The 72089-nt window shown below is 44.2% G+C and overlaps 1 protein-coding gene across 1 annotated transcript; it reads right to left on the bottom strand.

Moving 5' to 3' along the window:
- Nucleotides 1-4652: 4652 nt before the first annotated feature.
- Nucleotides 4653-56552, bottom strand: LOC148538494 (fibrinogen-like protein 1-like protein). Its single transcript, XM_088455589.1, has 3 exons — nucleotides 56456-56552; nucleotides 10393-10557; nucleotides 4653-5467 (listed from the first exon to the last, which is right to left on the bottom strand). The coding sequence occupies exons 1-3, from the start codon at nucleotides 56550-56552 to the stop codon at nucleotides 4653-4655; spliced, it is 1077 nt and encodes a 358-aa protein (XP_088311715.1).
- Nucleotides 56553-72089: the final 15537 nt, after the last annotated feature.

Genomic DNA, 72089 nt, shown 5'->3' on the forward strand with positions numbered 1-72089 from the left:
TCCAACTGACCATAATATGATTGGGATCAACAAATCGGGAAGTTTTAACATGAAGAATTTCACAGTTTCCCCGACGGATCGGCGATCATAGATCATAGGCATTTCCAACCGGCAGATCGGGGAAATGGCCGGCTGATGTATGGGGGTCTTATGCCTTGTCACAGACCTTCAGATTATTAAATGTGTCGACAGCAGGTGAGGGTGGCTCCCTCTATCCAAACTGACCATCCAGCAGATGACTTCTGAGATGCGGCACATTTGCACCAGAGGAATGGGTATGAAGTCCCGGCGGCTTCATATTCCAGCATGAAGAGAGCCTGAAGAGAGAAGATCCCGACAGGGCAGGTAAGTACCCTATCACTACCCCTCTCCCCCCCTCTGGCCCTAACCCTCCCTTAGTTGTGCCTAACTCTAACCTCCCCCCTAGTGCCTAACCCTAACCTCCCATTACCGCACCCTAAACCTAACCCTACCGGGTTGGGTGCCTATCCCTAACCTCCCCCCAGGGGTGCCTTACCCTCCCTTACCGCGCCCTAAACCTAATCCTCCCGGGGGGACCCTAACCCTAAATCCCCCCCAGGGGTACCTAACGCCCCCAAAACCTACCTAATCCCGCAACACTCCCTAAACCTAACCCTCCCCCCTGCGGCTAACGCTAAGGGTATCCCGGGCTTACCTTGTTCAGGCTGGCGTCCTTCAGCATTTTGGCGTCGGTATTTCGGCGCCTATCTTAAGTCCCTTGTCGGGATTCGGATGTCAGTATTGAGACCAGTGGCCGCATAACTACATCCTACACCAGGTTATACATCTTGCTTGTGCACATGTTTTACAGCGCTCAGATGTTGATTTCTGGTAAGCAGGCTTGCAACGACTACCATTTCTTGTGCAATATTTTGTAACAGAGTTTTTAAATGTGAGTGCACATGTCACAACATCGCTGTTGAGCGATTTAGATCAATTCATACTTGCCTACATTTGAAATCTAGTTTCAGGGAGATTATAGTTGGTAACAGAATGTGCAGCGAGCCGTTGAGGGGCGTGTCATACTCCACCCAAAGGGCATGTCTAGCTCACGTATGGGTGTGCCTATGCTTAGATGCTTGTTGCGAGATATTTATATAATATTAGTAGCAATATATTTTGGGAAATTTTGCGTGTATTGATACCAACACTGCTGCCTGCAATACTCGATTTCTTGTTTTCAACTATTAGTTGTGATATTTATTTTCATTCTCACTCACATAATAATTGTGATGCCTACGAAAATCCTTTTAAACATATATTTTGCCTAAATACTGTTGGTTTACATATAATAAGAAAATACAGACTTACTTTAATGATCATCTCTTGGTAAAAATATAGATTTTAAAACTTTTTTTTGTATTGTCCTTATTGTTTGTTTAACTAAAGATTTCTATTAAACATTATCACCATCAGCCACAGCTCACACACACTAGCAACAGCAGCAGATGATGAGATAAGAAGACACTGATCACAGAGGTCAGACAAGCTGTGTGCATGAGAGTTGACAGCAGAGGCTGATGAGGACTACTGTACCCTACTCCGATCTGACCTCCCCAATCCCGCTCGTTCGCTCTGAGCGATGTTCGCACAACTGCGCATGCATATGGGTCGTAATGCACATGGGCCAACCAGTCATTGCGGTCGGAAATCGTGTGCTCGCAAAACAGCGAGGGGCTGCTAATTTGATTGACAGAATGTACCGTTTGTCGGTGGTAACGGGAAGGTGCTTGAAAAGGGGGAGTGGAGATCCGAACGCAGGCGTGCCTAACGGTCAAAAGGGCATTTAATGGGAGTGCATAATTAGTAAAGGAGCGTCATCGACCACGTCACTTGGTTGTCTTTTAGCCTGAACTGCTCACAGTGATAGCGGTAAGAAAAAGCTACCACAAGCACTGCGAGCAGTTCAGATACCTTTCGATGTACCCGATTAATCTAATAAATACCGGAGATGATGTGTGATGCGAACGGCAAAGGGACGTCTTTACAAAAAATTTTTGTTCGCTCGCTCAGACATAGAGGCGTCAACAAACGGCAAAGAGCGAGCGCTCAATTTAAATAGACGACCCCTTTTTTGGAATGACCGTCCGCAAATAGCGTATGGGTCTGAATCAGGCCCTCAATCCCTCTCCCTATCAGACTCTCCTCCTCTTTACAATCATTCAAATGGGTTCTCAAGACCCACTACTTCATCAAAGCCTTCTAGCTCCCGTCCTAACTTGCTGCAACATGCTCCTTCCTCCCAGTCTACCCCATCTGTGTCACGCCTGTCAGTCTGCCTCTCCCTTTAGAATGTAAGCTCTTGCGAGCAGTACCCTCTACCCTCTTGTGCTTCTCCTTACTTTATTTTCATCTACTTCTTACTCCCCACTAGGGCACCTAACACTTGGTTGCTTATGCTCTGTTGCTTATTTGGCTGTTATGGTCACCAATGTAGCAATGTATATTATCCATGTCCTTGTCCTGCATTGTATTGTATTGTACTGTAAGTAACTTTTTTGTTTATGTACTTTGTAAGGTGCAGCGGAACACTTGTAGCGCCATATAAATTAACAATAATAATAATAATAATGTCTTTCCTTTGGTTTTTAATATATGTGTATGGTGTGAGAGAACTGTTTTGGTGGTGATTCAGCAATCCCTAACCTATAAGAAAGGCGAGGGCAAGATTGAATATCGTGTAACCCCTGAAAGTAAAAATCCATGTCACGAAGGTGGTGAGAGTCCTTTAATGACAATTGATGTTTAGAAGCGGAAATAAATAATAGAAATTACCTTCATTGACACTGACTACCATACAGCCTGTATTAGCCCCACCCCTTTCTGACCCATTTGCAGATATTTATAAAACACGAAGCATCTTCAAGAAGTAGAGATTACCACCACCAGAGAAGTAGAATGTTCTGTGCACTGTATACATCTAGCTAAAATTATCTCTTCACTGTATAGACCACTAGAATACTTTCTGTACACAGGTAACTGGAATGCTCTCTGTACAGTATAGAGGTCATTACAACATTCTCTGTATTGCATAGTGTATACTAGAATTGTATCTGTATTGTAAGGAATTAAAGGCACTAACATTTTCTCTGTATTATGCAGATGGCAATGCTCTCTGTATTGTGCAGAGGTCCCTTAAGAGTACAAATATACATATATATATATATATATATATATATATATAGCCAATAACCCAGCACACTCCTTTCCGATGCCACTGTGTCAGCTTCAACAACAATGTATAGCGCCAATGGCGGCACTCAGCGGTCTATGTATCAGGCAATAAAAGAAAAGCACACCAGTGCTGTTGGCAATGCTTCGGGCTTTAATCGCCCATACGTATGTTTTGTAGCCTGACGATGGCCGATTAAAAGCCTGAAACGTTGCCAACAGCACTGGTGTGCTTTTCTTTTATTGCCTGATACATAGACCACTGAGTGCCGCTATTGGAGATATATATATATATATATATATATATATATATATATAGTATAATACTAAAGTTTTATCTGTAATGTGCAGATGTCAATTAGAGAAAAGTGTAGAAGTCACTGGATTTCCCCATTGGATTACTAGAACACTCAACGCATGATATGGCGGACTCTAGAATGTGCTCTGAATTGTACTGTCACTAAAATGTTCTCTGCATTGAATAGAGGTCCTTACAATGTTCATTTTTTTTATTAAGATGCTCTCTGTATTGTATAGCGACTATTAAGAGAAATATCTGCCACTGGAATGTTCTCTGTCAGCACCTCATCAACCAATAGACTGATTACTGTGCAGACTACAGTGCAGGGATTTTGGAGGTTTGTCCACCCTTCTTTAAACATATTTTTTTTTGTATTTTGTTTCATTATATATGTGTTTCGGCAATTAATGTGAACTATGTAGCCGATAACCTAGTTGGTGACGTGGAACAGTTGTATTAACCTAGGACAGCAAGAACTCTTAATCAGGCCCCGATCTTTGTATTGCATAGAGATCTCTTGGAATAACTCTGTATTAGGTGCTAAATCTAGTGCTGGGCTGACATGAATTAGGAGATGGCACCAATTTTATGGGTATAAAATCATACAAATGTACATATTGCTGCACAAGTTTGTCAGACACAGGCTAAATTTATCAGGAACTTCGCTCATCTTTAGTGGTGCAAAAATGTTAATTTTGTTCTGCATTGGAAACATTGTGTTTATTGTACATTGCAAGTGTTGTAGCAATCAATTCAAGAGAACTGAGAAACTGAATCAGCCAGTGGACATAGTGCTGGATGGGGATGGGTACAGGATGCTGGCACCGGGATTCTGGCAAGTGTCGGGATTCCAGAGCCAGCATTCTGAGTGCTGGAATCCCCGCAGTCAGGCTATTGACCACATCTTGCTAGGTGGACACTGCAGGTTTACAACCATTCATAAGATTCCAAAATGACATGGCAATTCATCCAGATGCCTGGAAGTACTACAGTTAAGAACAAAGTACATAAAATAGGAGAGTTTGGTCAAGACAGGTATTACTGTCACTGCTTGTAGGGTTGCCGAGACATTTTCAGTTTGATGTATTCACAAAAATATATTCTTATAGTTATATTACAATAAAAAGTATACTGCTGAGACAACCGTTTATTAATCAAATTAACATGGATTGGGAGTTGGATCCACATTTCCTCCACCTCCTCCGCCATTGCCCCCTCCACCGTCACCCCCATCACCTCCACCACCATTACCACCACCACCTTCTCCACTGTCTCCTCCTCCACCATCACCTCCATCTCCACCACCATTGCCACCATCACCTCCACCTCCTCCACCATCATCTGAGCAGCTATGAACTGGCTGTATAAGGATGTCACTTGACCGACAATCCCCCTTGCATAGCTGTTGCCAGTAAATGCCAGTACCAGTGTTCAGATTGGCAAACCTGCAGTTGTCATACCACCATCCACCACCACCAATGTATGCACAGTTGGACCCTGATAAATCATTGTCTTGATCACGAGTGGAGAACTTCATATTGTCATGTCCTGCACTTGGCTGGCCGGATGTCATGGCATCTCCAGCATCACCTGAGTACCGCCCCAACCTAATTTTATAGCAACTTGTTTGACCCTCAAGGGAAAAAGAGTCATAATTGGCTTTGTACTGTATCCCAGCTGCAGAGTGCAGTCGAAAGCGTACATGGTGCAACTGTTGTGTGCTCAGTAAATGAATATACTCATTGCCCAGCCAATGGTCATCTCTAAGATCTCCAAAACCTTTCTTGTAGCAATCCCATGTAGTATCCCAAAGCTTTGGATTTTTTCGACTGTTCTTCTGAATGAACGTCCAACCCCCATCTGGTCCTCCAAGCTCACAGCGTACAAGTAGGCGCTTCCCCGGTATTGGCTCTACTACATATAATCCACTGATCCCTTTCTTTATTGCAGTGCAACTCTCTGGGTAATGATTATCTGTTGACCAAAACAATAACTATCATATACATCAGAATTATCATAGTCCGGAGGTTCCCAAACACGGTCCTCAAGGCTCCCCAACAATTCAGGTTTTAAAGATATACATGGTTGAGCACAGGTGGTTAAATCAAATTAACTGAGGTACTAATTAAATCATCTGTGCTCAACCATATATATCTCTAAAACCTGAACTGTTGGGGAGTCTTGAGGACCGCGTTTGGGAACCTATGTTATAGTTTAATAAATCAGGCATACTGTAGTTAGCATCTTCTAAAACAATTAACATCAGATTTTTATAGAATATATTATATGCATTTGTGTATGTTGCAAGTGTTAAGTATTATGTCCATATATGTATTATGTGCAGGGCTGTTAAGAGCCTGGCCGGGCCTGGGTAATGGAGGGGGCGTGGCCTAATTGTGGGAGGCATGGCCACACCCCCTTGAAGAAAAATAAAATAAAAATTACCACTTTTGCAGCACCGCATAGCTGCGCTGTGCGCCGGGGAGGGGGGAGCTATAAGACCCCCAGCCCAGCGATAAGCAGGGGGGGCACGATCAGTGTGATTGCTCCCCCCCACAGCCATAGGAGACTGCTCCGGCTGCTGCAGAGCAGTCTCACACAGTAGCTCAGCACAAGCTGTGTGCTGGGCTGCTGTGTGGGAGGGGGGGGCCACGCCGGGCCCCTCTAGCAAGTCCGGGCCTGGGTAAACTGTACCCGCTCACCCCCCTCTCGGCGCCCATGATTATGTGTGAATTATATAACATTAAATGTATATTGAAAGCATGTTTGTTTTTTTATTTAATAGGTGCAATAGTTCTATACGTTTATCACAAGTTAAACATATATTTGCTCAGGCAAGTGAATTCAGAATACATGAAACTTAGTTATTCCAACGGATAGTTATTGTTAGCGACTATCAATAACAGTATTCAGATTGTAAAACCAGAAATTGTCATACCACCATCCATATCACCTACAGTATGTATGTATATATGTATGTATGTATATAGAATATCATGTTATTAAGTCCTGCTTTGGGCTGCCCAGATATAATGTCATCTCCAGCATCATCAACCATATTAATTATTTTCTCCCTCAAAAAAGAAAGAGTTATAGGGGGCGGGGGCGTAACCACAGGTATGGGGGCACCATAGCAAAATTTCCATGGGGCCTCCATAGGTCTAGCTATGTCCCCAATCGACCCCCCGCCCACCACTCTCCTGAGCCCGGTGCGCCGCTCCATCTCTCCTCACTTAAGCTGGGAAGAGGCGTGGCCATGGTCCGGGGATGTTAGAACAGCCACGTCTCCTCCCAGCATCTCTTATACCCCTTTTACACCAAAATCCCCGGGTCTGACCCGGGATTTGGAACACGTTTCCAACCCGGATCAGACGCGGGGCAACCCCCTTTTACACTGCGGCGTCGACCCGGGCTATGCCCGAGTCGGCACCATTCACACCTGTGCTGACCCGGCTGCCCAGCGAAGGTGACCAGTGCTTTTTCCCCTCCCTCCCCCCTCCGTGACCTACTTACCTTATCCTGCAGCGGTCTGGAGGCAGGGAGAGCAGGTGGGATGCGCTGCTTCGTGCCGCTCTGGCAGGCGCTGCTTGCAGTGGCCACTTGGAGATGATGTCATCTCCAAGCACCACTGAAGCCGGCCAATCAGGCGGCATGCGGCGCGACCCCGTCATCGTGAGCCGCGCCATTTCACATTGCAGGGTGACACAGGAACAACCCGCGCTCAACCCTGCAATGGAGCAGGGTCGGATCCCCGGGTCTCTGGACCCGGGTTGATCCGTTCACACCGACTAAATTCCCGGGATTATGTGCATCAACCCGGGATATTTCAGTCGGTGTAAAAGGGGTATTAGTGAGAGACGTATCAGAGGAGGGGGGGCCTGCAGTGCTGATGATCCGTGCAGCAAACTGCTTCCTAGTCATAGGCTGAAGTGTGCCATTGACTAAAAAGCAGTTTGCAGGAGGGATCATCAGTGGCTATTTGCCTTGTAATGCCGCAGAGGTGAGCTGGGTGCCCCATAACAACCGCACCCCCTACACCCACAGTAGTTATGCACCTGATAAGGGGAGATGCTTTAAACCTTCTAAAAAGGTCAAGTGTAGATGTTGCACATACAGTAGCAACCAGATCCTAGCTATAATTTTTCTAGTTCATTATATAAAATGACATATATCGTTGCTATGGGCAACTACGCCACCTGTCCTCTGAGATTTGATACACCTCCTCCATAATTGGCTATGTGCTGTGCCCAGTTCTATATAATAAAAAAAGGTGCAAAATAGAAAAACTCATCTATGGGAAGCACATTTTGATATTGCAGCACTGATAACCTTGAACTTTGCATACCTATAAGAAATGAACTGTAGTCTTCAGGTCTGTGAATTGCTTTGTTTTAATAGCTTGGGGCTGTCACACTGGGGATCCTATACACAACTTCCCCATGGCACTCAGACTCAGCAGGAGCTACCACAACCACTTTTGATTCTATCTGAGACATAGGAGGAGATGTACTGTATCAAACCTTGGAGAGAGATACAGTGCAGAGAGATAAAGTATCAACCAGTCAGCTCCTAATTGTCATTTTTCAAACTTTCAAACACAGCCTATAACATGGCAGTTATGAGCTGATTGGTTGGTATTTTATCTCTCTACACTTTATCGCTCTCCAAACTTTGACAAATCTCCCCCATTACTGAGCGATGTGTTTGGTTATTATTACTTAAATGTGGCTATGTGACTCACCCGTAATTCAGACAGGGGAAATGTATCTGCATTTAGTGTATTCTTTGTAATGTACCCTCTCCACGCTCCGTCCACTTTATCTCTATCCAAGGCTTAGTACATAGACCCCAAAGTACCAACTAATTAGCATCTAACTGTAATTTTTCAAACACAGGGCCTGATTCAGACCCGGTTGCTAAGCTGCGTTCGCTTGCTAGGGGCGATAATCACACATCTGCACATGCGTATGCGTCAAAGTACACATGCGTGAACCAGTCACTTTGGGAATCGTGTGCATGTAGTACACAGACTGGACGCTACTTTGAGTGACAGATTGCGCTGTTTATGGGTGGTGACAGGGGAAGGGGCTTGTGAACGGGGGAGTGGATGTGAGAACAAAGGCGTGTCTGAGCGTCAAAACGGAGTTTAATGGCTGTGCATAATTAGCAAAGTAGCGTCATTGAACACGTCACTTAGTTGTTTTTGGCCTGAATTGATCGCAGTGCTTGTGGTGGGGTAGGGTCTACCTCAAGGGCTGCGAGCTGCTCCGATGGCTCTCAATGTTACCGATTATTCATACACTTCCTGGAGATGACGTGGGTTAAGAATGAAAAGTGGGCGTCTTTATACACCAGCGTGCACTCACTGCCGTCGCTCTCTAAGACATAGAGGCGTCCTTAAGCCAGACAGTGCGATCGCGGGATTTGTATACCCGGACCCTTTTGGCAGTGAGCGAGCGCAGCTTAGCGACTGGGTCTGAATCTGTCCACAGTCTATAATATGGCAGTTAGAAGCGGATTGGTTGGTACTTTTATCTCTCTACACATTATCTCTCTCCAAGGTTTGATACATATCCCCCTATAGTTGTTGTCTCCTGAATTTCAGGGAGTTCCCCAAGACTTTGGAGAGAGTAAATTTGCTTCCTGGATCCACCCACTTCACAGTGGTAGTGGGTGGTCTTAGGGGAGGGGAATGGGGGGGACTAAATTACATGATTAGTTGTAATTTGCAACATTGTGACCCTGTTCCCTGCTGCCGCAAATCACATAATTGTTCAGTGAGGGGCAAGGCCATGTTGACCCTTGGTTCTCCACCCATGACCCCACTCCTGCCCCTACGCCCGCTCTACATGACCTTGAGCTTTAGTAAATGGCGGTAAGTATGATCTGAGGGCATGTGCTTTTCAAACATACTAAAAGACGGGACAGTATAGTTGCACTGTAACAATTTGTTCATCGGGGTAAAATTAATATGGGAAATTGCAAATATTATTTATGAGTAAAGGCTTGATTCACTAAGCTTTTATTAAAAATTGAGTTACACAGTGTCTTCTACTAGTTGAGGGTTATTAAAAATAAAAAGGTTGTTAATTGTAAATGAAGTTTTGACAAGCCATGAGTCTTGATTCACTTATGAAATAACAGATGTACAGTAATGTGTAATTAAGTCTAGTTCTTCTAAGCATATTATGACTGGAAAAAACATTAATACAAGATTTGCTATGCAGAAAACTGACAATGCAAATAATTAGAGATATTATCAATCATGGGTTCTTATTAACTACAGTATATAAAGCCTACATGACTCCTTGTCAGGTTGTACTGTAATAGGTACGGGAAGAGAGAGGGCACACCCAGGCCTGTGTCATTCCAAACTCACTTCTTACTGAATTCTAAATATACTTTTACTTATTTTTACTATAGAAAGCAGCTGAAAGATCACATAAATAATTTGCCATCCATGTAATTATCCTTTTGGGTAATTGGGATTTTATTTATTATTTGTGTGGTATTCGCTTTAAGCATGCTGTGCAACCTCCCTGAAACAAATACTCAAGTAGGGCCAGATCTACAGTGGGTCTATTGGGTGCAGCACATATGGGGCCCAGAGGTGAGGAGGGAGCAGGCAAAGACTCAGTTCCAAGGTCCCTTCAAAAGGGCAGAGTGGAGACCTCTTATGAGCGCCACATGCACAAAAAAGAACCCCGGTCTGCTCCTTTTAGACTGGAGCGGAGGCCCAGGAAGCTAGATAGGCATTATTGGGCACCCATCCCAAATTTTGCTACAGGGTTGGACAAAGCACTGTTCCACCCCTATGTACAAGTGAAGCTTTTTCCACACTGGGAAGAAAATATTTACTTTGCTTTTTTTTTTTTCTTGATTGCCAGTTTGTCACTCACCACTGTTTGGATAGTTCAAGATATCTTCGGTGTTGATTCCATTTAACATATGGCCATTTTGAAGGTTTGCTATTGCAGACAGCTCCAGCCTGTAACCATAAACAGTACCGACAGCCACTACAATCAAAAGCAGCCACAGAGGAGACCCATGCTGTCTCTGGACCCCTGAGAGCATTAAAAAAAAAAGACAATATTGGAACGGTGGTACTCAATAGTGAATATAATTGTTTATGTGCCCAATACAATAATATCTGTAACCTTTTTTAGTCAAAAGATAGTTATATAGATGGGACAGCCTTGCACAATTTTTTTTATATATATATATATATATATATAATTGTGCATGACTGACCCATCTCCTCAATGCACGCGTAGTGGAAACCTGGGCGCATGTTCTATCTGTGCCAATGTGAGGGAGATGGGACAGCCTGAGGAGAGGAATATATATATAATTGTGCATGACTGACCCATCTCCTCAATGCACGCGTAGTGGAAACCTGGGCGCATGTTCTATCTGTGCCAATGTGAGGGAGATGGGACAGCCTGAGGAGAGGAGGATCGGCCGCTAGGCTAAGCATGGGAGTGAGGGGGACAGGACGGTGCTGCGGGACGAATCCATGATGGACGGAGGTGTGTGAGTGCAGGGAACAGTATAGAGTATATGCAGGGAGCAGTATATACCCTCAGAGGTTACCTGGGCGCGGTGGGTAGGCCCATAACCATGGCCATGATTATGCCAAAACCTCTTTTATTATTTGCAACATTCTATTGCAAAATGTATTATTATATATAATGGGTAATGTTGGAGTTGTGCATCTGTAACTCTTTTTTGTATGTTTGCAACAATAGTCTCCACAGGTAGCATCTCCCATTATACATATTTCAGGGTGTGCAGTCTAGGGCACCCTTTCAACAGTATAGAGGGGCCAGAATTTGGGGCATAGATGAGGGAATGGGTAGTCTGAGGGTGCCGTGTCCATTACACATACATACACATACACACACACACACACACATATATATATATATATATATATATATATACTGTATATATATATATATATATATATATATATATATACATACATACATACAGGCACGCACACACAGTATATTAGATACACATATATAATGTTGTGTAGGTCCAAATTCACATACAGGTGCAGTTACTCAGGTTTCAAAAAAACCCATAGATCTAGAGCTGTTACCTGCATGTGAGACAATTCTGGATTCCAGTGTAATAAAGAAAGAGCGGTGCACCTACCAGTTTTGTATAAAATTCTTACATACTTATTGAAATATCATGGCATAAATAAATTATTCAGTGTATGGTCCTCCCCAGGGACCTTTGTCAAAGCGCATCTAAACCCCAATCTTGCCCCCCTTAAATACCAATAGATCCTCCCACCAATTTTCAAAACACCAACATCACATAAAACCGAAAACAACCAAACACCCATAAAATAGGGATGTGCAGGTTCGGTATTATTTGGTTATTTTAGCCAAATTAGCGCAAGTTTGGATTAGTTCGGATTTATCTTATTGGCTATCCAAAACACAATATCCAATAAGATGGAGTTTTTGAGATCCGAACATATCCGAGTAAAACCGAACCGCTCATCTTTACCATACAGCATATATAAATATAACAAACACAATAGTTCACATTGTCTGGAGTGCATTCAATAAACACATCTATCTATCTATCTATCTATCTATCTATCTATCTATCTATCTATCTATCTATCTATCTATCTACTGTAGCATTGTGGCGTATATTAGGATTCATTGTACAGTATAACGGTGCATTACACAGCTTATTGCTGTTGAGCCCCCATGAATACTAATATTTGCATATGCGGTTTACAGTATTAACTTCATAAATAAAAAATTCACAATACAGAGAGTTTGTCTGGTAATACCAGGATAGGATAGGACAGGATAGGATAAGATAGGATAAATACCATATTTTTACACATGTTAAGTAACGTAAGTATAGTATTATTATTAGTTGCACACTGACCTATATACAGGGCCGGATTAACGGGGGGGGGCGACAGGGGCGATCGACCCTGGGCCCCCACACGTTAAGGGCCTCTACACCTATTGGGGTTAAAGTGGACCGGAGGGGACGGAACCAGTTCCGCCTCTTCCGGCCAACCTAACCCCGGTGCCGCAGGGAGGCTTCAGTTGCCAGATTGTAACCAGCGGGCGCCCGGCTCCCTCCCCGCAGCAGCAGCTGGAGTCGGAGGACGGAGCTCACTCCTGAGCTCCGTCTTCCGGCTCACGCAGTGCACTATGGGAGAGACGTCATGATGTCTCTCCCATAGTGCAGAGGAGCAGTCGAGCGGACTGCAGCGGACGCGGGGCTTAGCTTACGGTAAGTATGAGCTTTATATATATTTTTTTTTTAGTGCAAGCGGCTTGCTCAAAGCATTATTCGGGGGGGGGGCAAATTACTACTGGGGCATTATTCATGGGGGGGAGGCATTACTACAGAGGGCATTACTCGTAGGGGAGGGGAGGCATTACTGCATTACTACTGGGGAATTATTCGTGGGGGGGAGGCATTACTACAGGGGGCATTACTCGGGGGGGAGGCATTACTACTGGGGCATTATTCGTGGGGGGGAGGCATTACTACAGGGGGTATTACTCTGGGAGGGGGGAGGCATTAATACTGGGGGCATTACTGGGGGGGCATTTTTACTGGGGAGGGAGCAATACTCGGAGGGGGAGGCATTACTACTGGGGGCATTAATCAGGGGGCATTACTATTGGGGGATCTACTACAGAGGGAGCATTAGTATTGGGGGCACTAATAGAGGGGCATTACTACTGGGGGCTCTAATACAGGGGGCATTACTATTGGGGGGCACAACTACAGGGGTATTACTATTGGGGGATTTATACAGGGGGCATTACTATTAGGCACATACAGGGGGCATTACTACTGGGGACATTACTATTTGGGGAAAAACTACAGGGATATTACAACTGGGGGCATTTATACAGAGGGCATTACTACAGGGGGCACTACTAATGGGAGTATTGCATAGGGGGCACTGCATAAAGGGCACTGCTACTGGGTGCACTGCATACGGAGCACTACCACTGTGGGCACTGACACTACTGGGGGCTCTGCATAAGGTCCCCATTGCACATACCCCCAGTTAGGGGCCCCCACATGTTTGTTGCCCAGGGGCCCCCACAGACCTTAATCCGGCCCTGCCTATATAGTACATTATTGACCCATGTATGGCAATCTGCAAAGGACCACCTTACCCATTCTTGTCCAAGTAGTGTTGGGCTCTGTATTTCCCTTTACCAGCAGTTCTATTTATACAGCATATATATTGGGAGGGGATTTAACTGCTCTATCAGAACAGCTGTTAACCAGAGATAAATCATGTTTAATAAGTAGGTGTGAAAGCAACCACTGCCTGTTTGAGGGAAAGACATATCTATCTAGTTTACACAAATATGCTTCATGACTTAGATAGAGGCACTGCACTGCATATTGGATATTAGGCCAGGAAAGTGATTTTAATATTGCACACCGAGAGTATAAGAAGAGTATAAGAAGCAATGTGTTATGTACTGAGGATAGAGCAGAGTGAGAAGTGATTATACATCCTACAGTGACAGAGGGATAGAGAGAGACAGCAGATGGTTTGAGAGCAACATATATCTGAATAGTGTTCTATGATAAAAGAGCAAAGTATAACAAAAAATGCTATAAAGTGTAATAAAGCTGTAGAAAATAACATACTGCTATAATACATATTTGGGCTCATGCTGAGACATCTATCTATCTATCTATCTATCTATCTATCTATCTATCTATCTATCTATCTATCTATCTATCTATCGGGGGTCCGCGCACACCTCTAGTATTTACTAAATACAAATATAATAATTCCTAGAGCTCATGTACAGCTTTTTACATGCTGAGAAATCTGTGGCTTTTGCATATGCGGTTCTGCTGTCACCATGTAAAGAAAAACCAATTACAGCTTTGTCTATATGTATATATCTTCCGCATGCATTTTCTTATTATAAGAGACATCTTGACACTCTTGCAGCAGGATTATATTAATCTTTTTCCTATCCTTTGTGGTCAATAACTACCTGTATGTTTTTATTCTTTAAGCTGCTTTTTTGATCAGTTGTGGTAATAAAGGGATTGCTGAAATGCATGAAAAAAGCCATTTCAGTGCAGCCCTTGAGATTTGCAGTTGCCGGATTCATTACTGTAATACAGATGGGTAGGAACAAGAGAGACAAATAAGCAGTTTAGAAATATATTGTAATGAATCTAGATTCTTAAAAATAACTGAAAGGAGCACAGAACAGGCGGTTCATCTACTTAAATGAGGATATTCCCTACTCATCATTGATGTGCTCGGGGAGGAACAGATAGAAAACGTGCTCAGTATGTCAAGTGTACACCAAGCAGTGGTTTGTCCTTCCACTGCTGCCCCCGGCCACAGGGGCAGCCTTGGTGAGCAACATTCTGCTTGGCTGTTCAGCAGACTAACAAGGCCGACTTGCATTAATAGGAGCCTTTTTAACTTTGCAGTCATGCAAATCACAAAGCATCTCTGGCTATCCAATCAATTGCTGAACTTCTGTTTCCCAAGGATGTTATTTCTGCTTTGACGCTATGCATTCCCAGGGGCGCCAAGGGGGGGGGGGGTGCAGGTACTAATTACTTGGGCCATGGTTTGATGGAGAGGCCCGCCACCCCCCCCCACACACACCTCTTTCCTGTCAGCAGCCTGTGTCTATACAGCCAAGCACACACTGCTGTGTGCTGGCTGCAGTGGGGTCAGGTAGGCTGCTGCAGCAGTCTCCTCTTCCTGTGAGAGGGAGTGTGTTCACACTGATCTAGGGATGGCCATCGACCCTCGATAGTTAACAAACACCAGTGGTTAACTACTGATAGTCGATGGTTTTGCCATCAATGGCAGAGATCCAATGGTTCTCTACCATTGATAGCTGAGTAAGACTCATTTTTTCCTCTATTTTAGTTAAGTCAGAGCCTAGCCCCATCCCCTGGCACCCAATAAGCCCTGTCCTTATTCTAATTGGCCCGCGACCCTAGCAGCTGTAGCCATTGAGGGGTGCAAACCAACAATGGTTCAACACAGATGGTTCAGTTCACTGATGGAACCACCAATGGTAACGATTGATGGACAGGCCACCGATAGCCATCCCTACACTGATTGAACCCCCCCTGACATTTTCCTCTGGCTGAGGGGCTCACAGCCTGTACATACCTGCTGGTACTGTATGTACATAAGTACATTGCAGCCTGTGGTCAGTATAAAGCACCTTGGCAATCTCCTATCAGGCAGTTGTTTCCTGAAAAATCAAGAACCTATATTTCGATGGATTATATAACCGACTAATCCTCCTAGCAATAGGTTCAATATCATCTGGGTTGTGACTGATTGCTTTTCCAAAGTGGCTTACTTTGTCTCTCTCTCAGACCTGATCTACTACTACATTTTTCTTTAAAGAGCTATTTTGTTTACATGGATGTCCTCACAAAATCCTCTCCAACTGGGGCATACAGTTTGTACCCTAATTCTGTGTAGTGTTCCTATGCTTGAACACCCAACTCAGTTATTTTACAGCCTACCATCTTCAGGGACACGGATCTGGAAACCTTCCTGGGGATTTATATCTCGGCCAACAAAGGTGTCTGGTAAATCTGCTACCTTGGGAAGAATTCACCTATAATAATAATTTTTATGAAGCCTCCTTTTTCTCATCATTCTTCATTCTATATAGTTGTCAACCCATTCTTCCTGAATTTGTAATGCTATAGTATTAGGGCCTGATCCAAAGACGGGCACAATGGCGATGTTTACGCAAGTGATTGTTTGCTTGTGCGCATGCGTATAAGCCGCTATTACCGTATTAGCCGTGATTACTTTGCGATTAAGTTCGCACAGAGGATCCACACGCACAGTGAGTGACAGGTAGTCTGTTTATGGCGGTGGTAGCCAGAAAAATGCAGACGTGTCTGACCGTTTGATCGCCGTTTCATGGGCATGCAAATTACCCATTGCGATTGCATTCACAGCATGAGTGTTCTCAGTGTATGAGGAGAGCAGCAGTGTTTGCAGATGGTCAGATCTGCCGCAGGGTCAAGATGGCTGCTCAATGTGTGTGTCGATGTTACAGATATTTACGCACGTAAGCGGCGTCGTACACAGATGAGAAGGCAGCAGTGGATGATGCTAGTAGGATGACACATGTTTATTTTCTGAGAAACAAAAGTGAAGTAACAGACAAGTTCAAAGAGTACGAAAGCCTTGTAGAGAACCAAAGAGGTCTGAAAGTAAAGGTACTAAGATCTGACAATGGCGAGGAGAATACTAGAACAGAGATCTAGCCGACTACTGTATCTTAAAATAAATGGCATACAGCATCAGGTTACTAGTATTTATTCAACAGAACATAATAGCGTAAGTGAAGGAGCAAATAGAACTATAGAAGAGAGAACTAGAGCTATGCTGAATGATTCAGGTTTTAACAAAAGCTTTTGGGCAGAAGAAGTGCAAATGGCTGTTAATCTCAAAACAAGACACCAATGGAAGCGTGGACAGGCGTAAGACCAAGTATCAGTCATTTACGTGTATTTGGATGTGGGGCATATGCTCACATTCCCAAAGAGAAGAGACACAAGTTTGATTCTATTAAAATTCTTCATGCTAGGATGCTGTAAACCAGGGATGGAGAACCTCAGGCCTGGGGGCCGTATAAGGCCCCCGGAACCATTTGGTCTGGTACGCGAAGCTTTTTTCTGCTAGCCTCATCTATGCAGCAGTGCCGCCTGGAGCACTCTTAGGACGCTTCAGACGATCACACCGCTGCCCTTACAACTCCCCGGAGCAGCCTCAGGATGATCCGGGCATTGATGTAATCACTGGCAATTGTGGCCTAGCCCCTGCGTGACTTTACATGGAGGGGGCGTGGCCTGCACCAGGCCCGCGAGTAATGTTATATATATCAAATTGGCCATCGGCAGAAAAAAGGTTCCTCACCCTTGCTGTAAACAAAGCACAGTTATCGATTGTGAGACATCAGAAACAAAAAGTTTAATAAGGGATGTTGTGTTTCATGAGACTACTTCAACTAAAGACAAACAAAGTATTGTACAGCCACTAAGACTTATGATGCTAGACATGCCTGTAGCTGAAAGCGTGTTAGAGACTGAGGGGCCTATTCATCAACACTAAAATAACGGTTTTAACGGTTTTATGGACATTTTCCTTAATTACCATTTTTTTAGTATTCATTAACACACTTAACACAGGAGATATCACTGATATCTTCTAGTTAAGTCCACCTGCGTTAATTTCCACACTCCCCATACTTACCACAGCTGTAATCAGTGCTGCGCATGCACCACTTTTGTGAACTTATCGGTGCATGCGCAGCATTGATTACAGCTGCGGTAAGTTAGAGTAGATAGGGAAAAGTATCTATTTTCCGAAGAGCTGTCATCACAAAAATGACAGGTTTTCGGAATAGATACTTATGGAGACGAGGAATGATGAATTCCTCCGATAATTAGGTAGAACTCCATGCAAGTTCTAAACCTAATTACCTCCATCAATTTTTTAGTAATGATGAATAGGTCCCTGAGACATTAAATACAGACAACCAATCAAGGAACAGGAGTTCCATGAGGAGCAACAAAGAGAAACCTCCCAGAAAGTACAGTGAGGAGTTTACTGGACTTGTTAGCTGTGAACCTCAGATACTCCATGATCCAAAATGAAGTAGTGACTGGCAAGAGTGGAAATCTGCTATAAGTCCTAAAGACAGCAACAAGTGTCCAAAAGGCCTGAAGGCATCAACAACTGTGTGTCTAATTGCAAGTGCAGAAGCTGAAGAAATACTTGCAGATGCTTTACCTACTATTGGGACTAAGCACAAATTATATATCTTTAGGCCAGAGGAAATCGTATACATTGTTATTAAACATTACTCTGTCAGGCAGAGAATACCTCAGTTAGTGTGTTTCATGTATTCAGTGAAAACATGTTCATGTATGCAGGGAAAACAGTGTTGCTGACATGTTGATAGAAAGTTTGATATCTCATGTATTAAGTGTTTACTTGCAGGAATGCGGCCTGGAACATATGTGAATGTTTATGTTTTCATTATGTTGTATTGTATAAACTCCTTTGTCTCTTATTACAGGTGTGATGTCAAAGTCATGTGATGCTCACAGTATGTATGTAATGAGAGGCAGCCTTGAGAATGGGGGGGAGTTGGATAAGGGGTGCTCTGCGCTGCCTCCATCCATTCATCAGAAACGGTGGATTCTAGGACCTGTCACGGATCAATCAGGAGGCCTGGGTATGTTGCGGGCATCTTTCTCCTTGGCGTCCACATTAGGTCGGACATGCCCTGAGACTCTCCCCATCATAACAGCCATACAATGCTCCACAGATGTCCCAAACACCCTGTACCACCACTGCTTGTCTAGTGTAGCACAGCGCCACACACCACTAGGTATATGCTACGATTCAACCTTGCGCACTGCAAAAAATGTGTGTGCTACACAATTAGAGATGAGCGGGTTCGGTTTCTTGAAAACCGAACCCACCCGAACTTTGGAATACGAGCCGAGATCCGAGTTGGCTCGTTTTTTCCCGCCTGAGTTGGATCTCAAAACGACAAAAAACGTCATCCCGCTGTCGGATTATCGCGGGGTTTGGATTGCATAAAAGGTCCCGTAATCGCTACCATTTTTCATTCCGACTGTGGAGAGTGAAGGGGCTGTGAATATGCTGTTGCTGACTCTGTGCATAGGGACTAGCTACTGTTGTTATTGTCACTCAGGGGCTGGCTGCTTATGTCCACAGGGGGTGAGGCTGGCTGTTGTCCATATATAGGGGCTGGCTGTTGTCCTGTCCACTCCATAAGGGCTGGCTGTTGTCCATAGGGGCTGGCTGTTGTCCATATATGGGCTGGCTGTTGTCCTGTCCATAAGGGCTGGCTGTTGTCCACAGGGGCTGGCTGGCTGTGCTGCTGTGTTGTCCAGGGGGTGCTCTGTCCATCAGGGGTGCTCTTCACCCACAGTGTGAATTTTTTTTTTTTCTCTGTGTGTGTGTGCACGTTAGCCACACTTATCAGCAACGTGGGTGCACAGGGGTGTTGTGCTACCTGTGTCATTTATCAAGGGGTTGCTGTCTCTTTCAGGGGTGCTCTTCACCCCCAGTGTGAAAAAAAAACTAAAAATGTTTCTGTGTATAGTTGGTTGTGTGCATTAGCCACAACTTAGCTGCGCTATAATTGCTCGGTGACACTGCTGTAAGACCGAAGTGAGTGAGGAGGACAGTCACATAACAGGAGAGCAGGATCCACGTACCAGTCTTGTAGCTGCCGGCAGCAGTTATGATGACGATTCAAGGCCGTCAACGTCATCTATGAAGGCCGATGCACCAGGGCTTAAGTCAGGCCATGTAAAAAAATCTACTTTTACCCTGTTAAAGAAAAAAAAATCTAAAGCTAAGTTAGCTTTAGAGAAACAAAAAATTGGCCATTCACTACACGAAGTGGCAAGTAAAGGATAAGGCCTGGCCTGGTGGTTCTAGTGATGATTTAAGCCCTTCTGCTTGTAGGAGAGGTACAAAAAAAATTAAATTGTTAAGACGAGTAAGACACAGGAACCAACTGTGTGCTCCGAAAAATCAGAAATCCCAGAGGAGAGTCAAAGTGTGTCCGCGGTTGCCATGTGTGAGCCTGACCTTTCTAATACTGTACTTGAAGAGGATCCTCCTTCCACCATTTGTGTGCCCTCTGCAAATGTGGGGATGAGCAACACAAGTCAACATGCTGACGTAGAAATCGAGGATGCTTCTGTGGAATTGCACGAGGAGGAAGAGGAGGATATTTATGTAGTTGGCTATAACAACAAGAATAACAAGAATGTTGATGATGATGATGAGGATGTTGATGCGGAGCATGTTTGTGTAAAAAACTTAAATCAGGCAGCAGTTGTTGCCCATGGTGGGAAAATTCCCATTGTTGGCATGCCTGGGCAAAAGACCAAAAAATCCACTTCTCATGTGTGGAATCATTTCCATTGGACAACCTTTGCCAAGCCATTTGTAACCATTGCCAAGTAACAGTGAGAAGAAGTAAGGACCTTAACCATCTTGGAACCTCCTCCCTGTTACGTCACTTGCAGTGCATTCATCAAATTGGGAATGGTATTTCAAATTCGAAAACTTTGGAGACAAAAAAACAAACAACAATCAGTCCAGTGTCACCTAGCTGCTCCCTTCTATCTGGATCCAAGTGCCTGCAATCTCCACCACTAACACCTGCATCATCATCAACATCCTCATTCGTGATCGGAAGTAGTCCTGCATCCAATATCATAAGGACTGACTCCTGTCCTATCCGTTGTTCCTCAGAAGGATCCTCGAGTGCTACACCTGCTGCTGTTGCTATGAGTGGATCTTTATCCAAGAAAGGGACCCTGAAGAAGCCTACTTTTAGTAGTTCAACCAAACAATTGACTGTCACACAATTTTTTGATTTGCGAGCAAGTATGACAGCAAACACCCATTTGCACAGCAGATTACTGATGCCATAACAGCGATGCTGGCATTAGATGTGCATCCAGTATCCGCCATTAATGCAGTGGGCTTTACACAGTTAATGGAGGTCCTGTGTCTCAGCTACCATGTCCCTTCTAGATGCCATTTCTCTAGAATAGCAATTCCCAATCTGTACAAGGACATTAAAAAATCCCTTAATAATGTCCTCAGAAATGCTGTTGTGCCCACTGTCCACTTAACCAAGATATGTGAACAAGTAGGACAGGTCAACTAAAGATTACATGACTGTGACAGCCCACTGGGTAGGTGTGTTGCCTCCAACAGTGCAAACAGCAGCAGCATCTAACAAATGCCAGCTCATTCAGAGGCAGGCTACTCTGTTCACTAAGAGGCATACCACTGAGAACCTCTTAGAAAAACTCAGGAAAACCATTGCAAAATGGCTTACCCCACTTGGACTCTCCTCGGGATTTGTAATTTCTGACAATGCCAGCAATATTGTGTGAGCATTGCATGTGGGTGAATTCGAACACATCCCATGTATTGCTCACACAATTAATTTGGTGGTGCAACATTTTTTTGTAAATGACAGGGACATGCAGGAGATGCTCTCGGTGGCCTGAAAAATTTCTGGACATTTTTGACATTCAGCAAGATTGCAGCACCAGCAAGAACTGTTGAATTTACCCTGCCATCAGCTGCAGCAAGATGTAGTAACTAGGTGGAATTCTACCCTCTATATGCTTCAGCGAATGGAGGATCAGAAAAAGGCCATCCAAGGCTACACTACGGCCTATGACATAGGTAAAGGAGCCGGAATGCACCTTAGTCAAGCGCAGTGGAGAATAATTTCTGTGTTGTGCAAGGTTCTCAAACCCTTTGAACTTGCCACATGTGAAGTTAGTTCAGACACTGCCCGCTTGAGTTCCCCTAATCAGACTTGCAAAAGCAGCTGGAGAAACTGAAGGAGGAGCTGAAATGGAGTGATTTCGCTTCGCCAGGATCCAAGGACGTCAATCTCTTGAAATCAGATAACTACCGTATATTTTGGCGACCATACTTGATCCTAGGTTTCAGTCATACCTTGTGTCTTTCTTTCCGATGGACATAAATCTGAAAAGATGCAAAGAGCTGATGGTTAAAAAATTGTCAGCTCAAGCGGAACGTGACAATGCAGCATCTCCTCCTTCAGTTTCTACATCTGCCAGGAAAAAACAAAATTTTCCTTAGAGACCCACTGCTGGTGGTAATGCAGATCAGTCAGCAAAACCTAATGACATCTGATTGGGTCTGAAAGAACTGCCTACAATGAGTGACATGTCTATCATGACTTGTCTGATACGGTCACCATTCAGAGAATGGTGGATGTTTATTTTAGGGATAGCATCCAAATAGGCATGTCACTCAGGGCGTCATTCAGACCTGGTCGTTAGCGCCGATGCGCTCGGACCGGGTCGATGCCCCCCCACAGAGCATGCGCACGACGGCGCCGGCATCTCCTGCATGCCCCTTTCATTTTTTTTAAAGAAAATTCTGAACCAACTGCTGCTTGTTGTGTCAACCCGGCGGCACAAGTCGCACAGCAGTGACATTCAACCAAGGGTTCTCAGCCCTCAAGACTGCTACACGGCCCAAAGGCTGCATCCTACTTCATGGCCCAAAGGCCACCAGTTGTCACTCCTCACCAGCCCTCAAGGCTGTAACGGCCGCAACTTGCCAAGAGTTTCAGCCCTCAAGGATGTTGCAGGACTGGTTCCTTCCTAATCATAGCTCTGTATTCCACTACTGCTCAGCACGGAGGCTGCATCAACAGTTAACTATCAACTATCAATTCTTCAGCAAGTGGCTGCACCAATTATCAAGTATGAACTCTTATTTCTTCAGCCAGTGACTGCACCAATTATCAAGTATAAACTCTTTTTACTCCAGCCAGTGGCTGTGCCAACTATCAACTATCAATTCTTCAGCCATTAGCTGCACCAATTATCAAGTATCAACTCTTCTTACTTCAGCCAGTGGCTGCACCAACTATCAGCTATCAATTCTTCAATCCTCAAGGGGTACCCCAACCATCATCTTTGCACAGTCCTCAACTCTATTTATCACACAGTTTTGAGCCAGCTAGCTGGATGCAACCTTTTGGCCCTTAACTAGATGAAAAATTCAACATTGTGAGCTGTGAGGTGGTCAAAATTGACTGGAAATAAATGTTACTGAGGTTAATAATACTGTAGGACAAAAACAGGCCCATTTTATGTGATTTTAGCTGTTTTTATGATTTTTAAGAAAAAATCTAGATCCAAAACGAAAAACAAAACACGGAGGTGAGGTTTTTGGCAAAACCAATTCAGATCCCAAACCTGGGAAGATCCAGATCCAAAACCAAAACACGGGGGTCGGCGCACATTACTACACACAATCGCTCCAGTCTCAATCTAATACCCAGTTATATTGTACCTGCTTTAGCCTTGTGTCTACAGCCACCTGTATTTCTACCTGATTAATAAATCTATGAAGCGGTTAAGCTGTTCAACATGTGGACTAACCGCCACCAGCACCTTTGCTGCACACTCTCCATCCAGCAGGCATCATCAGTATTCCCAAGGCTCAGAGTACTGTTAAGTACCCCAACTCTGCTAATACTCTGCTAATAGATTACGAACTCAGGGCGGGATGCTCGAAGCATCGCATTCGGATTGCGATGCATCCCACCACCCTTCACATGCATGCCAGCATTAGCAACGCCAATAAGCATGAAGAACACCACAAAGGTCCATTCTCTCACTAAGAGCGGCCCTTTGTGATTTAGGGACTTCCGGGTCTATGATGCAGAAGCCTCTCTGGCGTCCTTCTGCACATGCACAGAAGGATGCACGCGCCGCAGGGGATGCTGGGAGGGATCTCATAGGATCCCTCTCAAGGAACTCTCCTGATAGACGCTCATAGGCTTCTATAGGGTAACGCCATCAGGAGATGGCGTTACCCACCGCAACAAAGCCCCGGAGTGCATCGCATTTCTTGGCTTGGTGCATATGAGAAATGCGGTCAAACCTGCATTTGGGGGGTATGACAGTATTTCTCCCTTTGCTGAATCCCGCCCCCAGTGTCCTAAGCCTGATCACTCTGCTAATACCATTAAAGGAGTGAGAAGTTGTTTAGAATTTACGTGTACTATGTGAACTATTAAATTATATGAGCAACGTGGTATTCACTCTGTGATTCACATGTTTTTAAAATGTGCTGAATTATGCTTATGTCAACACTGGGTTGTGCCTGTAAACCTGTTCAGTAATGCAATGTGGTAGGCTGTAGCAATGCAATGTGGTAGCAATTCAATGTGTATGGCATTCCGACCTGGTCAAGAGGTTCAGTTGTTCTTCAACCCAAACACCAGAATAGGAAAGAAATGGGACCAATGTGATTTGATCATGAAATCATTGTTGGTACTAGATGGGATGCAATTGACTGTCCCAGAAACTGCTGATTTTTGTAGGATTTTCACCACCAACAGTCTCTAGAGTTTACAGAGAATGGTGTGCAAAACAAAACCATCCAGTCAGTGCTAATACTTTGAGTCAAAACACCTTTTTAATGAAATAAGTGAGATGGGGATTGCCAGACTGTTTCAAGCTGACAGGTAGGCAACAGTATCTCAAACACTCATGTTTTTGGATGGGCTACAGCAGGGAAAGATCACACTGGTTTCCAAACGTGTCAGCCTTGAACAGTAAACTGAGGCTACAGTTAACATGGGGACGGTTGAAGATTGTAAAAACATTGCTTGATCTGCTGAATCTCAATATCCGCTGTGACTTGGTAAAGCCAAAATGTACTTATACAACATGAATCCAAGTATTCATGCATCCATTGGGTCAATTTTTTAGACTGCTTTTTTATTGGCGCACATTAGGCCCCTTAATACTAACTGAGCATAATTTAAATGCCCCTGCCTACCTGAATATAGTTGCTGACAATATCTCGTTATGACAACAGTCTACCCATCTTATTATAAACAAAATATGCAAAAAGATATTCACCCAGGTAGCGCAATTAATAAATGTATTAAAATATACAATTTAACATATAATTAATAATTAAATACAGAGAGCAAAATACACATAAATAAGCAAAATCTGTATATCTCCAGTACCCATCTTATTATGTCTACTTCTAGCAGGATAACACATAGGGGTCCATATACTAAGCCTTGGAGAGATATATAGTGGATAGAGATAATTGGGGTCTATTTACTAAGCCTTGGATGGAGATAAAGTGAACGGAGATAAAGTACCAGCCAATCAGCTCCTAACTGTCATTTTTCAAACACAGCCTGTGACATGGCAGTTAGGAGCTGATTGATTGGGACTTTATCTCCATACACTTTATCACCATCCAAGGCTTAGTAAATAGACCCCAAAGTACAAACAAATCAGCTCCTAACTGTCATTTTTCAAACAATTATCAAAGAAAGCAGAAGGAAGGATACATCTGCACACAACACATATAATTGTAGAGGAACCCTATAATCAATGTTGTTTAATTTATATTCAGATTGGGTGTGCTGCCATCTGACAAATATTAATGATTACTGAGTTACTAAAAAGAGAGAAAAGTAATTTTTCTTAATATATGGCGCACATATATATAAATAAATTAAAAAGATAATTCTTTATTGGATATGCATTAAAAAAGTTGGTACAATGGTACCAAATTCAACGAAATAAAGGTTAAAAATTGAAAAGTGCTAGAAAGTGAAAGTGTGGCGAATATCTGTGAACATTTTTTATTTATTTTTAATAAAATCGCAATAAATCCCCGCCGTGTGTCTTCATTTATTGATCTATTTTTAATTATTATTTTAATATGCAATGTAGTCAGACAGTCAAATATTCACAATATTGATGAATAGAGCTCTAAATAAGAGAAGGTGACTCAGAAAATGGTAATGATCCCCTAATACACATATATTGTGAGGGATATAAATATACCTGTGCGAGATCACCTTGGAATGAAGGGGGCACCCTTCTACTCAATAGTGTCACATGCACTGGTATTAATTCTAATATGTGGTCTCTTATATATTTAAACTTGTATGATTCACCATAACTGGCCCTTAGTTTACCATTTATATATCACAAATGCACTTGATTTGTCTCAACCTTTAAATTAACATCAAGGAATGTATTTATAGCCCACCATTGGATTAATGTACAATCAGCTTATAATGGTAATCATTTGCTTATGATTTATCTTATAGTGCAATTCATCAGTGGTATCTCATTTGTGTGGTATCTTATCCACAAAATTATTGCAGGAACAGTGTTTAATATTTATAACCCACCGTTAAAGCGATGTACAGCCACCTTACGTTAATAGTTATTTAGTTGTGGTTAATCTCATAGTGCAATTAATCAGTAGGGTATTAATTTGTATGGTATCTTATCCACAGAATTTGTTGAGGGAACAGTGTTTACTGTTGTTCAGTTTATATATCCTATTTCAGCTTTTCCTCCCCATTCCTTTAGAATGTATTATGATGGGAAAGTCATTAACAGTTACTGTCTGTGAAATCCCCTTTGCCTAAATACATGAGGTAGTTATTTCTAAATGGTTTAGGGTAATATGGAGACTCTTATTGTTGCAGCTAGTTTAGCTTTGGCTACAGTATCAGCGTTACACGTGCATATTCTGCAACAATGTTGCTAATCACAGATTGGGCCAGGAATGAGCTCTCTCACACTGCAGCGTCCTGTCTCAAAGCAGGTCCCGCCGTGTGATTATATTAGTGACACATTGCATTAAATGACAACATATTGGTTATTTAGACATAGAATGCACACGGCGGGAAGGCCAACGCGCGTTTCGCTATGTTCTTTTTCAAGGCAAGCCAATTGCATGCATTGCCCCAGACTATGGCCCTCATTCAGAGCCGTTCGTTAGCATCAGTACGCTTGTTGCGTTCCGATGTTGTGAAACCACGCATGCGCCGGTGTTACACTGCGCATGTGCGTACGGCAGATTGCGAGCTTTTTTTGACTCGTTCGTCAAATTGCGAACAGGTAGTGACATGTGAAATGTGATTGACAGAACAGGCCGTTTTTGGGCATTGATGGGGGTGGAGATGGGAAAACGCAGGCGTGGCGAGGCGTTTTTGGGGCGTACATAAATTAGCTCATGCGAACTTCAAATGTGTTCGTACCAAGTCATACGTCACTGGCTGATCCTCTTTCCGTTCAAACTGCTCGCACAGCTTGGGGTGTGGATTACTCGACCACAATGGCGATGGGCTTGTCCTCCGGTCCGGGCCTCCTCGATGTTTCATCGATTTTTCACGGCTTGTCAGAAAAACAATCAACTTTGAATTGCAAACCAGCTTGTAATGTGTTTTGAACAGAGTTTTTTTGGTTAGCACAAAACCGTGCGCAGGTGAAAATCTCAGCTGCTAATTTCAGGATTACACAATCAATTAGCATACATTTTTAGGAATGTTCTTTTTTTTTTTTTTTTGGTTTTGTGCTATTGTAACAATAATGTCATCATGTTTGTGTGTATTTTACCATTTTGCTTTTGGCTGGCGAATTTGCATCCTTTTTTTATTTTCAAAGTGTTCCTTAAAGAAACCTTTTTTTTTTAACCCTTTGTTGTTGTTTTTTGGATTTCGTTTTTGGCTTGTGGGCCAGGATTAACTCTAAACCATTTTTCAAATAATGTCACAATACAATGGAGAACATTTGTCAATTTTTTTATTTCCTACACACATTTTTTAAGATTTTGGCAAATACAGTTTTTGGTCATTGTTAGCCAATAATAACGGAAAGAATTATGTCAAAAATATTGCCAGTGTTGGCAAACTTAAAAAAAACACATTAAAAACAATTCACAAGAAAGGAGAGGGAAGTTTTGGCCCTAAAGGAATATGGGGCAAGCACAGAAGGAGTGTGGGAAAAGTAGCCAGTGCTGTCATCTTTTTTTCCCCGTTTGGCTGGGGTAGGGTGGGCGCCAGACCGGATCCAGGATGTCCTCTGGCTGGCCTGTCCAGAGGCAGATGTTGTGGCCTCTGGACTAGGCACAGGGCTAGGCACATTTGGAGGAATGGCTGTTGTTGGGCCAGAGGTGGAGGATCCTGATGTTCCGGCAGGAAGGGAGGTCGGCTCCACCATGTGCTGGCGAACGAGCTGCTCCAGGGCATTGGCTATTCTGATGTTGGCCCTGGTATTTTCAGCCAGGGCCTGACCAATGGTCACATTGGCCGCAGCATTTTGCTCCAGGGCCTCAGCCACCCGTAGCAGACTGGCGTCCATCCTCTGCTGAATCTCCATATGGTAATCCGATTTAAAATTGAGTTCTGTGAGGAGTGCCACTGCCTGCGAGGGGGATTGTCCTGGACTGGCTTCTGCAGGGTCCTCAGCCGGATGTACTGGTCCCTCCCCTGCAGAGCCAGCAGAAATTCTGCGGCCAAGGCTCCCCTCTGGAGCAGACGCATCCGCCTGTGTCTCTGTGAGAAAAAAGAGAAAAGAGTCACATTAGAATCTACATATTGTCTCAAAAACATTTCAGAGTTGGTTACATCACAACATTTACCTGGGACAACATGAGGTGCCGCAAAGTCTGGCATGTCCGTATCCCTGTTGGAAACGCCAAACACCTCCACAGCCTGCACACACCCCTGTGCCAGCTCTTCCAAATCAGTCAGCTCCAATGACACAGGGGTGGGACCCCCCACCTGTCCCCCTTGTATGCCTAGCCCTGTCAGCCAGTTTTTGCTTCAGCCGATATTTGAAGTCTTGCCATCTGTGGGTGAAAAAGTTGGCATTATTCCTGCATTATTTGGCCCTGTATCCACTTTTTTTTTTGGTTTAACTTACCTGCGTTTGACATCCCGGGCTAGACGGACAAAATCACCCACCCTATTGACAGCACTGGCTATCTCCTCCCACATTCTCCACTTCTGGCTTACACCCATATTCCTGTCTGCCTGTGGCAGGATGTCCACACACTTCTGAATCAAAACCTCCATCTCCTTTCTTGTGAATTGTGGCTGCCTTTTCTTTTTGCCAGCTTTGGCCGGAATACTGGGCCCAGCAGCCTCTTCCATGTCATCCTCAACACCTATTTACATTAAATGTTTGGAAATTTAGATGTCAATCTTTCACTCTATTCTGGTTCTAAATAATCCTTGAATAGAAATGAGAGAAATACTTACCGGCCGCCTCTTGGCCATTGTTTGGCTGGTCTGTAGCCATTTTGCTTGTTAAAATTTGAACTACACCAGACCGTTTGTGTTTTTCCGTGACGTATTTATACATGCGTCCTTATTATTCGACCACATCATTGATTGTGCGTTCCTATGATCCGTCCTTAATTTGAGCGGGAAACGAATCACTATTTATGGCTTTTGGCGACTCGAGTCGAGGTGGCGGGTGTTGTTTGTTGGAGGTTGCGTGGTTCGGAGTGTATTGTTGGAGGGAGTAGTGTTTGGAGGCGGATTTTTGGAGTGTGTTCGAGGCGTATTTTTTTACAAACTTTCCGTTCGCATTTTTTGGTGTGGTTATTTTATTGGTGGTTTATTTTTGGTGTAAGTTTTTTCCCGTCATCCTTGTTTAAATTATGGATCTACAAAATAGATGTTTTTTTTCCAAAAATAATATGTGTTTTTTTGTTGTAGGTTTTTTTTGGCTGTGCCCCAACGACGTTTTTGGACTGTGACTTATTTATCGTGTATTGGTAAGTTTGGTTTATAACTGGATTTTAAAATGTTCATGTATTGTTCTTCGCATATTTAGGACTCAGTAAGGTTTTTTTGGGGGGTTTTGGGGATGTTAAAAATGCGAACTATTTAGCGCACTTTTGTTTGCTTCTTCCCCCTTGTAAAACTGCGAACCATTTAGCGCACTTTGTTGGCTTCTCCCCCTTGTAAAAATGCGAACCATTTAGCGCACTTTTGTTGGCTTCTTCCCCCTTGTAAAACTGCGAACCATTTAGCGCACTTTTGTTGGCTTCTTCCCCCTTGTAAAAATGCGAACCATTTAGCGCACTTTTGTTGGCTTCTTCCCCCTTGTAAAAATGCGAACCATTTAGCGCACTTTTGTTGGCTTCTTCCCCCTTGTAAAAATGCGAACCATTTAGCGTTCAAATTTTTTTGGGGGGGTTTTGGGCAAATTGTGGAAGTCCTCTCAATGTAGGTTTTCAATTGTTCGAAATGTGTGCTCCCCCCTATATTTTGGCCCATTATCTAAAATCTGAAGATTACAAAATGACCACCCAAAATTCTAAACTAATTTTTTGATGTTGAAATGTAGGTTTTTGAAATCATGACAATACCCTGGCATGTAAGCATCTTTGGATTTTAATGGAAAGATAAGTATTTTTTTGTAAAATTTATTTTCAACATACCTTAACTACATTACTTACCATTTCAGGTTGATGTTGGTCGTATTATTTTGGCCATGCTGCCGGGAAGCTGACCAACCTCAATCTCGTCCCAGGCGTAGGCATCGTAGGCGTGCAAGGCCCCAGATATATAGAACACGTGTCACCCTTTTTGGAATGCCAGATGATGAGGTGTTAAGGCGCTACCGTCTTCCGTCCCAAATCATCATAGACACTCTCTCATTAATAGAGAGTGATCTTGAGCGGCAAATTGACAGTCCTACAGCAATACCACCACTTACGCAATTAATGGCGGTGTTACATTTCTGTGCCTCAGGATCCTTTCAAACCACGGTGGGAATAGTTGCGGGAAACTCCCAATCCTCCTTTTCAAGGATCCTGAGGGCAGTGATGGAGGCCCTTTTCAAGCACCTCCATCATTTTATTAAAATGCCTTTGGATATGGCTTCCCTTAGTGTGGCGAAGGCCAATTTTTACCAAATTGCTGGCTTCCCACACATCATAAGGGTTGTGGATGGTACTCACATACCACTTCAGCCTCCAGCAGAGCTGGAGGCCATTTTTCGGAACCAAAAACACTATCACTCACTGAATGTAATGGTGGTATGTGATGCCTCCCTCCAGATCCTGTCCCTGAATGTAAAATTACCCGGGAGTGCACATGACTCATTCGTCATCCGGCAATCAGGGATTTGGCATAAATTAAACAACCTACAAGCTGGTGATGTGTGGCTTCTGGGTAAGTGGAGACCTTTATTAGATACCAATGCAAAGCTTGATACACAGTGATCCTGATTTTGTAACTTTTTCACAGGAGACAGTGGCTACCCTTGCACGCCCTGGCTGCTCACTCCTTATTTGGCTCCCACACCAGGCCCACAAAGTGAGTATAATTCTGCTCTTACAGCCACCAGGCAAGTGGTGGAGTGCTGTATTGGCCTTTTAAAAGGCCGATTCAGATGCCTCCGCCACTCTGGTGGCAAGCTCATGTATTTGCCGGATATGGTTTCAAAAATTGTGGTCCTGTGTGGGATATTTCACAACATCGCCATAAGGTGGTGTCCCAATGCAGCCAGAGGATGCCTTCCCTGATGATGGCCCCCCCGAGGTTGGTCGGAGGTCAGTATGTGGGGGGGCCATACGCGATGATGTGGTGGCCAGATTTTTTAGGTAATTATTGTCCCAAATGAAGTTAGATGACACAATGTAGACATGTAATAATTTAATTAAAAATTTTAACATTTTATTTTGTCTTTTTGTGTTTTATTCCATAATATTTTTCGGAAAAACGATGACTACTACCTGATCCTAAAAATTTACTTCATGTGGACACATTGGATATAACTTCTGGACCAAATTTGTCGTCGACTCATTTGTGGAATCATGTTGGCATGCTACTTCGTGAAACAGTTCTTGATTGTTTTTTTTTCATTTTTGGGTGTAGGCTGTTTTTTTGAGAGTGTTTTCACTGTGTGTATTGATTTAGAAAAATCACTTTGTGTTTCTTATTTGTGATTAAAATATTTTTTGTTACGTTTAAACAAACATTTCCTTTCTAAATTACATGCAAGTGTAACCTGGTTCAAAAAAGGAAAACTTGCTTAAGGGCTAATCCTGTAATGATTAAAAATTTCCAGTATTTTACCATGCTTAGTGGCTAAAAACAAACACCCAAAGGTATTATGGTGAATCAGTATGTTTTCTAATCTCGGCCTAAGCAGGTTTCATTTAATATTTACCTTACCCCCCAAAAAAATTAAACAACAAATGCTGCTAATTCTACAAACCTATTGGTATTGTTAGGTGTTGAATGTGCCAGCTTACATAATTCAGCTTTCTACAATCTAAGTTACATTACTTTAAAAAACTTGCTGCAATAGTCGACTTATGTAAGGTTAAACAATCTAATATTTACAGAGAAGGAATGAGACTTTAAACAAAACTTGATTTTTTTATTTTTTAAAACATGTCAAAGTTTTGGGCAAAGAAAAAAAATAGTGGCGCAGGATCCCCGACATCTGATCGAGGACCACCAGCATGCCTATAACATGGCCCCTCAGCCTCTGCACACAAGCTGCTACCTCGGTCAGCCGCCTCTGGTCCTCTGTGGGTTAAAAAATTGAGGTGCTTAATAAAATGAAACCTTAATTTTGTTTTACAAACAACTTCAAAAGCAAATTTGACTTTACAAAAAGTGACAATTTTGACAAACATTACAATTCAAAACCAAAACTCTTTGCCAAAGTAAATTTCAAAAAATGACTAATAAAACTAAAAAATTAATAAATGGAGAAGTACGCCCAAAAACTACATTTGTTTGTACCATAAACAAGAGATACAAGTATGAGTGTTTGGACATGTGTGATATGTGTAAGGGGAAAACATCATAGACATTTTTACACAAAGATATATATAACAAACATTATAAATAACTAAAATTTGAAAAATGCACAGGCAAAGGATAACATCCACCAAAAAAAAAAAAAAAAAGTTTAAAAGGGAAACATACCGTTGACAATGACGCCTGGACCTGTAGCCCCACCATCGTCCTCCTCGGAGGTAGGCCAATGCAGGTCTGATGTAGGAAGGGTTATTTGTGAAGGTGGTGAGGGGGTGTAAAAGAGAGGGGTGGTTGGAGGGGAAGGTGAAGAAAAGAGAGAGGGGGGTTGAGGGGAGGGGGAATTTTGAGGGATGGGAATTATCCTAGAGGGAGGGGCGTCCGGATCTGGCCAGGCTGGGTTGGAGGGTGAATTAGGGGTAGGTTGGGGAGAGGAGGATTGGCTGGGAGTTGGGGATAGGGGACGAGGCCGACGTCATCGCTGGCGATGATGGCGTAGTCTGCGCTTTGCCCCTATATGATGGATAACAATTTAAGTTTTGTTTAATTTTTTACCTTGAAAACATCCAAAAATATTATTTAAAAAAAAAAAAAAAAAAGCGGAAAACATGCACACGCAGATATGGACTAAATAAACAAACAGGGCAAGAATGAAAACATGCACACGCAGATATGTACTAAATAAACAAACAGGCCAAGAATGAAAACATGCACATGCAGATATGTAGTAAATAAACAAACAGGGCAAGAATGAAAACATGCACACGCAGATATGTACTAAATAAACAAACAGGGCAAGAATGAAAACATGCACACGCAGATATCTAGTAAATAGACAAACAGGCCAAGAATGAAAACATGCACACGCAGATATGGACTAAATAAACAAACAGGGCAAGAATGAAAACATGTACACGCAGATATGTAGTAAATAAACAAACAGGCCAAGAATGAAAACATGCACACGCAGATAGGGCCGCAAAAAAAAACTGGAAACCCAAAAAAAATAGACTTACTTTCAGCTATACGCTGTCTAAAACATGCCAGCAAGCGTGGCGTGCGGCGTTGCAGATCCGCATAGGCGGAACGCTTCTCTCTATTGCTGATGGGGGAGGCTGGCTGGTTATCCGCCGGTCCATAACCTCCGTAAGTACAAGAAGCTCCCGCCTGGTGAACGCAGAGGCTCTCATGATGGCAATGGTGGATTTTTGAAAAAACAGTTTTAATAAAGACCAGATAATAATTTTGATTGGCTAATGTAGTTGGAAAATTAAAAGGAACCATTCTATTGGTTAGTGTATGAGTCATGTGTTCGACAGGCTAAAAAATCTAATGTGAGGTATGATAGGCTTAATGCAGTGACATGCGTTAGCTAATTTAAATTAAAAAATGAAACAAGTAAAATATGCGTAAGACAAAACACGGAAAACAATAGGAAAATTGGCAAAAACATGTATTTTGGATAAAGGAAACCATTGTTTAAACCGTACGTATTCTGCGTGAAAAAAAAACACGGACAAGAGTAAAGTTTATTGAAAATGAAAAAAAAACGAATTGCAAACATGTGAAGAGCAATTAAGCTAATTGATATATTGATTGGCATGATACGATTGAAGTAGGTATGCAGAATGAACGAGCAGGTAATCGAAATCTGACAGGCCCACTTCCGGTTTGTACTTGTGCGAGCGTTCCCTGCATGCAAAATTGGAGATGTACGGTCGCAATTTGGCTCGCTTGTTAGCTAGAGGAGGGGTTGGGAGACTATGGGGCGGAAGATTAGCTGCGTACGAAATTACGAGCGAGTGCTTGAATTTACATTTTTCGGCACGTACGTTGAACGTGTGAACGGCCACTTGCGTCCGGGTCTGAATCAGGGCCAATATTCATATGTGCGGACCAATCAGATCACTTTATTTGGTCACTTGACGACCAGGGCCAATCATGTATTGGATTACACTTACACTGTGAGCTCGGTATCTCCTTCGATTGGGTACTTGGTATCTAACATCATTGATGGAAGGTGTGTCATTTCTAACCAATCAGGTTGCCTTTATTCGATGTGTGTCTCTACATCGATCTGGTCCCGGTATGTAGTGTAATACTATGGATTTAGAAACAGGGGGTGTGTTCATTCTATGTTTTGACAGGACATCTCTTTTCAGTGATTCTGTTAAGTATATAGTTTAACATAATCAATTAAGTATTGACATTGATTTGCGATTCTAATCAGCTAGTATCTTAAATTACTATGATGTTTAATAAGGGGGATTTTTAGGATAAGGAAATATATGTATGAATGTGAGGAATTCAAACAATTAATACATGGTTAGGATATTAATGTGATTAAATGTTCTAAAATTTCCCTATTAATCTAATATACTATTTTTAATATTTCATTATCTAATTATAGTAGTAGGGGATAGTTTGTTATTATATACTCCCCCTCATTACTGGGAAAATATTGCAGAAAATATCATTGTAAGGAATATGTAATAATTATACTAGTTGTATATAGTGATAAATATAGTGTTATTTGTGTATCATACCACCCTATATTAACTATTGAGTAACTATAAACATCTTGTATTGGAAACAAAAAAAAAAGAATTAGTATTGGAGCAGTTATTATACCAATATGAAGCGTGTTCTGTTAATAGATTTGATGTGATAATTGTGAAAATGCTTTAGTGTTAATTAATTGATACCTATGTAAAAGAATATTGCATTTATTGTATTATATTTACTTACAAAAGAATGTGTCCTATGTGTACGTGAAAAATTAATAAGTGACAGTGATGTGTATGTCATTTAATCTATGAGTGCGATGGTATTGTACTTAAAATACAATAATTATATATAGGTTAACCAAGAAAGAAAGTAGGTAAATAGGAAGTGAATCACAGCAAAAAAATGTAATACAAATGAAATAGAAACAAAATAGTAAATAAAGTCCATACTGTGAATAAGGGTTTACATATATCGTGATATTAAAATGTTATATTCTTGATTCTATGAATTATTGGGAGAATCTACCTGAATATATACATATGTGAATGCACAAATACGCACATTTGTGCACTGGGACTATCCATGTCTGGTATATTCCTTATCAAAATCATCTGAATTTGCGATGGCCATCCCATCGCTATATGATTTGATCTGATTCTTAATTCATGTTGTTAAAAAAAAGTACTAGTGGATAAAGGTAAGTCTATGTTATTGACGCCTACATATTTCTGGTTATCCTATTTGGTCCCATTCCTACTTAAGTTGATGGCTTGGACTGTGTATCGAAAAGACCTAGAACGTTTATCTCCTGAGAACCCCCCCTCTGGGTATTAATGAGTATAACCTTATATATTTAAACCTATTGGAATCTCAGTCCTAGTCGTGGATATATATTATATTCCATTGACAGTTCCTAGACGATATATATTATAATATTTTCATTCAAATTATATATCAGACATTCAGGGACCACGTCTCACCAACATAAACTTACCAGAAGAATGGTAAGTATATTTATGTTTCATCTTTTTATGGGCGATGTTCTTATTTCCTCTTACATTTTTATTATAATTATATACCAAAACACCAGATACCTCATCATACACAACCTACCCAGAAGGATGGGGAGTGTATTTGTGTTTAATTGCTTTAAGGAGCAGTTTTCATAGTCCCTCCTATATTTTGTTTAGGTGGTATATCAAAACCTCACGGACCCCACCATCTAGGACCCTCCCAAAAGGATGGTAAGTACATTTGTATATAATGTAGTATATTGTAATATTTATTATTGCATTTTAGATGAAATTAAGATTATTCAAAGTTAAAGATTCACAATGATGTATATTACTCCAGTCTTTAATAAGCCTAAGATTTATCAACAATTTCTTAATGTCATCACGATTTTTCAGAGCAAAGGTATGTAGCTGTTGTTTTCATTAAGGCCTTTGGGATATAAACTATACATCAAGAAGATCATTTTGGTTTCTTCCTTCAGGAGTTCTTCATACAAATTACCCCCCTAACCCACATCTGGATGTGTTTCATTCCAAATGCCCTCAGGGTGTGAAAGTTGCTCTGAAAAAAAATGTGGCAACTGTTGTAAGGGGTTTGAACTTTGCCATATCTTGACTGGCATTTCGGATTGATCCGACATGCTCCAGTATCCTTACCTTGAGTGGCCTCGATGTTTTGCCCACATACCTCTTTCCACAGGGGCATTCCAGATGATATATTGTCCCTACCAGTGCTCGAAGTGTGCCGATATGCAACGGTATGACATACCAGCACTTCAAGCACAAAACATTTTTTTGCAAGTTACAAGGAGAGCAGATCTCTGAGGACGAAGGCGTGGCTTCAGTGCAGAGCGTGCTGAGTGACAATCTCACTCAGGCTGGCACGCTCTGGAATCCTGCTGACAGTCACATACTAGCTCTGCCTTAACGCTGCGGAGCCCTGCAGTGTTCCAACTTCGCTGCAGGGTGTAAGTGCTTCCCCTGGATGCACCCTGTACAGACTCCCGATCCGCGGGCTGATAATGAAAATCGGAAGGAGCAGCCGGACAGGCAGCTAACCCTGCCTATGATTTCCCTTTTTAAGTCAGCAGAATTGCTGATTGGAGAGGAAACTGCGGCTGTGTTGTTTGCCGGGTATGACTCGCACACACATTGTGCAGCCGCGCGCTCCGCCTCTTAGCTGCTAGCTGGTGCTGAAGTGTGTCCCTCGGCTGGCTCTGTCTCCTCCGACTCCTTCACATTTGGCACACACCGCACAATTAGTGCAGCAGCGCAGACAGAGTGCGCGATATAGTTTTAGATATGCCCTCCCACCACTGAATGAGGAACTAGAGGACTGGGACTCGGAAGTGGAGAAGAGGAACAGTTGGGAGTTGAGGTATGGAGTACATGATATGCATTCATTTATACTAAGTATTAACAATGCCATGTACTAGGCTTCAGCAACCAGTGATTTTCCTGCTGCAGAAGCACACAGGGTATGCTGGAACTTGTAGTTAAAAAAACCTGCTGGTTACATGCATGTGTGTTTAAATCCATAACAGATGCATCAACAATGGTGCAATGCACAAACACAAAACTTGTATCCAGGGGCGTCTTTAGAGAGGAGAGGGCCCGTGTGCATCCCACGTCACAGGCCCCCTCCTTTCACTCCCGTGCAACGCAGAATCAATAGACTCTGGGCAATAAAGTGTGCCCGGAGTCTATTGCGCATGCACAAAACGCCGGCCATGGCACCCATTTTCAGTTTGAGCAGCGCTGGGGGACCTGACGCGGGACCTTGGACAGGTAAGTTTTACATAATATGGGTGCAGGGTGTGCGTGCAGGCCCCCCCTGGACCCGGGGGGCCAAGGAACACCGCACACCCTGCACCCATTATAGATACGCCCCTGCTTGTATCATGTTAATAAGAATGCTGAGGTGATGCAGAGGAGATAGGGGCTGAGGTAGACACAGAGGCGGTTGCGCTACAGAGCCCTTTTCCTGTACAAATGTGCATCTGATTGTGCCAGGACTGGGATGCCCACGTGCAGCGTCTTCCTAAGACGCTTCATTTCCATAAAGTGCTTCTTTTAACGTACCATTGGTGCAGCATCGACCGTACCATATAAACTTGCACCAGCCCCATGGCAGGTGCAGTGTCTCATCTGAGTATGGCCTTCTATGTGAGCGACCGGGTATCTCTGTACGCAGCCACTTTTAGTGACACTTCCATAACACGCTACATTACCATGTGTCAATTTTGCCAGCAATGCCTGTGGGGAGGGAATTCAATTCCTCTGGGTGTTGTTTAAAGTAATGTGTACCCAATGGAGCAATTTGATTGTTCGGGCGCCCATTACTTTTGAAGCACTGGGTTTAGCCACACACAGCGGCTAAACCCATCTAAAGTCATGGTTTCAGGACCACCCAGACTGCACCGCACATTTTTTCTCTACACTTCTGGAGGGTGTCTCCTATTGCTCTATCGGAGTCCTATTAGTATAGAAGCCTTCCAGAACAATTGAATTCTCCTGTAGGTACCTATCTGTTTGTTTGTTTTTCATATAGGTGCAAGTGTGTGTTTTTTCATACAAAGCCTATGTGTTTTATTTATTTCCTGTGGGGGTCTACGAGTTTTTTCTTATTGGTGCAAGGGAAGAAAAGGAAGCAGAGAGCAGAGCCGTAGCTAGACATTTTGCTGCCCTGTGTCAGAAAGCGCTTTGGTGCCCCCCACCATCGTAAAAAGGGACAGTGCATGCCGCAGGTGCATGGGCCAAAAAAGGGGCGTGGTCTCATAGGGAAAGGGCATGGCCACACTATAGCACCCCAAGTCACATTACGCCACAAGTATTGCCCCTTATTCACATTAGCACCCTCATATTACCCCCACAATGCCCACATAGTGCCCCCAGTACACACAATGCCCACATATTGCCCTAGTACACACAATGCCCACATATTGCCCCCCAGTACACACACCTCCATTATTACACCAGTACACACAGCACCCCCATTTCACACCCAGTACCTCCTTATTACCCCACAGTACACCCAGTGCCCCCATATTACCCCCCAATACACACAGTACCCCACAGTACCTGTTTTTTTTTCTTTCCTCCTGTTAAAACAGCAGTCAAGGAGCAGGTCATCAGGAAGTGGAGGGCTGATATGCACAGCCCACTTTGATATGCTCTGATAAGTATAGTGTGGTGCCCTCTGCCCTGTACTGGTTGGTCATTTGTTTACATATATAAGCACTGCAGCACAGGCTTGTTACACCCGCACCGCGTGGCCGCCATGGAGGAGGAGGAGCGTGTCCCACAGCAGCACAGCACTTTAGTAGAGCTGCATATTGTGACTAAGAAGGGGGCGGGTCAGTCACCGTGACCAGACTGGAATGTCCAGCCCTCGCCTCCACTACTGCTGACAGTGAGCAGTTCCCTAAGCGTTGCTGAGAAAAGAGGAGGCTGGACCAGCGTGAAATGATCCCGTGTCCCGACGGACCAATCTGCCCCGGAATACACTGCAACTGATGGAGAGGGAGCGGACACATGGGACAGGCAGCTGCACTGCTGCCCACTGTATTGTGTATTAGTAGCGTTGCGCCTGGGAGAGAAGTAGCCAGGCGTACTGCTACTATTATACTTTGCAGCAGGCGGCCGCAGCAGATAAGGGGGTGATCATGGGTGGAGGCGGCCGGTTCCGCCCACAGAGCATGTGCCCTCTGTGCAAGCGCACCGCCCGCACCACCCTAGCTACGGCCATGGCAGGGAGTGAGGGATGCAGGAGGTTACCTAGACAGGGTATGGAGTGAGAGGTGCAGAGACGAGAAATGGAAGGAGGGAGTGAGAGGTGCAGAGACGAGAAATTGAAGGAGGGAGTGAGAGGTGCAAAGTGTGAGAGAAGGAAGGAGGGAATAATAGATGGATGCCGACACAACCTGTTTTGAGTAACGACGCCCCCTCTTGCCATGTGACCATGCCCCTCATGACGTATGGGGACACCCACAGTGTTCCTCCATTCCCCCACTTCAAAATTCCCACTTCGACCACTGGTCCCTACTGTAGTACAGGTAATATAATTTTGAATGGTCCATTTTTTACTATATTTATCATAGAACCATTTAGTAGGGTTCATATATTTGCAGGCCTTGCAATGTCCGCACCCAAATGAACCTTTTTTATTATACCTTGGTTTTGTCTCTGTAGTTAGATGACTATGTACTAGTCTGTCTTTAAGGTTGCAGGATCTTCTCCAGCTAGTTTGTATTTTCTGTGGTAGAATTAGGGCCAAATCATTGTCAGTTTGCAAGACTGACCAGTGCCCCTGGAGGATATTGTTAATTTCTCTCCAGTGTACATTAAAGGTCCCAATGAATCTGATTTTGTCCTCTTCTTGTGGTTTTACTTTTGGTTTCAACAGTACTTCTCTTGGGTATATTTCAGTTTCCCTTATAGTTTTTTTTATTAACCTTTTGCTGTACCCCCTATTGTGGAGTCTTTCACTCAATTCCTGTTGTCTGATTGTAAATGATTCTGGAGTGGAGCAATTTCTTTTAGTCCGTAATAATTCAAACAATTATCGACAAGTTTTATCATATGTAACGAGGGATAAAACATGTTGTGTATGATAAATGGTGCTCAAACCAATCAGCTCCCAACTGTCATTTTTCAAACAGATGACAGTTAGGAGCTGGAGCACCATTATCATACACAACAGGTTTTATTTATTTATTTATTATTTATTTATTACCAGTTATTTATATAGCGCACACATTTTCCGCAGCGCTTTACAGAGAATATTTGGCCGTTCACATCAGTCCCTGCCCCAGTGGAGCTTACAGTCTATATTCCTTATCACACACACACACATACACTAGGGGTAATTTAGTTAAGAGCCAATTAACCTACCTGTATATTTTTGGAGTTTTATCACTCGTTGCATATGATAAAGCTCTTTGAGCAATGAGGCCCACAGACTGTAAAGTCACATTTAGGAGCTGATTAGTTGGTACTTTATCTCCATCCACTTTATCTCTCTCCAAGGCTTAGTACATAGGTTCTCAAGTCGCCAAGCACATATCACACAAAGGTAGATCCACATACATGACAATGAGCTCAGTGTACAACAGTAGCCACCACAGCGACCATATCTTAATTGTAATTTAATAGTGCACCTTCAGGATATGGTGGAAAGGCAGATTTACCACATGAGTGCTATCATATCAACATGGATCAGAATCTCTAGAATGCTTCCAGCACATTGTTGAATCCATGCCACAAAGAATTCAGGCTGTTCTGGCCTCTGGGGCAAAGGAGGATTCTACCCTAAACTGGCCACTGATTTTATATAGATCAAGAAGTTGAACAAACAACTCAAGTAAGTAGCGGGGAACACTTCTCCCGATTGGTGTGTTTTGGTCTTCAACCAAAGAGACTTTGGTTAATACACCCGGCCGCTATGATCGCAATTTGCAATGCGATCATGGCGATACTGCATGCCCTGATCGCATTGCAAAATGCGATCATTAATAAATGGGCCCCAAAATTTTACATTTACTAAAATATGTTTTTTTAAATTTTTTTAAGTAATGTCAAAAAAATCATCTGTTAGTAAATGGGTAATTTAGGGGTATATTTACTGAAAGTCGATTTTTAATCGATGTTTTGACATTTTTTTGGTCGATTTTGTGTTTCACGGTCTAAATCACACATTTACTTAAAGATGATTTTTTATCATTGTTTATAAAAAACATGTCAAAAATCATCTGTTAGTAAATGTGTGATTTAGACCCTGAAACACAGTATCGACCAGAAACCGACCAAAAATTTAACAAAATTGACTTTTAGTAACTATGGGCCTGATTCAGAGCTGCTCGTAAGCGGCCGCTCGTTCGTTCCGAGCGATGTTTGCACAACTGCGCATGCGTACGGATCGTAATACGCATGCGCGAACCAGGCAGTGCGGCCGAAAATCGTTTGTTCGCTAAATAGCGAATGCCTGCTATTTTGAGTGACAGGAGGAGGCGTATGTGGGTGGTAACAGGGGAAGGTGCTTGAAAACGGGGAGTGGAGATCCGAACGCAGGCGTGTTTAAAGGTCAAAACGGGCGTTTTATGGGTGTGCATAATTAATACAGCAGCGTCATTGACCACGTCACTGGGTTATTTTACAGTCAGAACTGCTCGCAAGATTGCGGTAGGAAAAACCAACCACAGGAATAGCGAGCAGTTCATACGCTGGTCGATGTACTCGATTAATCTAATAAATAGCGGACATGACGTAGGATGCGAGCGGCCAGGGGGCGTAGTTTCCCAAAAAACGACCGCAAGTTTTGTTCGCTCGTTCAGACATAGAGGCGTGAACAGACCGCAAAGAGCGAACGGTTCATTTGAATAGCCACCCCTTTTTTCTGAACGAGCGAGCGCAAATAGCGTCCGGCTCTGAAACAGGCCCTATAACCCCTGGACTCTAATGTGCTGCAGGTATTCACAGGGTACCCCGCAAGGAGGTATGGGCATTGCTGATGATATCATGCTAACTGAGTACCAGACATGATCAGCAGGAACAAGGTGATGGTGAAGAGGCATGGGTATTAAAGTACCGGGGACAGTTATGATCAAAAGTAACATGCGTGCTGACCTCCGTGTTTTGGTTTTGGTTCTAATTTGTCGTCGGGTTTTGGTTTTAACAAAAATGCCCTCACATGTTTTAGTTTTGGATCTGTATTTTTTTGAAAAATTGATAAATACAACTAACATTTCATAATTTGGGGCGTGTTTTGTTCCTACAGTTTTATTAACGTTAATAACAGTAATTTCCAGTCATTAGGTCAAAAGGTTGCACCGAGCTAGCTGGCTGACTAAGCTAAGCGACAGCAGTGGGCTGCTCAAACACATGGCAGTTCAACTTCAAACATGGCACATCTAGGAAACAGAGTGGCAGTTTAATATAAACTATACGATGCTATAGAATGTTTTAATTAATCAAGAACTAGATCAGGGCCCGAAAGCAGTATGGGGAAATGGAGGTGGAGTACGTAGTGGAAGAGAGATTGATTGAGTAATTGATTAATGAATATTTTATGACTGGTATAAAAAAAAACAAAGCAGAGAAGTGGAAATGCTATTAAAACACAAGCACCCAAAATGTATGAAAGTGGTGCATTAATTAATTGATTGATTGATTCAATGATTTAATAATAATTGATTAAGAATATTACATTTGAGGCCATCAAAGATTACATTGTTAATAACCAAGGATTCATCACAAGGGTTGAAAGAGAAGCCAAGAAACTTCATAGTTGCACTGCAGAGGAGCTAACTCCAAATCAGCCTATCTTATACTAACAAATATTAGGAGGCTGACCTGCTGCCCCCCCAATTGGATAACACACCCCTGTAGTATATTTATGAGATGCACCAGAGAGTCTGAGTATGAGGGATAATACACACACACAAAAAATAATATTTTGATAAAAGTAAAACAAATAAACAAAACTGGCCACCAACTGCAACACACAGTGCAGATATTAAGGTATTAAGGTGGCGGCCCTTGACCTACTGCGGGAGAGGGTGAGTCTAGAGAGAAAGAGGGATAGGTAAGGCCAAGAGAGAGGTGAGGATGAGAGAGAGGGGGTGGCGGGCAGGGGCGGCGAGAGAGTGGGGGAGCGGGTAGTATTTCCCCAGACCTGTAGAAGGGGCCCGGTGGGGGGCCGGGTCCTGCAGCCCACCCCCCACCCCGCCCCGGCCGTTGCCGTCAAGTTCGGACACCAGAGAGGGAGAGGGCTGACTGCTGCTGCAGCAGTCTCTCTCCCCAGCCCAGCACACACGCTGCTATCATGCTGTGTGCCGGGCCAGGGAGAGAGGCTGCTGCAGCAGCAGTCAGACCTCTCTCCTTTTGTTATACATTATGCTGAGGGGGGGCGATTGCATGCCCACCCCCTAACACTTGCAACCAGTGGCATCTCTCCCTGCGGTGATACCCGGTGAACAAAAAGGGGGCGTGGTCTCGGGTTAGGGTGAGTGGTCTCGGGAGGGGGCGTGACCTAGCGACCCAAACCTCCCCAACCCGTGGTTATCAATGGAGTGGTGGGGGGTGCTGGAGGTGCGGGTTTTGCCGGCTCCCTCACTGTGACAGGACCTAAGTGCTACAGTGCAGCACCCAGCTCCTGTCACTGAGGGGTAGCCTACACCTTGGTGTCACCCCTTGGTGGGTGACACCCGGGTGCAGCCCGCACCCCCCTTGTGACACCACTGCCTGCACCAACTATGCGGTGCACGTGGCCGTGAACATATTAATTTTTTTTCTGGAAGGAGGGGGTCTGGCCACACCTCCCCGGTTGGCCATGCCCCTCCCTGTACCTGGGCACAGCAGAGCTGTCGGCAGCCCTGTGGGTGGGTGGGGGGGGGGTGAGGACAAGAGAGGTGGGGACGAGATAGAGAGAGTTAAGGGCAAGAGAGAGAGAAAGAGGTGATGGCAGGGAGAAAGAGAGAGATGTGAGGACAATAGAGAGAGAGGTATGGACAAGAGAGAGATGTGAGGTCAAGAGAGAGAGAGAGTCAGCCAGGGCAACTACTAGTACTAGTATCCCTCACTGTTCAAAGTTGTACAGACATTGAGCTGTAGGGGGGAGATTGGATCTGCCGCAGATACAGTATACTATACACTCCCGCACTCACCCTAGCAGGGGGGCTGGCACATAGATCTCTATTCCCCGGATGATAGTAGGCTCTTCCAGGCTGCTCCTGTCGCCCTGCAGTGGCAGTGCTGATGCTGCAGCTGCTGCTCTCTCAATTTAGAAATCTCCAGCGCTGGTCACTCAGTCAGTGCCCACCCCCACCTTTCTGTGGCATCCTGTCTAACCAAGCACTGCAGCCAACAGGAATAGTCTCAGAGGCAGGTGCACAGTGGCCCCTCCTCAAAGCATATACTGTATAAGAGACCATTGGGTTCTAGTTTTTAAACCTATTGCGCTTGATTATTTATTTTTTAATTTGTTTAAATTTAAGTCAGCTGAACCATGTAGAGGTAAACTCGAAAGTACGATTAGCAGCCAAAAGAGTAAGATCATCCAAAGACATATAGAAGTCACTCTGACATAGAGGAGATATTGGATGATTTCCAGTGAACAGAGACGATTTCCATTGAACAGAGATCAAAGCGTTCCCCAGGTACTTAAGGAGGGATTTCTTATACTGTATATTGAGATAAGAATGTCAGAGTGGGCAAGAGGCCAACAACCAGGATCTGCTGGCACCTCCATCCCCAAAATCAAGTTCTGTGATATTCTCCCAATATGGGGAAATCTTAGGACAGCTTCACCAAATATAATAGGGGGAGCCACCTCCACATGAAGCCTTCCAACAAAGAGGAGAGATAGCTGGAGAAAGTCTATGAAGAATTTCTGTACACTTGTACCAACGCCATTTCAAATATTTCAATTTGCTAAGTAAAAATGCAGTGTTTTGTTCCATCTTTTAGGGTATTTTATACTTATCAGCCTATATTTTACATACGTTATTGGTGGTTGAGTAGTTCTCTGAATGTTCCATGGTGTTTTATCAACACAAGTACTAGTATTCACACTCCAGCAATCAAATCACCTGGGTCTCTTGGCCACAGCCTTATTAAGAAGTACAACCTGTAATTACCACTGTATCCAGTGAGAAGGATAATGGGGAAAATGTATCAAGTCTTCTAAAGCGCGGGGAAGTGGAAAAATTGCCCATTACAGACTCCACATTTTTGGCATCGTCTAGACAATGGACTTCATCCTTGGGCCTTAATAACCAGTGTAGAGACAGTCACCACATTCACGATTTGTATTTTTCTAATGGCCTTAGGTCCCTATATATCCCTAAGTTTAATGATGTGTCATCATCTCTATCATGACATTGACCTCTTCTTTATTAAATGTACTACCCACAGACATGCAATTCATTTGCTTTTGTATTCGATAACGACCATTTTGATCTGGAAACTGGTGTTGAAATTATGACGTGTCTATCTTTACTATTGGAAGGGCTAAGTAACATGTCCTGGGTACATTACCTCATTGTTCAGTGTTCCATGAACTGAAAATTAGATGCCGCACCACTGGGCAGGGATTTTAGTTTACATCAAAATTTTTGCGATTGTGAATGACGTCTAATTTTCAACATTCAATAATTTGATTAAAAAAAAAAAAAAAAAAAGTCTTACCTACCTTCGTAAAACTTGCAAAATCATTATTATGTGTTTGCAAAACAAAATGATTACTATTACGTTGTTGCTGCATGTTATTAATGTGTACTTGACTTGTAGTTTAAGTGCATTATTGCCCTTTTCATTAGCAAGACTTTTTGTGCCAGTGATGCATAGCAAAAATAATATGACTAGTATCTTAATAGTCCAATTTTTACCAGTGCCAATAATGAGTAATATATACTTAGAATAGACCCCACGCCCATTAAAACAGGTACAGAAATTCTCACCGTAATTACAGATCCTGCACCTGTTACAGTTTATGTATTTACTCTATCTTATCTGTCAATTCCTCCTATTGAACAAACACTGAAGATGTAAATGACTGGTCATGTTATATTCCTGCAATTTTTGGTATCTGCGATTTAGTTCATTAGCATTTACAGTACCTTAGGATTTTCATTATTTTTATATCTTGGATATACAAAGCTTGCACACCATCCTAGAAATCAGCAATAAAGGCGCATGCTAGATATTATAGCAGAAATTCTCACATACTAGCTACTTTATTCAGCACCTACGTAATAATGCTATGGAAATTGCAAACAGTTTGCTATTACTACTGTAGAAGTCCAATGTACCAGTTGCCTAATAACAGCATAGTGTGCCCTTGGGTTTAAATCATAAAATGTCTGAATCCACTGCCTGCAGGCGACATGTACAATTATAACCGGTACATAAAAATGATGGTACGTGCCGTTCTTGTTGGTGCCGCACATTGTGCGACATGCAATTATTATGCACACTAATTTTCACTGTAATTTATGCAACTCTTGAGAGTTCAGTAACTTGTTGGCAGGGAGAAATGACTGCAACCAAATTTGGTGTTTCAGTATTTTCTGTGTCAGTGCTAGCATGCCTACATAGGAGAACACATGTCTGCTGATTAATATTTTATCATGTTCCAAACCAGTAAAACAGCACATGACCCTTTTACAATTGGCTGCTGTCACCTTCTACAGTGAAATCTTTACGGAAACATTATGCTGTAAAATTACTTAAACAGCACACATTTCATGGCCCTGCTAAGAAACATAATACTGACACAAAAATATCATGTGTTTTGCTGTTATTTAAAAAAAAAGTTTGACCAGTGTTTGTCTTTGAATAATACATAACTGAAATGGGAATAAATGAGCAATAGGGTGGTTTTATGCCAGGGACTGTTTAAGAGAGGAGGGTGTGCAGATTCTTTGCAGGCCCTCGGCTCTCTGAGACACGGTAGACTCTGGCATTTTATCAGAGTCTACTGTGCCAGAGTCTACTGCGCATGCATAGGTCTCCTGTAACATGGCGCACACAATATGTTCCCAGAGACTTCTCTTTGCACTTGCCCAAATCTCCAAGAAAATGGCCACCGCACCATTTTCCCGGTGATATGTGCTGTTGTAGCAGCACTGACGCAGGACTCAGGAGAGGTAAATATTAAAGATGGGTGCAGAGTGTACGGTGTGGGCCCATTATCGATACGCCAATGTATTATGCCCATATATTCTGTAAACATCTACAGCAAGATAGATTGAAACTAAACTTTAATTACAGGAAGTATATATTGCTGTTTAACCAGGTAACTAATGTTTTTCTTACAAACCTTTATTATTAATTGTAATTTTTTTAAATGAATAAATTAGGTTAAGAACATCTATTTAAAACTTATTTAACACAATTTTAATACAAACCATCAGATTTTTATTGTATAATATATTGTGAAAAACATTAAAGACATTAAACAAATCAACGAAGAGACTGTTTATTTTTTAATTAATGAATTTCAATTTTGAAACGATTTTACCATAGCATAACACTCATATAGCACAATTTTAGTAACAAATCTTCCAAAAACACTTATGGCTGTATGATATAGTTTGAAACAGGGTACAGCACAAAGTCTGACATCACACTCAGAAGTATCTTGTTCCTTTACTACTTTTTTTTGCCCCTTTTGTCTCTAAGTAGCAAGCAACACATTTTCTTGCTGTATCGTTTTCTCTGTTGGAAGAACAAATTCCAGAGAGTAGGACCATAGCTAGGAGTGTGCGAGTGGTGCTGTTGTCTAGGGTACAGGGCGCCCTAGGGCACCTGCATTTGTTTGCAGGGTGACTGAAATGGCATCCTGCAGCCTAACAGCTGCCTGGAGTGTCCTAAGGGCAATGATGTACTCCCCGGTGTTGGCACAGGGTGCAAAATCACCCGGCTCCAGCACTGCTGGAAAGTACCTTTCTGTTAGCTGCAAGTTAGGGTTGGTTCCTGGCTGATCCCATTTTGATGTTGAGGCCTCTGCTGAATGGTTAATTGTGCATCTTTTTTTATTTTTGGAATAAAGTGTTTGCTCTTTTACCTTATGCGGCTTCTGAATTTCCACAAACTGCATTAACGAAAAGGAATTTTTTTGGGGGGGGGAAATCTGTCTGTATCCCATAAAAAGCTTCAGTGACCCTGGGAATCAAAATAGAATAGTAGTAATAGCCCTAATAAAGGTATTTAGTGAACTTATTTTGTTGCAATGGGCTGTTATATGCATATTTGCATATGTGGAAAAATGATAGAAAGCAACGTTTTTTCAGAAAAATAAGTACCGAGGTTAATTTTGAGGTACCTGAAAATGGGTACTAGTATATTTTGATGTCTCTAAAATTAAGATTTATAAAATCTCAAAATGACATCGGCTGCATTCCCAAAAACACCTGTCCCAACCATATAGTACCAGGCCCCTTACTTTTTTCCGGTTTTCCAACACTTTTTTCTTTTTCACCCAAAAAATTACGTCTTTTTTTGGGGTTAAGTAAATTATTTTTTTCACCTAATTACTCATTAGGGGTGTGTGCAAAGGGTGCTGAACCAAGTCCCCATGTTTGTAACCCAAAATATGGATTTTGCACTTCTTTTCTCCCGCATTTTGATGGAGAAACTTTTTCACCTGTTTTTGCCTATAGAGTTTTCGCACAGGCGAAAACTCCGGGGAATTGAATATGGAGATACATTAAAAACAGGCGAAAAGCTCAAATCGGCAAAAACTTTTCTCCAAACGGCACTTTGCGCAGCTAATCGAATACGGCCCTAGGTCTTGCTAGCGCCATGCAAGCATTCTACCACTGTTATATTCATGTCGTCACTGGATGTTTCCAGAGTCTGTGAAGTATATTTAATTTTATCTTTGCTGAGAAGCTGGATGCTTGTTTATATTTATATTCATACTCATACAATAATTATGCCGCCAAATATCAAAAATTATCTTATGTATAAAAATTATAAATTCATACATGTTAGTGAGATTTTTTGTGAATGTTCTGTTAAAGATAGTGATGACAACCAATCGATTACAAGTTATTTGTCCTGAAATAAAGCAAGTTTTCCTCACAGTTGATTTACTCCATCTTGTCCTCGATTTCTGTATCTGAATATGTATAAAACTATCGTCTTGTCCTTACCTGACTGTACTTTCCTGTTGGAGTCATCAGTTTATAGATGATCATTTACTTCTACCACTAGTCAGCAAGATGACTACCCCCCCCCTTCCCCTACTGCCTATCATTTATTATCTTTCATTGTGCAGTTGATTTAATGATCTCAGGTTAGCTGCTCCCTACTTCCGCCTACTCCTGGCCCAGCCACCCTGAGCACATTGCATTATTAGCTGAGATAATTATATCATGTGCAGGCTGCAATAACATTTTCCATAACGTATTACAAAATGAAAAACACTCCAAAATTTGATTATTCTCTCCTAAGTGCATCACCTGCTTCATTTTTTAAGACAGACAACATGTTGTTACAAAATGTAAATGAAGGTAGCTTTGACAAAACTGCAGCACTGTGTTCTATAGTACAGTGTCCTGTTAATATACAAGTCCATGCATTTCTTCTATTGCTAACCCCATGCAAGGGAGTAGGTGTTATTAACTTATTAAGCCTACAATGAGAATCACTGGGGAATCCCTGAGATGGTATGTCGCCCTGTGTAACTCTCAGGCTAGGCAGGCTGACAGCGAGCAGATGGGGCCGAGAGGGCTGCAACTTGGGGTTCTTGTTTTGGGTTACCTGAGAGAAGTACTAATGTGAGTAAATGAGGGGTATGTAGCAGGCAGCAGGACAGGGGCGTAGGGAGGGGGCAGCGAGTGTATAGACAGCGAGCTAGAAAAATTCAAGAACAGTGGTACCGTTTATTGTTGGAGCAGAATGTTTACTAGAGGAGGTGTATAGCAATGCCATCGGTGCATAAGAGAGGAATTTGGGCGAGGATATGAAGGGCGAGCATATTGTGTTGCAAGGTGCTAGTGAGTGGTAGGGAACAGACTGGAAAACACATTGGTCTCACATGGTAGTTCATGGATGTACTAAGCCTTGGAGAGAGATAAAGGGGAAGATGTACTGTATGTGCGGTGGCTAACGGCCTGGACCTGCTTTGTTTATTTTATGAGGTGAAGCAGATCCAGACACTGTTTTGTTTGCATGCTTGTATATGCATTCATATGGACACTGATGCATGTGTTACAACTGCTATGCTTCTTTATTCAGCCATTTGCAAACTATCGACATACTGTACACATGACTACACCCACTTCCCAGCATTCCCCATGGTCCTAGAGACCGTCACTGAAGATTCAGGCTTTCACATACAAGTTAGGGAGTGTCTACAAACTAGGGGTGTGCACCGGCCACTTTTCGTGTTTTGTGTTTTGGTTTTGGATCTGGATCTTTCTTCGTGTTTTGGATCTGGATTGGTTTTGCCAAAACCACCCTTGGGTTCTGGGTTTTGTGTTTTGGATCTGTATTTTTTTCTAAAAAAAGCATAAAAACAGCTAAAATCACAGAATTTGTTGGTTTTTCTGCTCCTATGCTATTATTAACCTCAATAACCTTAATTTCCACTCATTTCCAGTCTATTCTGAACACCTCACACCTCACAATAGTGTTTTTATGTCCAAAAGGTTGCACCGAGGTAGCTGGATGACTATGCTAAGCGACACGAGTGGGCAGCACAAACACGTGGCCCATCTAGGAGTGACACTGCAGTGGCAGACAGGATGGCAGTTTGAAAATCTAGGCCCCAAACAGTACATAATGCAAAGAAAAAAAAGAGGTGCAAGATGGAATTGTCCTTGGTGCCTCCCACCCACCCTTATGTTGTTTAAACAGGACATGCACACTTTAACAAACCAATCATTTCAGCGCCAGGGTCTGCCACACGACTGTGGCTGAAATTATTGGTTCGTTTGGGCCCCCACAAAACAAGCTGGCAATTAATCTGTCCCTGCACAAACTGGCTCTACGGAGGCCAGATGTCATCCTCATCCTCCTCATCCACCGATTCCTCACCCTCGTCAGTGTTGTGTATATCCTCATCCTCACAGAGTATTAATTCGTCCCCGGCTGGAATCCACCACCACAGGTCCCTCTGTACGTTCTGAAGGCTGGTCTCCCTGGAAGAGTTGATAATTAATTTTTATGAACATCATCTTCTCCACATTTTGTGGAAGCAACCTCCTACGCCTTTCGCTGACAAGGTTCCCGGCTGCACTAAACACTCTTTCGGAGTACACACTGGAGGGGGGCAACTCAGGTAAATTAGAGCCAGTTTGTACAGGGGCCTCCAAATTGCCTCTTTTTCCTGCCAGTACAGGTACGGACTGTCTGACATGCCTACTTGGATGCTGTCACCGATGTAATCCTCCACCATTCTGTCAATGGTGACAGTATCATATGCATGGACAGTAGACATGTCATAAATTGTTGCCAGGTCCTTCAGTCTGGACCAGATGTCCAAACTTGGTCCTGCCTGCCCTGCATCACCGCCAGCGGGTTGCTTAGGATATCTAAGTTTTTTCCTGGCAGCCCCAGTTGCGGAAGAAAATGAAGAAGGAGCTGTTGACATGTCACGTTCCGCTTCAGCTGACAGTGTTTTCACCAGCAGGTCTTTGCACCTCTGCAGGCTTGTGTCGGCTGGAAAGAGAGACACCACATAGGCTTTAAACCTAGGATTGAGCACGGTGGCCAAAGTGTAGTGGACTGATTTCAACAGATTGACCACCCTGGAATCCTGGCAAAGCGAATGAAGGGCCGCATCCACAAGTCCCACATGCCGAGCGGAATCACTCCGTATTAGCTCCTCCTTCACTTTCTCCAGCTGCTTCTGCAAAAGCCTGATGAGGGGAATGACCTGACTCAAGCTGGCAGTGTCTGAACTGACTTCACGTGTGGTAAGTTCGAAGGGCTGGAGAACCTTGCACAACACGGAAATCATTCTCCACTGCGCTTGAGTCAGGTGCATACCCCCTCCTTTGCCTATGTCATAGGTGGATGTATAGGCTTGAATGGCCTTTTGCTGCTCCTCCATCCTCTGAAGCACATAGAGGGATGAGTTCCACCGCGTCACAACCTCTTGCTTCAGGTGATGGCGGGGCAGGTTCAAGAGTGTTTGCTGGCGCTCCAGTCTTCAGCACGCAGTTGCTAAATGGCGAAAGTGGGCAGAAATTTTTTGGGCCACGCAAAGCGTCTCCTGCACGCCCCTGTCGCTTTTCAGAAAATTCTGCACCACCAAGTTTATTGTGTGAGCAAAACATGGGACGTGCTGGAATTTGCCCAGATGTAATGCCCACACAATATTGGTGGCGTTGTCAGATATCACAAATCCCCAGGAGAGTCTAAGTGGGGTAAGCCACTGGGCGATGATTTCCCTCAGTTTCTCTAAGAGGTTGTCGGCGGTGTGCCTCTTAATGAAACCGGTGATACACAGTGTATCCTGCCTTGGAACGTGCTGGCGTTTCTGAGATGCTGCTACTGGTGACGCTGCTGTTGTTGCGTAAGGTGATACATCTACCCAGTGGGCTGTCACAGTCATATAGTCCTTAGTCTGCCCTGTTCCACTTGTCCACATGTCCGTGGTTAAGTGGACATTGGGTACAACCGCATTTTTCAGGACACTGAGGACACTTTTTCTGATGTTTCTGTACAGTCTCGGTATCGCCTGCCTAGTGAAGTGGAATCTAGACGGGATTTGGAACCTGGGACACACTACCTCCATCAATTGTCTAAATCCCACTGCACTAATGGCGGATACCGGACGCACGTCTAACACCAACATAGCAGTCAAGGCCTCAGTTATACGTTTTGCTTCAGGATGACTGCTATCGTACTTCATCCTCCTCGCTAAGGACTGTTGGAGGGTCAATTGTTTAGTAAAAGTAGTGGTGTTCCTACTTCCTCTCTGGGATGATGAACGACTCCCAGCAGCAGCAACAGCAGCAGCGGCAGCAGTGGTAGGCGTAGCAATGCAGGATCCTCCGGAGGAATCCCGGATAGGAGAGTCAGTCATGCCAGTGACATGGCCTGCAGGACTACTTCCGATCCTGACTAAAGAGGAAATTGACGAGGAGGGAGTTGACGGTGTGGTTTGCAGGTGCTTGGATACAACAGGACAATGGGATTTAGGTGTCCCTGGACTGCTTACGGTCTTAGCCAAAGTTTCTGAAATTTACAGTAACTTTTTATGAACACGCTGCAGGTGCCGTATAAGGGAGGATGTTCCTAGGTGGTTAACGCCCCTACCCCTGCTTATTTCACCTTTACATATGGCACATATGGAAAGACAGTTGTTCTCCGGATTTGGATAGAAATATTGCCAGACCAAAGAGGTGGAATGTTTGGTCTTCTGCCCAGGCATGACCGTGATGGGCTTTTTCATCCCACGGACAACAACTGTCTCCCCCTGAGCCTGATTTAAACAAACCACATCACCATCAGAATCCTCCTCGTCAACTTCCTCCTCAGCACCAGCTACACCAATATCCTCATCCTGTTGTACTTCAACAGTGACATCTTCAATTTGAATATCAGCAACTAGACTGTGGGTGCTCCTTCCAGCACTTGCAGGGGGCGTGCAAATGGTGGAAGGAGCCACCTCTTCCCGTCCAGTGTTGGGAAGGTCAGGTATCGCAACCGCTGACACTCTCGGACTCTCCTTGGGGATTTGTGATATCTTCTTAGAACGCACAGTTCTCTGCTGTACTTTTGCCAGCTTAACTCATTTCATTTTTCTAGTGGGGGGAGGGCTTCCATCGTCATGTGAAGCTAAACCACTAGTCGGCTCTTTACTTATGGGACACAGGCGCACGCTTGGCGCTGCTCCTTTGTTGATGCACGTGCAGCTACAGTGCACACAATTCACAAAGACAGAAAAAAAAGAATTTTTTATTTTTTGTGGAGCACACTTTGAGGGTTACACCACCCTTTAACAGACAGACGCACACTTGTCGCTGCTGCTTTGAGGATGCTCGTACAGTGCAGACAATTCACAAACACAGAAGAAAATGTTTTATTTTTGTTGGAGTGCACTTTGGGGGTTACACCACCCTTTAACAGAGAGACGCACGCTTGTCGCTGCTGCTTTGAGGATGCAGGTGCAGCTACAGCCCACACAATTCACAAAGACAGAAAAAAAGGAGAATTTTTTATTTTTTGTGGAGCGCACTTTGGGGGTTACAGCACCCTTTAACGGACAAGCCAGCCGGGCCTTTACTTATGGGACACAGGCGCACGCTTGGCGCTGCTCCTTTGTTGATGCACGTGCAGCCACAGTGCACACAGTTCACAAACACAGAAAATATTTTTTTATTTTGTTTGGAGTGCACTTTGGGGGTTACAGCACCCTTTAACGGTCAAACCAAGCGGCCCTTTACTTATGACACAGGCGCACGCTTGGCGCTACTTTGTTGATGTACGTGTGGCTACTGCGCACACAATTCACAGACACAGAAAAAATATTTATTTTTTTTGCACTTGGGGGGAGCACCCCTGATGGACAGAGCACCCCCTGGACAACACTACAGCACCCCTTTAGGACTGGGACACTGCATAGGACTGGGACACTGCATAGGACTTTGGAGTGGACACAGCCCCTATGGACAACTGACTGCACAACACAGTCCAGCCAGCCCCTATGGACTTTGGAGGAATGGACACAGCCCCCATGGACAACAGCAGCACAGCACAACACAGCCAGCCCCTATGGACTTTGGAGGAGTGGACACAGCCCCTATGGACAACAGCAGCAAAGCGCAGCACAGCACAGCACAACACTACACTGCACTACACTACACTACACTACACTACACAGCCCAGCCAGCCCTCCCTCTTCACTGTCCACAGCTGAGTGAGAAAATGGCGCCTACCTGGGTACCTTATATAGAATCCAAAACCCGCGAGACCCGGAAGGCGGGATGATGACGTTTTGCCTCGATTTCAGATCCGAGTCAGGCGGGAAAAATTGAGCCTGACTCGGATCGGCCTCGGATCGGGTGGGCTCGGGGGGGGGGTTCAGATTTCAGAAATCCGAACCCGCTCACCCCTACTACAAACATTAGGCATATCTAATGCAATAACATCACAGACACCACCTGCATGTATCATCTCCTCCTTTGCTGAAGAGGGAGAGTGTGAAATCACCTGGCTGGCGATTTGCACTCTCCCTCTTTCGGCTTGTGACCGGCACTTGCAGTGAGTCTGTGCATGCGTTGGTGTGAAACTTCCTGCGGCATCTGTGGCTAATAGAAAATAAAAAGTTACTGTTTTTCTTGTAGGCACATTCCTTAGCTGTCAGAACAGGGACAGTGCTCTGTCAGTGAGGCAACGTCAGCTGCAGTTGTCGAAATCAAGAGGTGAAGCCAGGGGCAAATGATTTTTAAGGGGGTGGCTTCTAGTATATACTGTGTATATATCATACTTGCCTACTTTTGAAAAATACTTTCAGGGAGATTGTAGCAGAATACACCACACGCGGCTCGGCGCGCCGTTGAGGGGGCGTGGCCTGCCCCAAAGGGCGTGTCTAGCTCCACCTATGGGTGTATATATTCCTATAAACTGAGACCCTAGCTCCCCCACTGACATTAATATACCGCATTCACATTACTAGATGCCCTACACACACACATATTCACACATACATACATTCACACATACATTCACACACACACACACACACACGTTATTGCACTCACCTTGGGACCGGGCACTTCCCCAACCTCTCCACCGAACAGCACTGTCTCCGCCAGACCAGAGCTTCTCTCTGCAGCTCCAACAGGACTCCTCCACCATGTCTCAGTCGCCGCGGCTCACATGTGCAGGTAGGAGAGGGGGAGGGATCCGCTGCTACGGCCACTGCCGCTGGAGCCTGACACCGGTATGTGGTCTGTCTCCATGCGGCTGCCCGCCACCGCTGTCGTGCCCAATCACACTCTGTGTGCACACTGCTCACTAGCGCTGGCCACCGCTTCCCACAACCCGGCGGTGGCCGGCCTTTAAGTAAAATGTTGTGCCGTCATGACATCCCCCCGCAGGCCCCGCCCCCCAAACCATGAGTTGAAGTACACTTTGCACGGGAGCAGGAGGCTTCATTTAAAACCGGAAGCCTCCTGCTAAAATTGGGAGGGTAGGCAACTATGGTGCAGGGTGTGGTCACTACAGGGCCTGTGGTATGCAGGGCATGGAAATGCTGCCCCCTCTGAGCACTTTTCAACAAACATTAATCATTGGATACTATTGTTTGAGGACATTTTATGGTTAATATCAGGCTTGCCTGCCCTCCCAATATTAGCAGGAGTCTCCTGAAAGTACAGCTGCCTGTTTAAAAAATATATAAATCATATATTGACTTGTTAACCATTAAATGTACTCAAACAATAGTTGCCAATGATTAGGAGCAGCTTCATTTTTAGTTCCATTATTTAATGTGGTATATCCAGATTCCTGTCACAGGCATTAATGCCAGCACATTATTGGCCTATCTTGAAGATAGGAGCGCCGATAATGACGGGGCGCATAGCATTCTGCTCGCTTCCCTGCCTGTAGTAATTACTACATGCAGGAAAGTTTTAACTGCAGCACTGAGAGCCCCATTTATTAAGGAAGGTGAACACCAGTTTAATTTTTCGTTTACTATCACTGTGATACAAACTGGTATTTACTAGGGATGTGCAGGCTCGGATAGGTTCGAGTTTGCACGTTGAGTTCGGATTTTTCCCTCCAAAAAAACGGAACTCAGAAAGAGGCTAAACGTCATCTTACATGGACGAACATCATCATTCCTGGACTTTTGTCCAGGAATGATGATGTTCGTCCATGTAAGATGACGTTTAGCCTCTTTCTGAGTTCCGTTTTTCTGGAGGGAAAAATCCGAACTCAACGTGCAAACTCGAACCTATCCGAGCCTGCACATCCCTAGTATTTACCAATACTTACCCCTCCAGCGAGGTCCAGCAAAGTCCTCCTCGTCTGCGAGGTCCTCTGCTGGGCTGCTGGCAGCGACGGTCCTTCTGCGCATGCGCATGACACGGGGACCCGGCAGTGCCTGGAATGCTTCACTGAAGCCGGAAAGGCAGCGCATTGTCATCAATGGGGATCACATCGCTCTCACCATCTAAAGATTACGAGAACGATGCTGTGACAAACAGCGGTAATCTTAGATTACTGCTGTTTGTTATATCTAGAAAGGAAGTAATAACCCCTATCGCCCCTTCATACATCTCCCCCAAAGTGGAGAGAGTTAAAGTAGAAAGAGATAAAGTACCAACCAATCAGCTCCTAACTATAATTTTTCAAACACAAGGGTCTATGCCAGAGGTTCCCAAACCTGGTCCTCAAGGCACCCCAGCAGTTTAGGTTTTAGAGATATCCATGGTTGAACATAGGTGGTTAAATCAATTTGAGGTACTAATTAAGGGCCTGACTCACTACCAATCACAACTGTGATTGCCATAGCGATTACGCACGCAGTCTCACTGCGATAGTATGCTAATCCACTGCGATCGCTATGCCGTCGCAGCACAACATAAGGACGCCCACTTTAGCTTACACACATCCGTAATCTTTAGCAAGACTGCGAAACCATCGGTAACATCGAGTACCATCGCAGCCTCACGCACACTGCACAAGCTCTGTCCTAACTTCATCGCACGTTATGAGTGCTCAGGCTACGTATGGCATTGCAGGGTATAAGTTATGCATGCCCCTGCAACGGCGTTCAAATGCACTGGCACGCCTGCGTTTCGCCAACCACCCCCCGTCACCTCCAACAAACAGCACTTAAGTTCCTGTCAATCACTTTGTGATGGGTCTGCGTAGTCACTGCGATCGCAGTCCCGATCGCAGTGGCTGGTTCGCACACTGCAATGCATACGCAGAATGCAACAATCGTCCAATTGCGTGCGTAATCACAGTTATGATCTGTAATGAATCAGGCCCATAGACCCCTCTATAGACACTGAAATACTGATTGGTGCGTCTTTATATGCACCATCGGTCGCACCATTGAAACTTGCTCCAGCCCTATTCATAGGCAAACGCAGGGGGGGTTTCCGTCTGCCTGGAAACCCCCCTCCCCAGCCCACAATAGAAATAGTAATGTAATAGAATTTTACTAGTGCTAAATGTTCTTCTCAGTATCACAAATGATATAATTAGCACCACCTGTGGATCTTTTAACATGTATCAGTCAGTAATAAATAACCTGTGCACCAACTAGGAGATCTGGAAAACATTCACTGTTAGGGATGTGCTGCTCTAGAGCCCAATATGTACATATATGTCCAGGGCAGAGCTAGGTTCTTCTGCTTCTCCGCCAGGCTCCCGGACTTGCTCCAATGCTCTGGAATGGAGACCACATCTAAAATAAAAACATTCAGCTCAGACAGGATGGCCCTACTGCCGCATTTAATGGCTTACTGCAATTGCTGGTCCTCTATATGCTGGAATTATGACACACAATATACTTTGTATGACGCATATTAAAGCTGGTTAAGTGCTAATTCTACCCTCTTCATGTACTGGCAACACTCACTCTAAAATCAAGCATTTGGAAACCCCCCTCTAGAAATCCTGCGTTTGCTACTGCTATTGTAGGTGCAGTTTGTTCGTCCATGTACTGGTTGGCCTCCTATGTGACTGATTGAGCATCTCTGTATGCAACTACTCGCGACACTCCCATTTAATGTATCATCTCTGGGCCTGATTCAGAGCCGCTCGTAAGCGGCCGCTCGTTCGTTCCGAGCGATGTTCGCACATCTGCGCATGCATATGGGTTGTAATGCGCATGCGCCAACCACTCAGTGCGGTCGGAAATCGTGTGCTCGCAAAATAGCGAATGCCTGCTAATATGAGTCACAGGATGAGGCGTGTGTGGGTGGTAACAGTGGAAGGTGCTTGAAAACGGGGAGTGGAGATCAGAACGCAGGCGTGCCAAACGGTCAAAATGGGCGTTTTAAGGGTGTGCATAATTAACAAAGCAGCGTCATCGACCACGTCACTTGGTTGTCTTTTAGTCTGAACTGCTCGCATGATTGCGGTAGGAAAGTGCTACCACAAGAATAGCGAGCAGTTCATACGCCGTTCGATGTACTCGATTAATCTAATAAATAGCAGAGATGACGTATGATGCGAGCGGCCGGGGGGTGTTTTTCAAAATAGCGAGCGCATGTTTAGTTCGCTCGTTCAGACATAGAGGCGTCAACAGACCGCAAAGAGCGAGCGCTCAATTTAAATATCCGGCCCCTTTTTCAGAACGACCATCCGCAAATAGCGTACGGCTCTGAATCAGGCCCTCTGTGCGTCCGCTAAGCCACCTCACTGTCACCGCCGAGGAACGCCCAATACATTTTCAGGACATTTTGGAGACCTTGCATCTCCCGTGTGCCTCATTTTAATCGCCTAGTGGATACGCACCCTGAGAGACCGTGTGATGATCTGCACCCATTTCTGAGAACTTTGTAGACAAATACATGACCTTAAATCTCTGGGCCCTATAGCAATGACACTTATTCTGCATCCACTATAGCAATACCCATATTTATAGTTCTCTTATGTCCTATTTGCTATATTATCCAATTGTGTATGTGTTGACAGGGGAAAGACAGCTGGAAATTCCACTTTGTGTGGAGATCTTCTTAATCTTGGCACACTGGGCCTGCTTCAGAGATGAACGCAATGGCGATTACAGACGGAGATTGAGTGATTGTTTGCCAGGTGTGTCTGACCATTTGAACGCAGTTACATGGGCATGTATAAATTAGCCCTTGTGCTCTCCACACAGAGAAAATAATTGCAATTAGGCAATTTACTAAAGTTTCACTGGGTACCTGCTAGGTAAAATCACTATGTGCATGTGTGGATGTTAGCCGGACATGAGTATATTGCTTTAATCTTTTCGCAGGCAGCGTGAGGCCTCCGGTAATAGGGAGAAATCCTTTGCACAGGAGCATGAATTACACATACATGGTAAATTGCAGAGGTACATGATGTACTTTTCCAGAAGGTGCAAAAAGGTAGTATAAGCAGGGAGGTGAGTGATTCTTCCTCTTTCCAAAAGGTGAACTAACCGGCCAAGATGTAGGGCAAAAGTGGGAAAAGATTTTTATCTCTATTCACTTCAGTGCAGCTTCCAGACTATGGGCGGGATGTACTAAGCATTACATCCCCCCTGTCTTTGGGTACATACCGTGTGGTTCATTACCTCGGTGTGTAACAAGAATATCTCTCCCGATAAGTGACAGAGGGACTTCTGGGCTTAACACCCAGAAGTCCCTCTGGCATTCTTCTGAGGGCTGCGGGGGGTGATCGGATCCCTCCCAAGGGGGAGCGTCTCGATATGAAGCCCATTTGGAGAATGCGTTAAAACCCCCGAAAACTGCATTTTCGGGGGCTTTATCGCATTTTTGCCTTTAGTACATCCCGCCCATTGTGAGGTAGCAAATCAGGACTGTCCTGCCGAAATCGGGACTTTTGTAGGGCATGGGGGAAAGTCCCAGTATTGCAGAATACTTATAGTTCCTCTTGTCCAATGGTCTTTCTCATATTGAATATTGTCACTTTAGGTCAGAGGAAGTTTGAGCGTGCACGGAACACTGGTATAGACCGATCGTTCAGTCTCAGTGGAGTTGGTCGCATTCGTAAACAGCTACGGAGTATATCAGCAACGATACATAAAGGTTAATTACTAAAAAATGTAGATTATGATTCTTGCAACAAATCTGCCTCTGGCTTCTGTGCAATAGTTTTACAGCATCATCAGTTCTCAGTATTCCGAGCACTTGTAATTCTCCAGGCCACACTCATTTATATTCTGAATATCACCTGTTCCAGATTACTGATATCACATGGAGAGAACATGGGCACAGCGGAGGGTGAGCTCTGCTCGCAATTTCAGTTTATCTCTGCAAGTGTCTGACAGAGATGTGTGCAGTTGGATTATGTATTTCTGGAATATTGCTCTGTCCTTTTGTAAAAAGAAAGCTCAGAACATGAACACAGTTTATGTCAGGAGATATAAACAAATCAACAAGTTCAACTGTAATAAGTTACAAAGGGCAAAAATCTTTTTCCCCTTCACCCTGTGTATCACCTTGGCAATAACACTTTGCAATATTACTTCAGTTAATAAATAGGCCCTTAGGGGCTAATTTATCAATTGGAAAAGATCCTTATTGTTGGTGATAAGGAGTGTTTTATTGCATCACACCAATATATGAAATGAGTTAAAGCCAGTGGTAGCACTGTTATCGCTGGTGGTAACCCTTCACCAGCAAGACGGATGATAAATCTGCACATCTACAAACATTGATCCGGTAAAGTGACTATTAACCCTAGCAGGCAGCTTAGGATCATTCAGCTGACCGACAATAGATTTTGTTAGTTTGCGAAAATAAATTATGTTGTATTGTGGTTCCCAAAATAAATGTATTGTATATGATGGTGTGCTAAGTGAACTATCACCACCCTGATGTTACTTTCTTGTAGTGCATCAGCATGAAGTGTCTCTTCCACCACTTTTCCTCCTCAGCAGTACTCCAGTTGCTTCCCACTTTCTCACCACAGCAGAGAGGCAAGGACTGTCCCCTAGACACAGACGGTAATCAAACATGATTTGTGCCAAAGGAAGTTAGTATTTATTTATAAGGTCTACTAAGGTTGGACATGTTATGTAAAGAAGTACTAAGGATAAGATTTTGTGGATTTGGCATAAAACACAGGTAGTGGATCACAGTCACATATAATGGCATTAACTTGAATGCAGGGGCATCTTTAGAAAGGAGGGGGCCCGTGTGCATCCCCCATCATGAGCCCCCTCCTCTCACCCCGGCGTCCGGCAGCCGACTGAAGTAGCTGGCTGGCCAACTCAGATTCAGTAGACTCTGGGCACTAGTGTGCCCAGAGTCTACTGCGCATGCACAGATCGACTGCGCATGCACAGCTCGCCGGGGAAATGGCGCAGCTGCCATTTTCCTGGTTATTTCCTCAGAGCACATGCGCGGTCGCCGTCTTTTGCAAAGAGACAGCCACCTCCGGCTTCTCAGATCTGCCTCTTACATCCCAAGTGATAGCATCAGATGAACATCAGAAACATCGGTCGCATTATCGAACCTCTGAGCAAGACCATCTGATTATCACACAATTCCCCCATGCAGGACAAATGCACTCTGGGCCTGATTCAGAGATGTTCATGCGATGGTGAACATACATCTATGATGTTGAGGGGTCTGCGCCTGCTCAGGTCCCTTTCTGCACATATGCACAGTGGGTCCTGCGATTACGCTCGCAGACCCTCCAAAGCCTTAGCATGATTGACATGCTGCAGCATTTGGGGAGCGGAGTGGGGGTGTGGCTGGGCACCATTCCCGTAAATGTCCAACCATTTTCTGTGAGGGACTAAGCCAGGGTCTGCGTCGCAGACGCCGATTCCTTGCCTCTGAAGTGGCCAGCTCCTGGTCAGGCTGCGGGAAGCTTCAGCTCCCGCAGCCTGACTAAAGGAGTAACCATCGTGATCATCAGTCACAATGTTTGTGCAATGCAGCAAGGAGGTGTCTGACATCTCTCTGCATTTGCATTAAAATTAACAGAATTGCACAGCTGCTTGTGTGCGGCTCTGCAATTCCATCCATCTCTGAATCTGGCCCTGTGTTGATCTATATGGTCACCTCTTTTGTAGTACACCAAAAGCATAGAAAACCATGATGAACTCCGAAGGTTTTATATGTAAAACTTAGGGCCTGATTCAGAGCCACTCGTAAGCGGCCGCTCGTTCGTTCTGACCGATGTTCGCACAACTGCGCATGCGAGAACCATTCAGTGCGGCCGAAAATCGTGTGCTCGCTAAATAGCGAATGCCTGATAATTTGAGTGACAGAATGAGGCGTTTGTGGGTGGTAACGGGAAGGTGCTTGAAAACGGGGAGTGGAGATCCGAACGCAGGCGTGCCAAAAGGTCAAAATGGGCGTTTTAAGGGTGTGCATAATTAACAAAGCAACGTCATTGCCCACGTCACTTGGTTGTTTTATAGTTAGAACTGCTCGCATGATTGTGGTAGGAAAAACCAACCACAAGAATAGCGAGCAGTTCATTCGCCGTCCGGTGTACTCGATTAATCTAATAAATAGCGGACATGACGTATGATGCAAGCGGCCAGGGGGCGTTTTTTCAAAATTACGTTCGCATGTTTCATTCGCTCGTTCAGATATAGAGGCGTGAACAGACCGCAAAGAGCGAACGGTTAATTTAAATAGCCAGCCCCTTTTTCTTGACGAGCGAGCGCAAATAGCGTCCGGCTCTGAATCAGGCCCTTAGTCCCCATCTTTATTGATATTGGAGTTGTAAAAGGAGTACTGTATTACAGTATAGTTATGCAGACCATTCTGTGACATGCTTGCCTACCCTCCTGATTCGGCCGGGAGCCTCCCGAAAATGTGTATGGTTATTATTACTTAAATGTGGCTATGTGACTCACCCGTAATTCTGACAGGGGAAATGCATCTATATTTAGGGCCTGATTCATTACCGATCGCAACTGCGATTACACACGCAATCTGTCAATTGTTGCATTCTGCGCATGCGTACACATCGCAGTGACTACGTAGACCCATCGCAGGAAGTACCATTTGGGGGTGGTGATGGGGTGGTGGTCGGCGAAACGCAGGCGTGCCAGTGCGTTTGAACACCGTTGTAGGGGGCGTGCATAAATTATCCACTGCAATGCCATACACAGGTTGTGTACTCACTGAGGGCCTGATTCAGAGCCACTCGCTCTGACAGAGCGCTCGCTCTGAATCAGGGCCGGGCTTTATTTCTTTTGGATTGGCCTCTTGGCCGCTCGCATAGCTGTGAGTGACCTCCCACAGCTATTGCGAGCGGCCATGATGATGGTCGTGATTGGTCAAGACCATCGCGACCATCGGGCTTGCGACGAGACCCTTGTGGTAGGGTCTCGTGGCCGCAAGCCCCAGAGAGATTTTGGCTCTAACAGAGCCGGAATCTCTCCACTGACATCAGTGGGACCGCCCCCAAACGGCAGGCGTTCTCATGGGAACGCCTCCGTTTGTGCAACCACCCCCCCGGCCTGCCCACCATAGGGGGCGAGCTTTCACTCAACATCGACAGCTCGACCACTTTAGTTCGAGACCCGGAGTGACGGATTGCCCATCGCTAGCCGGGTCTCGCGCATGCACGCAACGGAGCCGGCTCTGTCGTGCGCATGCGCTGTGGGCCACCATCGACCCTATTGCGAGCGCTCAGCGCTCGCGACCGGGTCTGAATCAGGCCCTGTGTGCGATGAGGTTATCAATTTCCTGAGTAAGGTCAGACCTTGTGCAAGTGTTCGTGAGGCTGCGATGGTACTCGATGTTACAGATGGTTTTGCAGTCTTGCTAAACATTACGGATGTGTGTAAGGTAAAGTGGGCATCCTTATGTTGTCCTGCGTATATGGCATAGCGATTGCAATCATTAGCATTTCTTTACAGTGAGACTACGTGAGTAATCGCTGTTGCAATCACAATAGCAATCCTTGCTGAATCAGGCACTTATTGAATTCAGGCCCTGATTCAGAGCCGGACGCTCTGACAGAGCGCTCGCTCTGAATCAGGGCCGTCCTTCTCTTTTTTTAGAGCGACCTCCTGGCCACTCGCATAGCTGTGGGTGACCACCCACAACTATAGCGAGCGGCCAAAAAGATGGTCACGATGGTCCAGACCATCGCGACCATCGGGCTTGTGATGAGACCCTTGTGGTAGGGTATCGTTGCCGCAAGCCCTGGAGTGCTTTTGGCTCTATCAGCCAAAGGGGGCGTGCTGTCACTCACCATCGACAGCACGCCCCCTTTTAGCGAGACCCGGAGCGACGGTTTGCCCGTTGCTATCCTGGTCTCGCGCATGCGCACAACGGAGACGCCTCCGTCGTGCGCATGTGCACTGGGCCAACATCGACCCGCTTGCGAGCGCTCAGCGCTCGCAAGCGGGTATGAATCAGGCCCTCAATTTCTTACTAATGTCCGCTCTCCACTCTGTGAGACAGGACGTTCCAATCAGCTGGATGCAGCATTTCAGACAAAAAACATGTCATAGGTTAAATTAGGAGATAATCAGCCCTCACCCAGACTCAGGGCCTTATTCAGAGGTGGACGCTAATGCAATTTTCATGCAGATCGAGCGTTTGTTAGCCACTGCGCATGTGCTGCGATTACGCACGCACAGAGGATCCATTCGCAAAGTGAGTGACAGGTAGTCAGCATTTTGGGGAGATAACGAGAGGTGGTTAATTAAACGCAGGCGTATTGGACCGTTTAAATGCTGTTACATGGGCGTGCATACATTAGCCATTGCGATCTCCTACGCAGCATGAGAGCCCTCTGCATGTCAGGACAGCTGCGGTGTTTGCGTCTGGTCAGGCTGCCGCAAGGCCAAGATGGCTGCTCGATGTTCGTCAATGTTCCCAATATTTATGCAGGTAAGCGATGTCGTACACAGATGAGAAGGCACGATTTACTATGAATTGTGTCATCACAGCCCAGCCCCTATCGTCGAAAAGCTAGTAATGCTGGCAAACTGTAGCAGGGGGCAAGGCTGTGATAACGCAATTTACATTGCTCTGCCCCCATCCCGTCTACAAAAACCCGGTAATAGCGGCAAATCATCAAGGGGCAGAGCCGCAATGATGTGTATTGTGGTGCTCCGCCTTCATCCCTCCCACCCACCTGACTCCTCGTCACCCGGGCTGAGACTTGCCAGAGCGGCAAGCAGGTGTCAGAAATTTAGGGCCTGATTCGGAGATGGTTGGTAATGTAACCTCGCTCGCAGCTGCTCTCGCTATAGCTTTTTGCGGGAATATGTAGATACTAATCTCAGCCTTCCCTTTGTGCTGGACGGTACGATGGAGTGTACGAGCGCTGAGACGCTCACTTTCAGGCTGTGTGGTCTGTGCATTTGTGATGGAATTTGTAAACACATCAACATCGACGCAACATCTGGATTCGGTATCTGAATCAGGCTCTTAGGGTCAGATGTACTAAACCTTGGAGAGTGATAAAGTGGAGAGAGATAAAGTACCAGCCAATCAGCTCCTAACTGCCATGTTACAGATTGTGTTTGAAAAACGACAGTTAGGAGCTGATTGGCTGGTCGTTTATCACTCTCCACTTTTTCTCTCTCCCAGGCTTAGTACATCTACCCCTTAAATAGTCCCTTTTAAAAGCCAGCTCACATACCATCATCTGATAGATTATTTCTTCCTTCCTTTATTTCACAGAAACTTTAGTCCAAATTATGTGGTATTAATGAAGACTCGTGAGTGTATCTCTGTGTTCCTACTTGTGTTTCTACAGCATTACATAACTCCTCAGTGCCAACCATCTGCCAGCTCTACACTGAGCGAGAATGTACAACAGTAATTTACACTATGGTCTTTTTCTCAGCACAACATCATAAATGAAAAATGTCAGAACCGCTGATCGATAGATATTTACATCCACAGTGATCTGTATCAGATTATTATGGTAACATTAAGTATTCTTAGTAAAACAACATAATTCATTTAATTATGAATAATGTAATGTCTATATAATGGCTCTTCAAATCAGGCCCTGGGGATGCCGGATAGTACAGACAGATCGAAAACTTCCTAATGTGGTTACAAAAAGTTATACCAGTCGCATAATGATCCAGCTGTGTTCCTTCCACAAACTCTCTCAATCTTTATTGTCACATGCAGTGGCATAACTAGGGTATTTGGAGCCCAGGGCAAGATGAAAAATGGAGCTACCCCCTATGTGTGCGCACGCCAAAAAAGTGGGCGTGACCACATGCCACAAGGGGCGTGGTCGCTGAAAAATGGAGGCGGATCAACATGACACATCACCGTTTCTCGGCACTCTGGGAACATTAATTTTCATATGCAACTTAATGCCCCCGGTAGTAGTGCCCCTTATGCAATGCCCCCAGTAGTAGTGCCCCTTAGGCAATTCCCCCTGAAGTAGTGCCCCTTATGCAGTGCCCCAGTAGTAGTGCCCTTTATGCAATTCCCCCTATTGTAATGCACATTATGCAGTGCCCCCAGTAGTTCCCCTTATGCAGTACCCCCAGTAGTAGTGCCCTCTGTTGTATTGCCCATTATGCAGTGACCCCATTAATGCCTCTTAAGCATGTGCCCCTTATGCAGTACCCAATATATAGTGCCCCCAGTAGTGCCCCTTATACAGTGCCCCAAGTAGTGCCCCGTATGCAATGTCCCCAGTAGTGCTCAATAAATGGTGCCCCCAGTAGTGGCCCTTCAACAGTGCCCCCAGTAGTGCCCCTTCTACAGTGCCCCTTATGCACTGCCCCTTCTACAGTGCCCCCCAGTAGTGCCCCTTATGCAGTATCCCAGTAGTGCCCCTTATACAGTGTCCCCAGTAGTGCCCCTTATAGAGTGCCCCTTATATAGTGCCTATTAATGCCGTTCAGTCGCTAATTTGTGGTGCAAGTCGGTTTAGAAATAATTGATTTCCAGTCTAATCGTGTGGTTCCAAAGCACAAAAGTTATTTTTTATGTAAAAAGGGTAACACGATATAAGTTTAACAATTAGAGTAAAAAGCAATATAATGAGCAATAGGTACAGCCGATACATATGAATGCGCACTGGTCCCAGTATAGTTATTCAGTCCAGAAGTCTGCAGTCGCAAAGAAGATGTCCGAACACTGAAGCCAGTACACAAGCCTATATACGGCAGGTCCGGATTAAGGTCTGTGGGGGCCCCTGGGCAACAAACTTGTGGGGGCCCCTATATACCACAATTTCTCGTCACCCTAGGATTTTTTTTCTTTCTATTCACCTTAATGCCCCTCTTGTAATGCCCCCTGTAGAAGTGACCCTTATGCAATGTATCCATTATGGGCCTCCCCTATACAGTGCTCCTTATGCAGTGCCCCCTGTAGTAGTCCCCCCTATGCAGTGCCCCCTGTAGTAGTGCCCCTTATGCAGTGCCCCCAGTATTGGTCTTCCCTATGCAGTGTCCCTTATATAATGACCACAGTAGTGGTCCCCCCCATACAGTGCCCCCAGTAGTTGTCCCCCCTATGCATTGCCCTCAGTAGTAGTTCCCCCCTATGCATTGCCTGCAGTAGTAGTCCACCCCTATACAGTGCCCCCAGTAGTAGTCCCTCCATGCCACCAATTTCTGTGTGTCTATTGTCTGGAAAACCATCACTTTGTTAATTGTTATATTTACACGTAACCCTGCTGCCCATTTGGCAGCTTCATCTGCTCTGTTATTGCCCATCGACACCGGATCTTCTTCGTATGTGTGGGCTTTGCATTTGATGACGGCTACTGCCTTTGGTAACTGTATTGCTGTCAGAAGTCCTTTTATGTGCTGTGAATGTGCTACTGGTGTGCCTGCTGCTGTCATAAAGTTCCTAAGATGCCAAAGAGCCCCAAAATCATGTACTACCCCGAAGGTGTACCTAGAGTCAGTGTATATATTAGCTGATTTACCTTCTGCCAACTCACACTCTTCTTAATGCCACTAGTTCAGCCACCTGGGCTGAGTGAGGTGGACCAAGGGGTTCAGCTTCTATAACATCCTCATCATCTAGAACAGCATAACCGGTGCATAGGTCTCCTGTGTCTGTCTGTCTATGACAACTCCCATCTGTGTAAAACATCAAATCTACATCTTCCAATGGTGTGTCATGTATGTCTGGTCTTGCAGTAAAGGTCTGATTCAAATATTCAATACAATCATGTGTGTCAGTATACCTGCAAAACTCACCTCCAACCAGTAACTCACCTCCTTCCACCCTTTGTGAATCTCGAGGCACATATGATTATATGTTGCTGGATTTAGCGTATTGCACCGTTTAATGGTGATGTTTGCAGGTGCCATCAGAGCTAGTTCCCATTTTGTGAACCTTGCTGAAGAGACATGTCTGGTTTGGGCTGAATTCAACAAAGCAGATACTGCATGTGGTGTATAGACAGTTGTATCATGCCCTAATACTATGTCCTCACTCTTATTTACCAGAAGAGCAGTTGCAGCTACACTTCTTAAACACGTCAGGAGTAATCTTGCCACAGTGTCCAATTGTGCACTGTAGTATGCTACAGGTCTGCTAGCATCACCATGTTTCTGTGTAAGGACACCTGCTGCGCAGCCATCAGCTTCCATGCAATATAATTCAAAGGGCTTTTCATAATCTGGTATTCCCAAGGCAGGTGCTCTCGTCAGACTATCCTTAAGGGTAAGGAAGGCCTGATCTGTTTCCTCAGTGTGTGTGACACTGTCGGGTTTTGAGGATGAAACTAAGTCCTGCAATGGTAATGCCAAAATAGAAAAACCTGGGATCCACGTCCTGCAGTATCCACACATCCCCAAGAAGATACGGATCTGCTGCTGGTTTTGCAGCAGTGTCATATTCTGTATTGCCTGAATTCTGTCTGTTATTCAAGTGTCTTAGCCCCTGGGTTAGACAGTGTCCCAAGTATTTGACCTTAGTCTGGCATGGCTGTAATTTGTCCTGTGCTACCTTGTGCCCTGTTTGTGAAAGATGAAGCAACAACAATTTAGTATCATTTAGACATGATATGAATGAATCAGAGCACAACAACAAATCATCTACATATTGAATTAGGACAGACCCATTGCTTGGTTGAAAAGATTGCAAACAGTCGTGTAAGGCCTGGGAGAAAATACTGGGACTATCTATGAAGCCCTGGGGCAATCGTGTCCATGTATATTGTACCCCTCTGTAGGAGAATGCAAATAGATATTGACAGTCAGAGTGAAGAGTGACAGAGAAGAAAGCAGAATATAAATCAATGAGTGAGTAGCAGACAGTGGAATCTGCATGAGGATGACAGCTGGATTGGGCACTACGGGGAATTGGCTTTCAACAACTTTGTTAATTCCCCTAAGGTCCTATACTAATCTATAGCCCCTCCCCCCATTCTTTTTCACTGGAAAAATGGGACTATTGGCTGTGCTTGCTGTACAAATTAAAATCCCTTGTTGCAGTAACCTCTCAATTATGGGATACACCCCTAACTCCACCTTCGGTCTTCAAGTTAACCATTACAGGAGCTACATTTGCCATCAATCCAGTGTCTTGTCCATCTTTGGTCCAGAGGGAACCCGGTATTTGCACTTCTAGACTTTGTTCTAGAACGTCAGAGTGCAGCATCAACCTTTGTGGTGTGTCCAATATATCCTGTACCTCTTGCGCAACCTTCTTTGGTATATCTAGGAATATACCAGCAGGGGTACAGTATATGACACATCCCATTTTACACAGCAAATCCCTTCCCAGCAGATTAGTAGGAGCCGCCACTGCCAGGAGAAAGGAATGCTTGGTGTGCAGCGGCCCGATAGTAACCTCTGCAGATTTGGTTAAAGGGTAATGCTGCACTTTCCCCGTTACTCCCATTGCTGATATGGTCTTGTTGATAACCTGTAAATTAAACAGAGAATTTATTACGGATCTGGTCGCCCCTGTATCTACAAGCAAAGTATGTTTAATACCAGATATATCAAGTGTCATTGTATATTCTTCTCTAGTATTCTCATTTAACCTGACTGGCTGTAGACTACAGGTATGACTTGACCCCTAGCACTGACTATCAATCTCCAGCAGAGCGTTTGCTGTCACTATGTGAGCAGGTAACTGTTGGAAATTTCCTGAATCTTGTGAGTGCCCTCTCTGAGTGCATCTATCTGTTCCCTTCTTAGGTGGCACCCAATTTCTCAATTTACAATCCCTCTTTAGGTGTCCTTCTTTATTTCAATTATAACACCTTCGTGGTTTGTATGTGTTGTAAGTTTGTGGCTGTGTGTATACTCCCTCTAGAGCCTGAATGCTCACTGTCATTAACCTGTCGCTTTGTGTCTCTTTGTTTCTGGAAATGTTCTTATCATGTTCTATAGCAGATTCTCTAAGTGCATCTACAGTGATTCCTCACCAGTTAGGTAGAGAGGTTTGCACCCTGGTCTTTAGATTATCTTTGAGACCATCCATTAGTACCGTAACAGCTACCTCCCTGTGGTGTACATCATCCTTTATCTCTGATATCCCTGTATATTGGGTTATTGTTAGCAGCGCTCGGGTGAAATACTCAGCTGCAGGTTCACTATCTTTTTGTTTGATGGTAAAGATTTTACTCCAGTTCACTACCACTGGAAAATATATGGCCAGCTGTGTGATTATTCGCTTTATATTTACCTGATTATTCTCATCCGTTAAGGATCCACCCTCTTCTAATATACAATCCGCAATAAACTTTTGTACATCAGTATTGGAAGGAAGACAGGCCCTTAACACCACTCGCCAATCTTTATTAGTTGGCTCA

Source organism: Taudactylus pleione, unplaced genomic scaffold, assembly GCF_031769625.1.
Source record: "Taudactylus pleione unplaced genomic scaffold, aTauple2 ptg000040l, whole genome shotgun sequence".
Taxonomy (NCBI): Eukaryota; Metazoa; Chordata; class Amphibia; order Anura; family Myobatrachidae; genus Taudactylus; species Taudactylus pleione.

Coding starts and splice junctions, on each gene's coding strand:
- LOC148538494 (XM_088455589.1), bottom strand. CDS start 56,552: ATGGTGGAGGAGTCCTGTTGGAGCTGCAGAGAGAAGCTCTGGTCTGGC. Junction 10,558..56,455: donor GGGAAGTGCCCGGTCCCAAG/GTGAGTGCAATA, acceptor TAATGCTCTCAG/GGGTCCAGAGACAGCATGGG. Junction 5,468..10,392: donor CTTGAACTATCCAAACAGTG/GTGAGTGACAAA, acceptor TTTGGTCAACAG/ATAATCATTACCCAGAGAGT.